The sequence below is a fragment of the Elgaria multicarinata genome, chromosome 3 (genome assembly GCF_023053635.1).
Source record: "Elgaria multicarinata webbii isolate HBS135686 ecotype San Diego chromosome 3, rElgMul1.1.pri, whole genome shotgun sequence".
NCBI lineage: Eukaryota > Metazoa > Chordata > Lepidosauria > Squamata > Anguidae > Elgaria > Elgaria multicarinata.
Window position 1 is genome coordinate 29,685,940 of NC_086173.1, and position 70,150 is coordinate 29,756,089.

The 70,150-nt window shown below is 43.8% G+C and overlaps 3 protein-coding genes and 1 pseudogene across 13 annotated transcripts in view; 3 read left to right on the top strand and 1 right to left on the bottom strand.

Annotated features, from left to right (window-relative positions):
• Window positions 1-412: 412 nt before the first annotated feature.
• On the top strand, window positions 413-17,746 carry MYL6B (myosin light chain 6B). Its single transcript, XM_063119821.1, has 7 exons — window positions 413-814; window positions 6,740-6,767; window positions 10,238-10,381; window positions 12,335-12,508; window positions 14,490-14,567; window positions 15,598-15,640; window positions 17,633-17,746. Exons 1-6 carry the CDS (start codon window positions 638-640, stop codon window positions 15,624-15,626), a joined length of 630 nt encoding a protein of 209 aa, XP_062975891.1. The 5' UTR covers window positions 413-637; the 3' UTR covers window positions 15,627-15,640; window positions 17,633-17,746.
• A 5,910-nt stretch (window positions 17,747-23,656) lies between these two features.
• Window positions 23,657-38,063, top strand: MYL6 (myosin light chain 6). 2 transcript variants are annotated; one of them, XM_063119799.1, is made up of 7 exons: window positions 23,657-23,808; window positions 24,101-24,128; window positions 29,408-29,551; window positions 30,120-30,293; window positions 31,764-31,841; window positions 32,578-32,617; window positions 37,745-38,063. In XM_063119799.1, the coding sequence occupies exons 1-6, from the start codon at window positions 23,806-23,808 to the stop codon at window positions 32,604-32,606; spliced, it is 456 nt and encodes a 151-aa protein (XP_062975869.1). In that variant the 5' UTR covers window positions 23,657-23,805; the 3' UTR covers window positions 32,607-32,617; window positions 37,745-38,063. The 2 variants fall into 2 exon arrangements, with proteins under 2 accessions (XP_062975869.1, XP_062975870.1); XM_063119800.1 differs by lacking the exon at window positions 32,578-32,617 and having other exon boundaries at window positions 23,659-23,808.
• On the top strand, window positions 31,599-31,715 carry LOC134397048 (5S ribosomal RNA; annotated as a pseudogene).
• A 6,015-nt stretch (window positions 38,064-44,078) lies between the features above and the next one.
• SMARCC2 (SWI/SNF related, matrix associated, actin dependent regulator of chromatin subfamily c member 2) overlaps window positions 44,079-70,150 on the bottom strand; it is a 30,606-nt gene continuing 4,534 nt past the window's right edge. Inside the window, exons 3-29 of one of the 10 annotated variants that reach the window (XM_063119811.1) lie at window positions 68,207-68,292; window positions 67,519-67,600; window positions 67,333-67,425; window positions 65,817-65,886; window positions 64,107-64,176; window positions 63,714-63,789; window positions 63,369-63,500; window positions 62,846-62,961; window positions 62,159-62,283; window positions 61,522-61,581; window positions 59,782-59,819; window positions 59,126-59,256; window positions 58,966-59,037; window positions 58,604-58,717; window positions 58,050-58,203; window positions 56,207-56,299; window positions 55,982-56,101; window positions 55,839-55,901; window positions 53,709-53,967; window positions 52,020-52,181; window positions 51,263-51,318; window positions 50,092-50,221; window positions 49,459-49,625; window positions 48,738-48,872; window positions 47,884-48,262; window positions 46,667-46,750; window positions 44,079-44,580 (exon numbers count right to left, since the gene is read on the bottom strand). In XM_063119811.1, coding sequence (XP_062975881.1) covers window positions 44,504-44,580; window positions 46,667-46,750; window positions 47,884-48,262; window positions 48,738-48,872; window positions 49,459-49,625; window positions 50,092-50,221; window positions 51,263-51,318; window positions 52,020-52,181; window positions 53,709-53,967; window positions 55,839-55,901; window positions 55,982-56,101; window positions 56,207-56,299; window positions 58,050-58,203; window positions 58,604-58,717; window positions 58,966-59,037; window positions 59,126-59,256; window positions 59,782-59,819; window positions 61,522-61,581; window positions 62,159-62,283; window positions 62,846-62,961; window positions 63,369-63,500; window positions 63,714-63,789; window positions 64,107-64,176; window positions 65,817-65,886; window positions 67,333-67,425; window positions 67,519-67,600; window positions 68,207-68,292 — 3,144 coding nt within the window. In that variant the 3' untranslated portion in view covers window positions 44,079-44,503. Of the gene's footprint in view, window positions 44,581-46,381; window positions 46,751-47,883; window positions 48,263-48,737; window positions 48,873-49,458; window positions 49,626-50,091; window positions 50,222-51,256; window positions 51,322-51,857; window positions 52,182-53,708; window positions 53,968-55,838; window positions 55,902-55,981; window positions 56,102-56,206; window positions 56,300-58,049; window positions 58,204-58,603; window positions 58,718-58,965; window positions 59,038-59,125; window positions 59,257-59,781; window positions 59,820-61,521; window positions 61,582-62,158; window positions 62,284-62,845; window positions 62,962-63,368; window positions 63,501-63,713; window positions 63,790-64,106; window positions 64,177-65,816; window positions 65,887-67,332; window positions 67,426-67,518; window positions 67,601-68,206; window positions 68,293-70,150 lie in introns of all 10 variants that reach the window. The other 9 variants (XM_063119809.1, XM_063119810.1, XM_063119808.1 and 6 more) reach the window with 9 other exon arrangements.

A 70,150-nucleotide genomic window follows, 5' to 3' on the forward strand; every position in this document is an offset into this window, starting at 1 on the left:
AATCAGGTTTTAAGGTTTCTAAAATGTTGCCCCTGTTTCTAATCTCTATCTTGTGATAAGGGAGCAATTCCCATATTTTGAGTTGCCCAGAATCAGAAGAAAAGAGCCCCGTGCAAGTCGAAGGATCGGCACAGTCTACATTGGAGCAACTCCCAGATAATTCTGCCATAGTAGGTCCCCTGCATAGATTGGACCGTCCCTTGTAGCTTACTTCAAATAACAATTAAAATCCATCTTGGCTGCAATGTTAACGGGAGGAGAATTCCTCCCCCGTTTGCCTTCTGCTAGCCCATATGACTGGTGCGGGGGGCCAGAGGATTTGCTGAGCGAGCTGGCTGGCTTGGGGCCATAAAGGCACGTCCATGGCCTGGCTGTTCAGAGAGGATGCTTAGCTGTAGCAAAGCCCTTTGAGATCTCCGTCTTGAATGGAGGGAGGAACTAGCATTGCTGAAGGTGACTGTGCTCCCATTTTTAGATGCATTCCCACTCCATACCCAGCGATTCCTCTTGGGCTGACATCACTGTGTCTACAGCGCTATTTAAACTGCAGCAGGGCTGAGCTGGCCCGAGCTGAGGATCCTGCCTGCATGTGTTGAGCGCCCTTCAGCTTCATTCCTAGTAGGTGACACAGAGCAATATGCCCCCCAAGAAGGATGCCCCGGTGAAGCGGCCAGTAGCCCCACCAGCCAAGCCAGCAGCTAAACCCGCTCTGGCAAAACCAGGAGCTCCGGCAGCGAAAGGCAAAGCGCCAGAAGCGGCACCATCAGTACCAGAGAAGCCCAAAGAGCCTCCAATTGACCTCTCCAAAGTGGTGGTGAGTGAGGCCTGGGGTGAAGGGTGGGTAGGACGCCGGGAATTTATTCCTTTCTCTGGGAAGGAAGCGGGTTTGTGTGTGGCGGTAGCAGCAGCAACAAACCCGGGTTCTTTTCTCTAGATCTAATGATGTTCCCTATAATGAAATAATTAATAATAATCATCATCATCATCTTAGATGCCTTTGTTTTAAAAAAAAGACTCAAGGCAACTTACAACTGAATTAAAACATAAAAAATTAAACACCTTTACTGGATTAATTGATTACTTTGTAGAGCTATTTCATTATAACTAACCAATTGCTGGGGAGAGGGTTGTCACAGGTTATATAGCAAGTGGACATGGGGAGGGTATATATTTACATACAATTCGTTAGTACCCTAATATGAATTTGTCATATTAATGGGAAGAGGGGGCTAAATGAAGGCAGATCTCATGGTTTTAGAAGCTGAATATAAACCTGTTCCACTTCCCTTTTGACTCAGAATAACAAAGATATGTGGGGCTTGAAGAATATCTTCAGGCAATATTTTTTTAAGAGTGCCTTAAAATGGTTTGTGAGAGGCAACACTTTCCATGGTGTAAAAAAAAAGTTTCTTCCTTGTGTTGGTCATTTCTGGTCAAACATGTTTTGCATGTTTTGGAAATAATCCAAAACCTTTTTACCAAAGGCAGGTGGAGGAATGAATGTACATACCATTCCTCTTTCAAGCCACCAATTCTATGTGGTGGGGGGAACCCTTATAATCTGCCTCTAGCTTTATGTGTTATACATATCTAGCACCCTTGAACCATTCAGCTGCTTGTCCCTGGCAGGAAGTTCAGAATGAGATAAAGCCAAAGTAAAAGTGAGTCTACAAGGGTTTAGCAGCTTGAGAGAGAGGAAAACAGTGCTTGTGTGTGTGCACGCACATGCACACACCTTAATTATATAGCTGGCACCAGACAACTCCTACCTGTGGGGGATACTGAAACAACTCACAGCCCATCATATCTCTTGCAAGTTCATCAGCCCCTCTCATGAACAGCAAGTAATCAAGCAGGTGTCAATTAAATGCAAATTGAACAGAGCTTTTGGAATGTGTTAATCTCACCTAATTTTTGTTGTTGTTCCATTACTGAAACTCCATATTCAGTTTTGTATTTTGTGAGGACCATTTTTGTTTTAACTTACCCAACTAACGCTGGGTAAAATCAAAACATGACAAATATCTCTTACTTGAAGTAGTCAAAAATGGGTGCAAGGTTTTGAACTTTGGGAAGGTCTTCTCCTGGCATGGGGGTCTGAAACAAAACAAACATTTTTTATAGGATTTAATTTCAATTTATTTGGTCCTGAGGGGCTTCTTTCCCCCACCCTATTAAATTTTATTTTATTCTAAAAGTTTTTAAAAATAAAGGCAACATACATAATATAAAAAGATCACTAAAGAAATAAAGAAACAATAATTATAATTCTTAGTTTATCACTGATACGCTTGTGGAACAGCTAGAGTAAAACAGCTGAAGTATAAGCCCGCTATCTAATGGAAGAATGAAAATACAAATGTCTGTTGGATTTCTGTATGTCCTGCAGCCGTGTAAGAACAGAGACAGCTGACAGGAAAAGATGGCAACTCTAGCAGAAACTACAGCACAGGGAAGGAGCCGATAGCAACGTTCAATGAGAAAATCAAATAATTTGGGAAACTCATAAGATAGGCCAAGAGCTACAGTGAGCTTGATAGCTAAGCAGAGACTTGAACCTGGGTCTTTCATAAAATCATAGAATTTGAATGGACCTCGGAGATAATGTAGTCCAACCTCCTGCTCACGGCAGGCTCTGCGCTGCAGGGTGCAGCTACAGCATCCATGATAGGTGGCCGTCTAACCCATGCTTCAACAGCTCTTATTGTTAGGAATTTCTTCTAATGTTTAGCTGAAATCTGCTTCTGTGCAATTTCCACTCACTGGTTCTAGTCCTGCCCTCAGAAGCACCAGAGAACAAGTCTCCTCCACCTTCTGCATGGCAACCTTTCAGATATTTGAAGACCACTATCATGTCTCCTATTAATCTTCTCTTCTTCAGACTAAATATACCCAGCTCTTTCCACCATTCCACATAGGACTTGGTTTCCTGACTCCTCACCATCCTCGTTGTTCTTCTCTGGACTTGCTCCAGCTTGTCAATGACCCTGTTCAGACGACCTGCTAAGTGACGGTGGTTAAGCATTTTGAGCTAAACATTATGGCTTAGCGTGTTGTGGAAACCATGACTTAGCATGTCATGTGAACCATTCCTAACCATGGTGGCTACGTAACCACGGTTTAACCATGCTCATTAACCATTTTCTGCAAAAGGGTTAGAGGCCTAACCATGGCTTAGCATGTTGTCTGAACAGGACCAATGTCCTTTGGAAAATGGGTCACTCAGAACTGAACACAGTAATCCAAATGCAGCCTGATTTAACACAGAATAGAGTAGAACTATTACTTCCTGTGATCGTTCTGCTCTGTTTCACACCCAAACCAAATTTCCTGGCCTCTGCATCCCACTGGACCTCAAGGCCTTTCAATTCATGGAAAGCCAGGACCTCTGCTTCTATTCTTAGTGCTGCTTCTAAGCAGCTGTGATAATTCTAGGGATAGTCAGGAAAGAAAACCAATTTCCCCGTATTAGCCAGGCCTTTTGTATTAGACAATGGCGACTGGGAAGGGCAGAAAGCTAAGGTTAGCGGGTTAGAGGGGTAAGATAAATTTAGCTTGGACAGGACTCCTGTTATTTTAACGACAGGTCTGAACAGCAGGGTGCAAAAGCCTGGTATTTGGCTTGCATTCTCAGAAAGCCAGGACAGGGACAGGTGGTCACAAGCAGGGGTGGGATTAACATATCCCCCTTTTTACAGGGAACAGTTATTTCAATCCTACTTCCATGGCACTGGTTTGCTGGGATGCCACCTTCTGAGACCAGGAGGATCAAGTTGCGAGAGGATTGGGGCGTTCAATCAACAACCACGTCCTGTCCTCGTAATGCTAAAGGATTCCTGAAACAGTGAGGTAGGGTCTCCAATAAGGAGAATGATCATAGAGAGGAAAAAGCTAGCCCTTATTTAAACCTGATCTAGATTCCAGTCCTGGAAACCTTCTGCTGAACTGGCATTATTGGCCCACTAAATATTTCCTTGATTGCATGTCTCAGCCTTCAGTCACAAGACAGGAGCCCACCATCACCCAGCCTGACACAACCCCATCCTTAAGGAGAGGTCAAGAATGAAAGAGCAAAGCCACAGATTATCTCCATGGCAACCCATAGCTCTGAAGAACGTCAAGGGGATGTTGCACTGCTGTTGGTCCCGTGTAACTTACAGGGTTCATTTGTACTGCTCATAGGCCATAAATAAACCAGAGGGTACAAATAAAAATTGGAGATATCCAGTCATAAAAGAATAGTACTGGAAATACAAAGTGCGTATCAGCAATGTCACAACCAATACAGACAGCAATGTTGCAAAAACTGCAACCAAGTCCAATTCAGCACACAAGGAGGAGAGGAGATGAAGTATGGGTCAAACAACATTTATTCTGCAGAATAAAGAGACACAAGAGCTAATTGCTCCCAAAGCATGTGCCGACCTTGCAAGGGAGGTAGCTAGGTATTTGTACACTATCTTCTCTGGTGTCATATACGTAGGCACCATCTAACAGGAAATTTCTTGCTGAAAAGAGAATACATGGCCTGTTCTTTTGGCAAGCATCAACACAAAGAGATAGGTACTCACTGTTCTTTAAAAGAACGTTCACTTGATTTTGCTTATCTGAACAATAGCTTCAGCCTTGTATCCCCTTGTTAAAAATAATAATCCTGAATATACCATGGTAATTTATTCATGACCATCTTAAACAGGTTGAGAAAATACCTTTCCTTGGATCAATGTACTGGTAGGGAGGTTTCCTAGAACAGCAACCATGCATACTCAGTGCCATCTTGTTGGGACCTCCCACATCCATCCGTCCCCCCAGTTGTTGTCACAAGAAATAGGGCAGGGTTAGGGCTTTGGGGAAGGGTTTTTTTTTTACAAAATTGGTCCTTTGCCACCCCTGCATTGCACTTCGAAATTTCCACCCAAGACAGGGGCTTTCTCCAGCAAAGCCATGGATGCACTGTGTAAGCTTGGAGAAGATACTCTCTGCCTTTATAAATAACCTCACAAAGATGTGGGGAGAAGGAGGAATGGAATCAATGGAAAAGCTATTGCTTTTCATAAGCCTCACAGGGCAGGCTAGTACTGTAAACATCCTCTTCTTTCTCCTCATCATCATCACATGTTTTGGGGTTCACCTAATTTAGTAGTTAATATTTACCCTGACACAATATTTCATTTGACGTAGGGAAGCCAATTAATGTCCTAACAACCTCAAGTTTAATTAAAAACAACAACAGCAAATTCCTAGCTCTGGCAGACTGGATAGGTATGTTTGAAAAATGCAAAGTCAAAAATGTCCAATGTGACTCTTTGTTCTAAACAAATTGTCCAACCTTCACACGACTGTTGTTCATTCATAATTGAATGGACAAGTGCCCAAACTGGCAAAATATTCTCTATAGCCTCCCCATTCAATCTTTAGTTTTTCCTTTTTGAGTGTTATGGTCTCCTGAGATCATTTATCTCTGCCTAAACAAGAGTTCTGAGAGTCCTAAAGCATTATTATTATTATTATTATTATTATTATTATTATTATTATTATTTCATTTTCATCAATAATTTGGTCTTGAGCAATTTGATATCATTTTGGGCTCCATCACACCAGTGATTTATCACACACTCCCCCTGCCCGGTATGCAGTTTTGTAGCCCAGTAGCCACATGACATTGTCCATGTCCTGCACTCATTTCAACTATTATACTCCATGTTTCATTTCTTTTTGGAACACAGAAAGTCTGGATTATTTTCCCTCCCTACGAAATAAATGCTCTCCTCCCTCCTGTGTATTTCTTTGGTTGCATTGTATCGACCATCCTGTTCTTTGTTGGGGGAGTGTGTGTCTAAGGGCGGTCTGGCTAATGAAGAGGAGGGCAGTGCAATTTTCCACTCAACTGTGAAGAGGGAGGAAGAGAGGTCCCATTTAACTCTATGTTCTTACTCCTGAGTAGGCATGACCAGGGGTACATTTTCACCTTAAAAGAAATGTGGATGCCCCCTCCTTGCCTGTAGCTCCCTCATTTTTAAAGACAGAGATCAAAATTGGCACAGTGATAGCTCTTAAGGAGGGCTTTAGCCACCCTAAGTTTGAATCAAATTGGTTCATTCCTTGATTTTTTAAATTTCCCCCCTTAAACGCATTTTCCTGGTAGTTCTCAAATGCAAAGGATCAATCTTCCATTCATTTGGAGCTGTGCATCTTCAAGTTCATAAACTACAGATCTGCTGGTTCACTTACTCAAGAGTAAATCCCACTGATTTCAACTGCATTTACATCCAATTCATACTAAAATCCCATGCATGCTTACCTTTGAGTAAACTACATTTTAGTAAGTCTGTGTCTGTTCAATGGGGGTTACTCAAAGGTAAGCATGCATGGGATTTTAGAATGAATTGGATGTAAATGCAGTTGAAAACAATGGGATTTACACAACCCTGTCCAGGGCGAGGTGTCCAAATACCACCAAACAATGAACTGTAGGGGGAGGTACAAAGGAGATCTGAGAGTGCATCTCAATGGAACAACAGTGATACGCTCGTGCGCAGGAGAAGAGAGGTGTAAAGATGAATGAAACGTAAAAGCACCCAAGTGTAAGTGATCAGCCTTTCACGCGCTATGGAAACGAAAGCGGATAATTTGAGGGCAAACGTGTAGGTGTGATGGAGCCCTTTGTCTCTCACTTCCAAAACTGTCACCTTTTCCTGCGGCTGACAGAATCTCTAACCAAGTTACTTTCTCTTTCCAGATTGAATTCACTAAGGAGCAGTTGGAGGGTAAGTTGGTTCCTTATATTTGACCAAATGCATGTAGAGCTGCCTTTCCTGAGGGGGGTGTGAGAGAGGGAGAGAGAGAGAGAGAGATGTATGTGTGTGTGTATATAAAAATGTGTAGGCACATGAGTGACCACACAAAGGATTGAGCTGTTTGGAGGCAAACTTTCATTTGATTCTCTGCTGCAATCAGCTCTAACAAAACTACCACTTTATGTCCATTTTAGCGTTTTTATTTATTTGTTATTCCCAAATCTTAATGGTTTCTAAGGCCAGAAATAGATTTTTATGGGAGTTGCTATCATAAGTAATAGCCCCTATTTCCTCCTCCTCTTCTACCCTCATAACATTTAGGACTACAAAAAGCACGACAATGATGTCACTGCGCTTCAAATTTCTCCAACCCTGCTTCACTTCATTGGCTGCAACTGTTTTACTCTGTACAGCACCATGTACATTGATGGTGCTATATAAATAAATAAATAATAATAATAATAATAATAATAATAATAATAATAATAACAACATCGCATCTCAATTTTTGCAGTTTGATTGTAGTATTTTTGTAGTATTACATTACTGGTAGGTGGGGCAATGAGGAGTAACAATTTCTACTCCAGCATAAGCTTTGGGAATGGAGTCACTGGAGTCAAAACCCTGGAAATGTGCTGTCCCAGCCATCCCCTTGGACAGTTGTATCATTCCTTTCTGCTCTGGCTTCCTCCTAGAACTCCTTCAGCTTCTAGGTTGAGAAAGCAAACAATACTTGTAATTGTCCTTTCTGTCCCATTAGCTCACCCAGTACTCACTTCTTTGTTTTAGCTTCTCGCAGGTGAGGGTTGATCTCATTCATCTCTGCATGCACACATTCTATTGCCAGGTCCTCCACTGAACTACCAGTGGAGGACTATCTTGGAGGCCTTTTAGACGCAAGGAAGCAGGAGGGGAAAAGGTTCATCTGAGGAAACCTGATGCAGAGGAGGGCAGGGCTTTGATACCTTTAATGGTTATGTCGAAGGAGCCATTTCAGCAGATTCTCATGAGGAGAGATAAAAACTCTTGCACCTACTGGAAGGTCCTCTTCCACTCAACTGTTAAAGGCACAGGTGCCCTGCTGTCATTCTTTGCAACTGGTTCCTCTTGGGTCCTAAATTCAACCATCCAAAATGGCTAAGAGGAACACAGTCAGTCACAATACTAAATGAGAACATAAGAAGAGCCCTGCTGGATCAGACGGGACTATCTAGTCCAGCAATCTGTTCTCACATTGGCCAACCAGCTGCCTGTGGGAAACCCACAAGTAGGGAAACTCATCAAATGAGGTTGGGTGGCGTTGTTGTTGTTGTTTATTCGTTCAGTCGCTTCCGACTCTTCATGACTTCATGGACCAGCCAACGCCAGAGCTTTCTGTCGGCCGTTGCCACCCCTAGCTCCCCCAAGGTCTAGGGTGGCATTATTGGTTACCAAATCTGCCTATTCTGCAACAAGGGTTATTCATGAAAGTAGAATGGGTATGAACTGCATGATTGAAGATAATGGGTAAAGTTTTTTTGGGCTTTGGAAGCCAAAGCTTTCAAAGACCACTTCCCCCAACTTACTTTGTACTCGGGTACAGAAAACGGGGTACAAAATATATCCGCATTGTATAAAGTATGAAGAGTGTACACTATTGCCCCGCTCGTGCTCTTCGCTCCTCTGATGCCATGTTTCCCACCTGCCCAAGGGTCTCTACTTCCCTTGCTCGGCTTCGTCCATTTTCTTCTGCTGCCCCTTACGCCTGGAACGCTCTTCCAGAACATTTGAGAACTACAACTTCAATCGCAGCTTTTAAAGCTCAGCTAAAAACTTTTTTTTTTCCTAAAGCTTTTAAAACTTGACTTTGTTCTGACTTTTATATTGTTAGTTTTACTCTACCCTGTGCCTGTTTGGTGCATTCTCTTCCCCTCTTTATTGTTTTATTATGATTTTATTAGAATGTAAGCCTATGCGGCAGGGTCTTGCTATTTATTGTTTTACTCTGTACAGCACCATGTACATTGATGGTGCTATATAAATAAATAAATAATAATAAAATAATAATAATAATAATAATAATAATAATAATAATAATAATAATGCGTGCATGTATGAACTATGGCTTTCCTCTCCAAATTGCTTCTTGTCAAGTTGCCATCTCTGCTTTGAAAAGAAAAGCTGCCATTTTAATACATATTTAATTGTATTTATTTTTTAAATTATGCTGCATATGAATACTTTGTATTCTGCTTTATGTCCCCAGATGCAAAATAGCTTATGAGAGGCAGCTTTACATTTTATGCAAGACTTGTTCATTAGGTGGCACTTCAGAACAATAACAACGACAGAGTATTGTGACTCTTTAAAGTCTAACAAATTTATTGAGGCTTACACTTTTAAAGTGTAGGGGGGGGATAAAAGAGTCCTACAAAGTTATGCTGCAGGGTATCTGTCTTTAAAGTCACACAGCAGCCTTTTGGTTTTTGCTGTAAGTAACAGATTAACAAAGCCATCCCTCTAGAATTTGCACTTCTGGACAAGAAAGAGAAATTAAGATGTGTCTCCTGTACCAGGCCTCACTCAGAGTTCATAATCTGTATTATAACCTTAAATTGTTTTAACTGCCATAGCCTCCCTAAATTACATAAGGAAATCTTAGTTTTGTGGGGTTGCTTTGAACTTTTTGCTAAACTGCAACCACCTCATAAATTTAAACAGGGTTGAAACTGGTTTTACTGTAAAGACATTTCCTTAGCGAGCCCATCCATGTATAAGATGCTTTAGACATTGTGAGAGTGAAGATATAAATATTTCAAATGAATGAAAAGATGGCAAAAGTGATAATTGATAGGCCCCTGATTTAACTATTTTGCACTTTTAGTTCCCATTAGCATTAAAAATCTTTTGCAGCAAGCTGAAGTAACGCTCCATTTTCTTCATTAGTAGAAGAATTAGAGGCTTGGGCATCTCATCTGAGGGATGGAGCTCTGTGTGTCTGATTAGGAATGCCTATGTGTTAGTCAAGGTTGCTATGGGATTAGAGGTGCTGTCTAAATATAAAAATGAATTCCTCAGCAACTAAAACTCTGCAATGAGCAAGGTGATGCCCCTTTGGAAGAGTTACTGAGATCTCTCTTCCATTAAGAGCAAGAATAGCCAGGCCCTCTATGGTCTCCATCGTTTTCTCTTTAAAGACCTATCCTGAATCAGAGCTTGCCCTTTGATAGGAAGCTCCCTCCCTCCATATTGGCTGTGATGAGTGATAGAAACTGGGCAGATTAAGCAGACCTTTCAAATGGCGGTGTCCAGTTTCTTGGGATTATATGAATCATCTTGTTGACAGCCGGCATGACGGGCTTGATACTTTATCCCCCAAAAACCTAGGCCCCCTGCAGCTCTCCAGTTCTGAGACCTCGTCTTCCAAAATCCACGTTAAAAGTTTGGTCTGATCTTCCTAGATTACAAGGAGGCCTTTGGGCTCTTTGATCGGGTCGGCGATGGCAAAATCCAGTTGAGCCAGTGTGGGGATGTGATGAGGGCCCTGGGCCAGAATCCCACGAATGCTGAGATCATGAAAGTCCTGGGACACCCCAAGCCTGATGGTGAGTTGTCTCTTGTAAGGAAAGTTACCAAATGTCCACTTGAGGGCACTAGATTCCAGATTCAAGGGATTACAGCAGTGGTTCCCAAACTTTTTCAGGTAACCACCCCCTTGGTTCCACTAACTCATGCCCAGTGCCCCCTGGGATTCCAATGGGGTCTAAGAGGGAGGTGGAGGGGTTAACGGCGGCGGCAAGCCCCACGCCAACGAGCGCCCGAAGGGGCCAAAATGCTGCTGCAAGAGGACGCATGTGCTTAAAAAGCAGGTCAATCACAGCAGTATCCTAACTTAATTTTTTTTAAAAAAAAAATCTCAATTTTTTGCAAACCTCTGCTAGGAGGAGGCACTTTGAGGAGGGCCTTAAATGATGAGTGTAGTATATTTGGGTAGGGTCATGCCGGGAGAGGCGCTCCATCAGCCCAAGTTGTCTGGAGCGGTGCTGCCAACAAGACCCTCCTCAATCCACACATGTATTAGTACCGTTTAAGAAGAGTCCTTTTAACGGTGAATTGAAATGTTTCAAAAGCACCAAAACGCTATTGAAGAGATATACCCTGCTTGGTGTGCCCCGCCACGCCGGCTGCAAACAGAGGCGTTCGCTCTCTTTTCCCTCCCTCCTTTGGCAAGCCTGGGGCAGGTGCTTCCCATTTAAAGGGGCTGCACTCCTCTGGATTCTGCTGGTCTGGGCGCCCAGGTTGAACAGCGGCGGTGGCTGAGGAGCTGAGAATGAAAAAGGGGCTGTGCTGGCCAAGGGAAAAGAGAGCGAACGCCTCTGTTTTGCAGCAGGTGTGGCGGGGCACACCAAGCAGGGTATATCTCTTCATTAGCGTTTTGGTGCTTTTGAAACATTTCAATTCACTGTTAAAAGGACTCTTCTTAAATGGTATTAATACATGTGTGGATTCTTCCCCTATATGGCTTGGGACCAAACGACCTTCTCCCATAAAAATGTCCCTGGGTTATAAGATCTTCTGGAGAGGCACTTCTTGGAAAAGACCACCTCGAGTGCCTCCCTGCCGCCCCCTTGCCTCTTAACGCCCCCCTATGCAATCCCACCCACCCCAAGGGGGCAGTACCGCCCACTTTGGGAACCACTGGATTACAGAATGGAATTCAGGTTCATTTAAGAAAATATCCTGTTTGTAGTTCTGGTTAGGGATATAAAGCTGGAAAATACAAGCTATGTAAGTTTGCTAACTGAACAGAAAAAAATAGCCTGGCCTGTTTTTCTGCCTTTAACAGCAACTTGGGCCAGATCTACACCTTGAGTCAAACCATTAGGAATGTGGAATAAAAAGCAGGAAATAACACTATATAGAATGTGGATTGTGCCCCAACGGTTATCAATGCACTTCAATGCCGCTATAAAGCAGTTGTGTAGACCATCTGCAGAAATCAGCAAACCATGCTTTAAAGGGCTGGGCAGTGGGAGGGGGCAGTGGGGCCAGTTGGCATGGGCCTACGATTTTGAGGGGGCCTACTCCGAGTCCCCCTGGATAAAGTTGCTTGATTTTTCTGTTGTTGATGATGAATTTGCCTAAAGAAAACCACGTAAAGCATTTCTGAATGTGAAGAAGTGATGTCTTATATACATCTTGAATAAAAGTGCTTGCCAGTTCATATGTATTTAGAACTGATTAAAAAATACTTAATAAGCAGTTTGATATGGGGCCTACATTTCCTATCTGGCCTGGGCCTATTACCAGCTTTGCCCGGCCCTGCTCCAGCCTGTGTTTTCCTCTGAAAACAGACGCTATCCTCAGAATGCCAAATACAGGTTCTTCCAGGTCACTTTCACAGAGAAACACTTAGGCATACATGGAATATACACATACATGGAATATACATAATCAATGGCCACATCTTTCTGACATCTCAGGGCGTGTGGGGCGAGAAGTGTTCCATGGAAAGCAGCACCTGGAACCTGTTACTCCTTCTTTTTCACTCTTGACAGAGCTGAGTTCTAAACGGGTGGAGTTTGAAGCATTCCTGCCCATGTTGCAGACCATTGCCAAGAACAAAGATCAAGGCACCTACGAAGACTACGTGGAGGGGCTGCGGGTCTTTGACAAAGAGGGGAACGGCACCGTCATGGGAGCGGAATTGCGCCATGTCCTTGCCACTCTCGGTAAGCATTGCCCCTGCCGAATGAAAAGGCAGAACTTTCTTACCAGCTGGGCATTAGAAGGCCTGGGAGGTTCCACATTTAATGTGGAGAAAAATTGGCACAGCCCAAATCCCAAAAGGATCCAAAATCCCAAAAGAGAAAGATCTCTTTCTCACCATAGCTATCACCCCAATTACCGTCCTCAGTTGACACAAGTTACGGAGACACTTATCTACCAATGGACTGTGTTGCACTAAATCCATATTTGGAATATGTATTTATTCACAAATGAACTGGGTAGTTTGAGATACTGCTCTGGGAGTTTTCTCCCAGGCAGTATTTTAAATCCTTCCTCTTGAAGCTAACAGTAGCCCCATTCTAGCACCAATAGTGCAATATCCCTTCCCCATTAATGCCTTGAAGCAGATAGAATGGCTTTGTTGCAGAGGGTTGTTGGACTCTCATTCATTACCTAAAATTATCATCATCAGGTTTTCATTCCAGTTCTGAGATGTCCACAAAATGGAAGGGTAGCTTTGCTGCCATTTGCTTAGACTTAGGGCTGTCTGTACATCAGGAAAGCCCCGGGGTGGCTTTGCGGTGGAGCTGTGGTGCTTATACGATGCAGCAGCCACTGTGGAACCATCCCAGGACTTTTCCCTGAAGCACTGAAGTAAAAAAGTTGGGGACTTACCCCTACTTTTCCCCTGGGAGTGAAGCGAGGATGGCGTATCTACCATCTATCACCACTCTGGAGCAAGGCAAGATGTGGCCAGGCAGATGGCAACCTCTGATTGGTTGCCGTCTATCCAGGGCAGGGGGGAGGGGCGGCAAGCCAAATGGCCGCTGGAATGCCACTGTGCTGTGGGGAGAAGAATCTCCCTTTTGCTGGGGGGGCGGGCGGTTTTCTCCATTCCTTTAGCTTCAATCCCTGCGAGGTAATGTGGGGGGTGGGAACCAGGAAGGGATGGGCAGTGGTGGTGGCAACTGTGGTGGTGGCTCCTGTTTCCCTGATGATCCAGTTTCTGGAAGGGTGACTACCTGGGAACCCCATGTACATTGATTCCTGCATTGAGCAGGGGGTTGGACTCGATGGCCTTGTAGGACCCTTCCAACTCTATGATTCTATGGTCTATGCTCTCATATAAACTCCATGCTCACTCCTTGGCATGGGGATAATGTGGCGCCACCCTGCAGGAGTGAAACTTTGTGGTTCGGGTAGGGTGACCATATGAAAAGGAGGACAGGGCTCCTGTATCTTTAACAGTTGTATAGAAAAGGGAATTTCAGCAGGTGTCAGTTGTATGCATGCAGCACCTGGTGAAATTCCCTCTTCATCACAACAGTTAAAGCTGTAGGAGCCCTGCCCTCTTTTGTATTTGGTCAATCTAGGTTTGGGGGGCTTGAGGCGCCAATACACCATTGTCAAGACAGGCCTAGAAATAGTGAAGCAATCTCACTTTGTGAGGTTTGCAAAAGAGCAGGGATTTGAACCCAGCTCTCCCCAACTGAAATTAAACCCTCTAAAAAAAATAAAATTATAAAATACATGTCTAAGCATGCATAAAAATACAACTCATGCTAAAGTTTTGTTTTAATGCTGAACCTGAATTCATTAATAATATAATAAATATAGCCTATGAGCAAGTATCTCAAAATTGAATTTGATTTTAGATACCATTTACATTAAACTATCTCCCGTACAAAAAATTGCATGGTTTCATACAAATGCTGTATGAGTTAAGTCAGCAGAGTATACAAATTGAAGTACTCTGAATTCAGTACCTTTTACATTTCTCTTTAAAAGCGGTTGGTGGGAAAGTGGTAATGTTGGTTTGCTCTGATGCAAATTGATCTGATTAACCCAAGATTAATTCACTCAGCTTACGAACAGGTCATGTGAATTGGCCAGCTCAGCATGAGTGTAGTGAAGGGGAATGCTGGTATAGAGAACCTGGCTCCTCTTCTTCTATGCACTGTCTCTACTTTCTGTATTTTTCAGGTGAGAAAATGTCTGAAGAAGAAGTGGACACCCTATTATCCGGGCATGAAGATGCCAATGGCTGCATTAATTATGAAGGTGAGACTGGGACTATTTATCCATCAGCAGGTGTGTGGTCCAGTAGGCCAGGTGTCAGAACACTCACCTGGAGCAACAAACTGTCTAGTTGATTGATTCAATAGAAGCAGATGTTTCCTGTCTCACCAGAAAATGTGGTGATGAAATTGTGCATGTTGCAAGGTTGTGTATCTCATTTGTACCAAACATTGTGCCTGACGGGCTTTGCATGTTGCAATTTTCATGTGTAGATGAGTGAACAACATTATGTGGATTTACAGTGGGTTTAATTGCCCGTTGTTGATGTAGAGGCCACAATTGTATAGTAATGGTAGACAGGTATTCCCTAATATTTAATTTTTAAAAATGTTAGAAGTGATGTGTTTTAAAAAACCTTCTTGGTGGCTGCTCCAGGGCTCTGGAACTCCCTTCCCAGGGAGGCTAGGCTGGCTCCCTCTGTGCTACAGTTTCGGAGGCAGGCAAAAACTTTTTTTGTTTCAGCAGGCTTTTGGAACCATACTGGACCGGTGTTAATATATTGGATTCCCCCCCCCCCCTTTTAACCTGTTACAATTTTTAAATTTTTTATCATGTTTTTAATTTAACTGTAGGTTTAATTCTATTTTAACTTTTGTAATTTATATTTATATGTTTTAATAGTACATGTTTTAACCTTGTAAACTGCCTTGAGTCACAGTACTGGGAAAAAGTACTGTGGGATATAAATAAATATAATAATAATAATTTAAAAATGCCCCAAAGAAAAGGCATGGGTATAAGATGGGGGTACTTCTACTGATGATGTCATTTTATCATACAAGCTGTTGCCACAGTTTATACAGGCTAGTTGCCACATGAAAGTAAATAAAATTATCTGTGTGGGAATAACATTGCAGCAAAGCTAACTAGATATCAATATGTAGGGGACAAGAGGTGGTAAGGAGTGACTGTCGCCTTAAAATATCTTGTAAAAGTGACTACTGGCTGGATCAAAATGGAGAAGGGGGGCTGATTTAAGTTTCCTAACAATTCTTTCTCTTCTCTCCCACAGCTTTTGTGAAACACATCATGGCAAGCTGAGCTGATGTCAGCAAGTAGGTGCTGCATTTCCAAGAGCTGTTCATTTTGTGGACTGATGTGTGCTGCTGTCTCTTCCTCCACAAATAACATTTGCTTTCCTGCAACCTCTCTAGTACTGACCCGGTCTTTTGCCATTTTCTTTTTGTGTGTGTTATCTTGGACCAATCACATCTTCGTTGCCACTGAATGCTGTGTCTTCTGAACACATGCAGCAAAACAGACACATTTTCCATACATGATAAAAGTACACCAGGTATACGTTTCCATATGTCCTGTCCCCACCACAACCTTGTTAGGAAAAATGCTATGTTTGAAGCAGTTCTGGAGGCTCAAGTGTGCAAAGTCCAGGATTTAAGTTAATTATTGGTGTGCTTATTGATATTAAGAGCAAAGATTACCATACTGGTCCATGAGGGGAAAAAACCTCCAAAATCTTCAGTTTGTAAGCTTGAGTTCTCCAAAATGCTTCATTAGGCTAGACTGTAGAAAAAACAGGAGATGGGGGGAAAAGATAATAAAGCACAATCATTGGATCAGATGTTATGGCCATGAACTCTGCATTTTAGACCCAGGATGCTTCCAGGTGAGGCTTTTATAGTGCAATTGCCCTGCCTTATTCACATAATTTTACAGGGGTCTACACAATGCTGTATTGCAACCCTTCCATTTTTTCCACTGCTTCATCTGTCTTTTTCTTTACCACAGAAAGGCCCTGTTCAAAATACACCTTATACCATGGCTTTAACCACAGTGAATAAGGCAAAAACCCTTATTTACCATGGTTAAAGCCATGGTTTAAGGTGTCTTCTAAATGGGGCCAAAGTCTGTTAAGAAGGAGGAAACAGAATAGTTCTACAATGCCTGGTATCACTAGGAGCCATTTGTCTGGAAGTACCCCCAGTCTCAAGATAGAGATTGCAGACTGAATTAAATAGTCACTGTTAGATGCTCTGGGTATCAAGTACGCTTAGATTTCTGAACATATTAAAGGCCAGCTGCTACCTGTGTGCTCACCTTGGGCAAAACACACAGGTTCCTCGGAAAAGTAGAGCGCAGAAGTAAGGGAAAACATTACAGTCTTTATGTTAGCAAGGGGGGGGGGGAGATTCATTTTGGTTGGTGCACTAGGCAAAAAAGTAAATTGAAATGAAATTGTGTGATATTACCTCATGTTTGGAGGGAATAGGACCCTCAAAATGCAAACTTCCTTTTCAGTAGAAAACTGTCTTCCTCTGGTTGCAGCTTCTGCCCTGAATTGCTAGCATAGGTTGCATTCAGACAACACAATAGTCAATGGTGAGTTAATAGTCAACTGTTGATTATCGAATGGGTACTCCCCACATGACATTATTATAATCAACCATGACATGGATTAAGCCAACATCAAGTTGACTATTAGTCAATGGTGTGTTTGATTGACACATCCCGTGCTTTCTTCCCACCTCAGTCCTCCTGTTGGTATCCTATCAGCCATTGTGAGTTCTGCCAGCTGGACTAGAGCAGCAGCCACCACCGCTTTGATCACTTTTGCCAGGGGACTCTGTAGTTGCCAAAACCAACCGTGTGCGACAAAATAGTCAATGGTGCCCAACATATGACACAATAATTAATGCTTGTACAAATAATCAACTCTGCACACTGTTGGTTATTAGTGTTGGTTATTTCAGCCGAATAACCGTGCTGTGAAAACATCCCAACAGACAACACAATAACCAACCGTTGTCTATTTAACCCACCGTTGAGTATTAAACCCACCGTTGGTTATTGTGTCATCTAAACCCAGTCACTATATGGTAGTGTCCAAGACACCCAACATTAATATCAGCTCACTATAATTCTCTACTGCTAACGTTTGCAATGAGGCCAAGTCAACCAATCAAGGAGCTCCACCACCTTTTCACATCTCTTTTGTCTGAAGAGCCATTTCATATTCCTTTTTAGCCATTTTTGCCAACCTTTGATACGAATGGACATGAGAATCACACAACACCTTCTTTTCTCCCTAGAGCTTCTTAAGGTGGTGCTGAACAGCTGTTCTCTTCAGACAAGACTCCTCAATCCATCACTCCCTAGCAGAGTCAATATCCTTTTTTTTCTACCTTTGCATAAACGCCGTGTGCCATCCCCAATGTTGACTGCAAAGAAATCTTTGTTTATACTGCTATATGGGAACATCAGTGAGTGATCATCCATGCAACCAGAAGGAGACATCAGCAAATGTTATAGCCTCTATGAGAAACATAAATCATTGACTCGTTTGACTCCACAAACATAATCCTTCCCCCCCAGGCAATAAAGTCTTTGGTTTTCAGATGTTTCTGGTTGCTACTTCCTTGTGCTGGGGTGAATATATGGAGGGCCTACCTAATGTCCAGCTGTTGGGAAATTGTGTGTTAGCCAGAGAGCTCCCAATCACTTTGGAAAGCAGGGCAAGAGCCAAGATCTGTCAACCTGTGAATTTTCCCACATTCCTGGTTCTGTGCTTTAGAACAAAACCAGAAGTCAGTCTCTGAAAGAGGAAATATTTCAAAGAATAAAAACACAATGCAAAAAACAACAACCCAAAACAACAATAAACAGAACAGGAAAAATACAAGACAAAACATATAAAAGCAGTCACTAAATCTAAAATTTAAAATGCCTGGGAGAAAAGAAATGTCTTCACCTGCTGCCTAAAATATAACAATGGTGGTGCCAGGTGGGCCTCCATGAACAGGGTATTCCATAGATGGGGTGCCATAACTGAGAAGGCCCTCTTTCTTGTAGCCACCCACCTAGCTAACTTCGGCAGAGACATCAGAAGGAGGGCCTCCAAAGGTGACCTCAGGGTTCAGGCAGGTACATTTGGGAGGAGATATGCCTTTAGAAAAGGTGTTGCCATGTAGGTTGTCCATGCCATGCATCCTGGCTCCACAATTCTCCTAGTTTGCTCAGGATCAAACTATACATACAAATACATCTACTGTATTTCTTCGATTCTAAGACACACTTTTTTCCCCTTATAAACATCTCTAAAAACGGGGTGCATCTTAGAATCGCGGGTGTGATTATTATTCTTAGAATCAAAGCTTTTTTTCTGTTGGTGGTACTGAAATTAGTGTGCGTCTTACAATCGATGGCGTCTTAGAATTGAAGAAATACAGTATTAAAACCCTAACATTTGCTCCAAGAGACAGTGACTTGGAGAGTGAAATGGCAAATTATGTTTACTTAATCTTTCTTCCGCTGTAAGTCCCCACCCCAACCCCCCAGAGTTCAAGATGCATATTTGTGAGGGTAAAGAGACCCATAAGAAAAAGGTGACATGAGGGTTGCAGTGGAAAATCAGTGGGCAGTGCAAGGGTTAGCTGCTACTTCCCCCTTCTCCATTCCAAATTGCTCCATCAAAAAGCTGTTTTCTCTAGAAGAACCAGCCTTCACCACTTCAATACATGCATTTGAATTAACATGTAGTTTGGCCCTCAGACTTTCATGGGATCAAGATCAATTCACATTTTACAAGGCACTCATATTTCACAGCCTATACAATCATGTTTGACTACTTATATATATAAAGAATAGGTGTGCTCCCCAAACATGCATTAGACATGTTTCAAGTTGCTTTGGCCAATCATGGCTCCCCAGCACATGGCATTAGTGTACCATATGACCTAGGTCAGACAGTAGACCCCCAGATGTTTTAGTTTAACTCCCACAAGCCCCTGGCAGCATGGCCAATGATCAGGAATGCTGGGAATTGAAATCCCAAACATCTGGAGATCTATTTTCTGTCCACCCCTGGCCTGATTGGATTACATGTACAGAATTTCAATATGGCCATTTCACAGACAGGAAAACTAAGATGTAAAAATAGGATAGTCGACCAGGAGAGTAACTATGTACCAAACAATACTGCCTTACCATAGGTAACAACAGAGCTATAATCCTTGTCACTTAGCCTGTTTATTAATGTATTAACACCCCGACCCTCACCTTTAACAAACCTGAGTATCTGCACAGTGTAGTATAGTATTTGGTGATATTAGGTGGGCATAGCTGTTGTATGCCTCATCTTGAAAATGCTTATCCTTATTTGTTAAATCATGTGTTGTAAAATAAAACCATATCAATAGGAACTGGCTTTGAGAACAAGCTATACCCATATTTTCACCCAGCCTCAATTCACTTGATCCCATTTGACACCTGGTGGGTCACTACAGAGTGGCCTCTAACAACATCCCTGAATTGCTGGTCAAGCTCCTTTTAAGATATACTAATTCCTCAAAAATGCATGCAATGAGAATACAAATGTATTATTGAACTATATCCCCGTTATAAGCTCCAGCCATGCTGTGAACTATAAATTATGTGGGCACTGGAGTAGCTAAAGTGTTAGTGCTTCAACACTGGAGAGAAAAATCTTCACCTTCCATGTGACAATGGATTGACAATCAGCACTCTATATCCCTACTTGAACTTACTGTGTCCCAACATGAACACATGAGATTATTTGATCTACTTTTCTTCAGACTGATGCCTAGAAGCTGTGTTTTGCTTGCATTGATTTGTCTCTTTTTCAATGGCCTGAAACACCACCACGATAGCTCCTTCTCTATATTTTCCTGTATTCTCCCCCTCAAAATGTTTTCTTTGGTATATATTGTTTGTCAACAACAACAATACATTATAATCATATATTTTTTAAGGTGTGTGCAATGGCCATATAAGAAGAGTAACAAACACAATTGCTATTTTTTTTTATCTTCCCCTTCTCTCCCTTTTCAGAATAAATATTTAAACTGGTACAAGAGGAAGGTGTGTATAAAGATCTGTCCAGCTGTTATCATTCAATATCCACATATAACTGAAGTTTCATGAAGGGAGGGCAATTGTGAACACATCGGTATGCATATGCACATGAAACATATAAAGATGCAAAAGTAAAAGAGCATTCAAAACAAACCCATGAATAGAAGAGAAATGTCTCAGGATGCTGAAACTAATATTTCATTTGTTAAAAAAAAACCTAATGCATTTCTGCTTATTTGTATTTTAAGGTCTTCTTCAGGGGGCTGTAAAGTAGTACAAGACAACACATTCCTAAAATAGCATAGAATTTTTAGCATTCAGAAACACAGAACATTATACATTGCACAGTTCTATATTCAGTGTCTTGTATTATTATTATTTTTAAAAAAAACCTGAAGAAGGCCTTAAAATGCAAATAGGCCAAAACACATTGGGGTTTATAACATTTTTGTTGTTGTTGCAGCATCCTGAGATGTTTCTTTTCTATTTGTACATGATACATACAGAGGCACTCTACCCCTGGTGCAGAGATGTGGTCCTTCCCCTTCCCCTAAGATTCAAGACAGCAAGACCTCATTCCCAAGCATATTAACTTGAGAGCATGTGTGTCCCTTTCAATCAAGGGGACCTCTTACTAAACAGTTGGTTAAGTTCTATCTGTTAGTGTTGCAAATCACCAGCTACCTACATTTTCCACTGACAAGTGAAAATCTGCAATCGAAAAGTCACCACGGAACTTGGAATTTTTATAGCAGGATGTGATATCTCTCTGTTGCCTCAATAAACAGCCACTCAATGTGTTAGCAGCTGTTTGGCCTACTATCCCCATGCTTTCTAGTGATGACAGCAGAATCATAAAAGCAGGCCTTGGTCAGACGAATGACAAGCTGTCAAATTCAAGAGGTTGTTTTTTTAATTACACCATTCCCCCTGTAGAGAATACTTTGAGCTCATTAGTGCAGACGAGGCATTAATATACGGCTGGGCCTGCTGATACATGAGCTGCAGAAATGCATTGCATTTAGCACTTCTGTCTCTGGAGATCTGATTTTTTTGTCCCGAGAGAGGATGCTGTTCTTCAGATTCAAAGCGTTTAACTCAGATAGCTCACAGGGAGGCACTGTTTCTATTTCTATTTAAATAATATTTCTACATTTGCACCTATGCACATAATTTTGCATATGCAAAAGTTATGAAAATTGGCATCCTCTTTTTTAGCGATGGGCTAGGTAGGGCCCACTCTAGTAAATACAATGCAGGGCTAGACAGGCCTGATCCAACTGGATTCATATGACTGAGTCCTCTTTCTTCCTTTTTTTCTCTTGCATTGCTGTAATTCCTGTTCAGTATGCACATCTGTAATAAACTGATTTTGATGAATATATTATAAACCGTAAATCTTCAGTGTTCTCTCTTCTAAAATGAATGGGTTTTGGTATGACTGCACAATCTTTCCCCACCCAACAGAGAAACGAACAGAGATAATGCAGTCAGTGCTGGTTCAGTTTTGGTGAGTCCGTAGGCAAGATATCTTCAGAGTGGGCCTCCTTTCTCCTCACTGCCCATTCATTTGCCCTCACCCTTTGGGCCCAATCCTAGGGTGACCATATGACAGGGCTCCTGTATCTTTAACTTGTATAGAAAAAGGAATTTTAGCAGGTGTCATTTGTATGCATGCAGCACCTGGTGAAATTCCCGCTTCAGAATGTAAGCCTATGCGGCAGAGTCTTGCTATTTACTGTTTTACTCTGTACAGCACCATGTACATTGATGGTGCTATATAAATAAATAAATAATAATAATAATAATAATAATAATAATAATAGTTAAAGTGCAGGAGCTATACTAGAGTGACCAGATACAAAAGATGGCAGGGCTCCTGCAACTTTAACTGTTGTGATGAAGAGGGAATTCCACCAGGTGCTGTATGCATACAAATGACACCTGCTAAAATTCCCTTTTCTACACATCTGTTAAAGTAGGGTGACCATATGAAAAGGAGGACAGGGCTCCTGTATCTTTAACAGTTGTATTGAAAAGGGAATTTCAGCAGGTGTCATTTGTATATATGGAGAACCTGATGAAATTTCCTCTTCATCACAACAGTTAAAGCTGCAGGTGCCCTGCCCTCTTTTAAAACTGGTCACTCTAGTATAGCTCCTGCAGCTTTAACTGTTGTGATGAAGAGGGAATTTCACCAGGTTCTCCATATATACAAATGACACCTGCTGAAATTCCCTTTTCTATGCAACTGTTAAAGATACAGGAGCCCTGTCCTCCTTTTCATATGGTCACCCTAATTAAAGATACAGGAGCCCTGTCCTCCTTTCCACATGGTCACCCTACTATACTCACTATCACACAGAGTATAGGACCAAGGGCCAAATTCAATTTCAGAGATGCTCTTAGGGGCTGCATTTCAGTGGTGATCGGAGCAAAAGCAAAGGGGGTGGGGCTGAACGGGTAAAACGCAAAAGGTGCTAGCCTACTGTAGCTTAAAGCTCTAAGCCCTAGGAGAGGTGATTCAACCTTTTAGAATGGGGGGGAAACTGCACGAAAGCCAGAAAATCATTAAACGATCAGTGGTTAAAGGAAACTGTTAGAGAAGTACGACAATGGAACCAGTTACCTAGGGAGGTTGTGGGCTCTCCCACACTAGAGGCATTCAAGAGGCAGCTGGACAACCATCTGTCAGGGATGCTTTAGGGTGGATTCCTGCATTGAGCAGGGAGTTGGACTTGATGGCCTTTTTGACCCCTTCCAACTCTACTATTCTATGATTCTGTGAAAGGGTTTATGGCCATGTAGGGAACCCTGGATTTGGCTTCTGACCCTGAGGTTCCCCACCTCTGATGCAGAGGAAACTCCTTCTCCTGGCTCTTTTCACTACATACTTGCTGGAGGAGATGCTGGGTGTTGTAGTCCAACACCTGGAGGGCGCCAGGATGGGGATGGCAGGATGAATCGTACTAAATTCAGAACTCCAGACCAGCAGGGCCAGATATTTGTGCCTTTTAAAACTACATTCCCCATCATGCAATGCCACAGCCCCGCCTGAGCAGCAACAGACCTCGGCACGCGAGATTCTCATCCTAACGCCCATCTATAGGCAAAAGAAAGTCGAACGATTTCCTTACTAATTCTACGTAGAAGCGAAGGGTGGGGGAAACTCCGCCCACTCCTTTCTCCTGCATAATATAGCAACTATTTCGCATAACGTCAATGGTGAGCTCGTTTGATCTCCTCCGCCCCATTTTTGCATCAGCCAATCGGGGCCGAGTGCCTGTGGTGACCTCAGAGGCAGCCAGCAGAAAGAGCTTGCACACGTTCAGGGCGGAAGGAGGGAATCATTCGAGTTGCCCAGCCAGGAGGAACTACAGCAGCTGCAATAATGGTGGGTGCTTTGCAATCGGTTTCGGCTGCAAATTTCAGGAGGGTGCAGAGTGGATGGGAGCGATGTGTTAGGATCCAGCGAGCAAAGGACCTGAAACTAGATTCAGGGGCTCTACTTATTAGCAGGATCCCGGGTCACCTTGAAGGATGAACAGGCGGGGAGCCGGAGAAAGATTACAGTAGGAGCTGGAAACAGTTTCTTGCAACGAGAAACGCTCGTGTGTGTGTCGTGTGGATTGTTTTTGGTGTTGTTTCTTCTAACCAGCTTCTTTCTGGTTCTGCTTGTTTTACAGTGTGACTTCTCAGAAGATCAGACTGCTGGTAGGTGCTTGCGCGCCCTCTCCCTCATTTGGGAACTGGGAATCTGGATTGGATAAGGGGAACGGGTTGGGGTACGAAGTACCATGACGATAGTACCATTCCTTCAAGGCCTTTCACCCCAATTATTCTAAGGTTTAATCACAGGAGTCCTAAATCCGCTTAGTGATGTTTGGATTTACGATTCTTTTTCCTTCCTTTGATTCTTCTAGCTTTTCTTTCCCTCCTACCCACCCCACAACTCTTGATTACAGTCCCTCGATGGTGAGTTAAGTGTCTGGGGGCAAAAAGGCTACCCTCGTCTTACTAACACGTTTCCTGGCCCTGTCCTAATCACCCCCATCCTCTTATTCGTATAGGCCTGTGTCTAACTCTGCCTTGTTAGGCTAGGCTTCTCTTTCTTGTCTTTTTGAGCCGGTTGTTCTGAGTTTTAGGCTTTCCTTCCCTACTTCTCCCTTAAAATTCGTCCCCACCCCGACCCGTCAGTTCTCCACGGTAATTCGTATGACTTTTCCCCCTGCATGGCTCATGCATGATGTATTTCCTGGTTTGAGCCGTCTGAAAGGACCCACCCAGATCCCGCCAGCGGCCTCCATTGTCAGTTTCACAGCCAAATGCTATGTGTGGTTCTGTTTTTAAAACTGGATCAAGGGAATGCCGCTGTGTGTGCGCGCGCGAAACCCGAGTGGAATTAACCCGTGCAAGCATTTTCGAACCGTAGGGCCAGTCCCAATTTATGCGTTGTGCGAAAACAGGACGTGATTGAAGAAGGCGGGTGGAAATGGCTGCTTACCTTTTCCCCCAGTGGCTGGTGGCAAACGCCGAGAATCCAGCCGGGTTTGGGGAGACGCGGTTCCCACATACCCTGTGGAAGCGATTAGAGACCCTCTGCCTTCCAACTTTTTGAGTCGCTCTCTCCTGTGTTTGGAGGAAAGAGATTTCAAATGAACAAAGATGGGCGTCCGGGATTGTATTCTCTCGGTTTCCTTATATGGGCAAGAAACTAATTTCTGAGCAAGCAGGGTTGGGAGCTGCATTGGTACATTCCAGCTTGCTTCCTGGACTTCGGAAGGCAAATGAGGGCAGATTCCTTGCCAAGGGGGTCTTGCAGCTCAAAGGAGTTAAGAGCAACAGAACAAAACTATTGAGCTTCCTGGCAGATTGCAATTCATATCCCCATTGAATTAAACCCTCAATAGTGTTTATAGTTGTGCATTGCATGGGAAGGGTTTTGGAGAGGTCATTGCCTGGTCCTGAAGTGGCGTGTTTGCTGCATAAATGTTTTGAGGGTACTGCTGTCAAATGAATCTAAGACTTCTTAAACTTAGATTAACCTGACTTCTTTAAAAAAAAGTTTTAAGAGTTTTGCCCTCCATGATTTACTGTTTTTTTTAAAATTGCTCAAGCCATCATGCTTGGATACATCTAATCATTACAAAACTATAATAAAGATGGCTTTGGGAATATTCTGGAAGAAGAGAGAACCGTATCTCTCAAGTGTAACTTTACAAGGTAACAAAAGCTGCCAGTCTCTGAACTGAAGAAGTAATGGTCATCTTATTTTTCAGCTCATCTAGGAATATCCCATTGCATTATTGTAAGAGAGCCAAATTGGTTTTGAAGGAAAACAAGTTTAAGGCTCCCTTGTATTATGAAAGACTCACCCTTAAATCATGGATCATAACAACTCGCTTCTGTTGAGCAGTCTCAGCCTCTGTTCACACAAAACAGAAAGCCAGAATTGCTGAGAATTCTGGCTTACTGGTAATAAGCAAGTATACTGGTACATACTACTTGTTCAGTTTTGCTTGATACCTTGCGAGAGCAGACTACAGTAACTTACTGCCTGTAGAAAGCTTAGTGTAGCATCCAATCCTGGACCCTGACTTGTTGCTCCTATAACAAGCCAGGATCTGGAAGTTAACTACAAGCCCTTGATTCAGATACAACACTAAGTTGTCTGTGTCTTGTAAGTTCCTGGTTGTTGTAGTTACTCCTGCTTGCAAAATGAGCCAAGCAGAAGCGATTGTTGTACACATGTGGTCATTATCGATAAGCCAGAAATTCTCAGCAATTCTAGCTTACCTTTCTGTGGCTTTTCTTATAAAAGCCATAAGTACTATCTCTTCCAGAGTGACCATGCTGCCAGATGTGGACATGAAGTATATTGTTCAGCAAACTTGGGGCAGGAAGGAGACAGCCAGTATGTTTTGTGTGGCTGCATGACAATGGACCCTTAGAGAATTTAAGAGTCATTTTTCAGGGAGGGGAGTTTATATTTTAGAGCCCCATCCTATGCATGTTTAGACAGAAATAAGTCCTACAACTCCCAGCATCCTCCAGGCATGCTGTCTGGGGGGTGTTGGGAGTTGTAGGATTTATTTTTGTCTAAACGTGCATAGGATGGCACCCTTAGTGGATTAATTAAACACTGTAGCCTTGAAAAAAAAAGTTCCATAATGGGAAGAGGCCGTAGCTCAGCAATCGGTTTCTGTGAGTAGAAGATCCTTGCTTCAGTTGCTAGCATCTCTTAATTAATGGATCTTGGATGTCAGTGTTGGATACACCTTCTGCCTGGATCCCTGGAGAGGGGAGTTCAGGGATGGAGCAAGTAGCCGGAGTCAGTATAAGGGTGCTTCATGTGTTTATTTTTTTAAAATGGATATCTTCTCATGCAGGCAGTGGGATTGGATAGGGGGTGGGTAGCTATGCCGGAATTAAAAACAGAATCGAGAAAAAGGGGACTAAACTTGAATTTGGCTTTGATCTTCTCTCCCCATCCTCAAAAAATTGAATCAGTGTAGGAATGTATCTGATAAAACACCGCAGACAATAAATGAACTTGGGAGTGTTAGAACCGCAGAGACCAACATGTGGTGGTGGTTTAGTTCTAAAAGGGTGTTGGCCAGGCTGTTGGGAGTGTGTTGGGGCATGGCGTTGGTGAGTGTGTCCTCAGTGTCCCTCCTTTGCACAGTGGGCAACACATGAGGGTCAATGCCTGTACAGAATGCCCACTGCTCCTCTCCAGCTAACATGCTGCTACGATGAGGGTGTCTCTTGCCTGTTTTGTTTCCCCTCTGCTCTGGACACTGTCCTGCTGACACCTGTGGAGACTTTGGGTGGCATAAATGAGGTTATAAGCACAATTTTACAGAAGCGGAATGAACCAGAAGGGGCCATGGCTCAGTGGCAGAGCTCCTGCAGTCAGTATTAACAGTATCAAGCTAGATGGACCAAGGGTCTAATTCAATAGAAGTCCTGTAATCCTAGAAAGGGTGTGATCTTGCAAGAAGTTGCGATGTCTAGATTCTGCTCTCTGGTATCTTTAGTCAAAGATGGCAATGCTTCTTATCTCTGGATCACATACTACTGCTTGAAATAATACTTGTCTGGTACAACTGACATCCTGCTGTTAGTTAAATGGACTTACTATAATTGTACTGTGTCAGAGAGAGAGAGAAAGGGAGAGAGAGACCTCAATGGATACCCTTGCCAGCATTTAAAAGGCAGGCATGATGACCTGGTGCTTTCTGCCAAGGTGGGAGGGCTTGAGGTAATTATAGCGCAATCATCTTTAGCTGAATGTCCAGAGCAATTAATGGTTATGGAATGTGACTAGATAAAAGCATCATTAAAGCCAGTGATCAAGATAATCTCTACAATAGACTTTCAGTCCAAGCCACTGGGATGGGCATGCACATGGCACTGCAGCATGTCAATATTTTTGTAGCGAATCCTGATTGTTTACCTCATTAGTTCCCGTTTTGACTCCCTGTCTGAGTTTTAGCAAACAGAATTGAGGCTGTGCCTGACTCTATTCTGCTTAAATCCCTCTGCCACTAGTTCTCTTTGCCTCAAGGGTCCCAAAATGTACCTTGGGGCAGCACCATAGCCCCCAATAAGGGGTAAAAATGCTCTTCTGGCATCTGGCAGCACTCATTGCTTCCTCTACCTGGCTCAAGGTGAGTTTTTTCTGCAGGTGGCATAGGGAGGGGGCAGTGGGGCTTTCATCTGGAATGCTTGAAGCCTCAACTGTTTAGGCCAACTGGAAGAATGAATGCCTGTACCCCAATTGCAATGAATCCTACATTAATTACATCCCATTCTTGAGAGAGGTGCCACCTTGAGAAACACAGTAATTGAGAGGTGCATGACAGCATACTGAATCGGACAGGGACCTGGCTTGGATTCCTGCATTGAGCAGGGGGTTGGACTCGATGGCCTTGTAGGCCCCTTCCAACTCTGCTATTCTATGATTTTATGACCTGCTGCTAATAGCATCCAAATGATTTCAGATCAGAGGCACTGAGGCACAAGACTTTGCAAGCATCAAAGGCCATAAATGGCGATTTAAGCTAGAATGTAAGCCATGGAACAAACAATGTGGTCTACAACATCCAAGGTGTGTCTACATGTACTTGTTAAGAATATTCCATATGACATCTTGGCAACTGTGTCCAACAGCTGTTTACATAAGCCAGGCCGGCTCCTGTTTTGAGAGGTGTGAATGAGTGCAAATTTGACAAAGAGGAATACCACAAACTCATGGGTAGATGTTTGAGCCTTCTTGACTATTTCATCAAGGACCTCAGAGTGGCTGTCCTCAAATGAATTTATCCAGGTGGGTAGGAGGATGGTTTGCCAGCTGAACAAGAATTCATAAATACTTTTAGTTGTGTGGCTCATGGTCAACAGCAATTATGGATTCCTCTCTCAGTAGACAACCTGATGGAAGAAATTACAATGATCATTGTAAGGTGAAGGTTCTGCTGAGGCATTTTCTTCTCGAATGCAAGCATTTATCCTTTATTTTTCTTTCTATGATCCATTTCGACATCTGGCAAAGTGTGTTGTCTGTGGAAGCTCATGCTCTTAAAATGTCAAGATGCTCTTCTTTTCCCCGCTGCTAACAACTACGATACACTGGCTCTTGTGTTAATAGCTTCTAAGTATGCACTCTTGCTTTGTAAACTTAAAGCAGAATCTTATAGCATGTTTATTTGGAATCAAGATCCCCTGTGTTCAGTGGGGGCTCACTCTAGGGAAGCGTGCATTGGACTGTAGCTTTAAAACATGCCTGTAAGTCATAGAGGTTCTACTGTGTCTTGAAATAAAGAAAAAGTCATCCATGCAAGACTGGGTCCCTGCTCTAGAGAACAGGGGACGGGACACACCATTCCTGATCTTAATGTGCAATTTGTTCATGTCTGATTAGTGCGTGTGTCTGTGTGCCCTTTGCTTTGGCTTTATATCTTACCTCTTTGCCTGCTGTAACTCTACAGAGTTCAAGGAGGCTTTCCAGCTCTTTGACCGCACTGGAGATGGCAAGATTCTGTATAGCCAGTGTGGAGATGTGATGAGAGCCCTGGGCCAGAATCCTACCAATGCTGAAGTCATGAAAGTTCTGGGGAACCCCAAGAGTGATGGTGAGTGCCCCTTGGGCTATTGCAGTAGGGGGTGAGATAAAGGTGCTGCTATTTTCTTGAGTGCGAAGTCTCCTAATTAGCATGCAACGAAAGACGGCAGAGTTCGTAGGAGGGCTGTGTGGATTTTGTAGCTGAGCCACGCCAATTTGGTATACTTTGGATGCCAAACACAACAACTTGATGAAGTCCAGCTTTCATTTAAAAAACAAAAAAACTTCCTAGGCATTAGGATTGAAAACATGTTGGTAAAAATCTGCCTGGTTAAGGCCTTGGTATCCCCAACTCTTTGCCTATTGCTAGTAAAATGAGCAAACATGTGAATTCATACAGGCTACAAGATGCAGCTTTCCTTTGTGCAGAATTGGGATTACCTTGGGGATATTGATAAAGTACAGATCATACGTAGCTATGAACTGCACTTGCAGGCCCACCCAGAAACAGGAATTGTGTAAAAAAAAGTGCGGGGGAGAGAGAAGCTTCTTATCTCGACCTCTGGGACCAACTTACCAGCAACATTGGCCTTCAGCGTTTTGTCTCCCCATCTCAACTTGCTTCTTTTCCTCCCCAGAAATGAATATGAAGACGCTAAGCTTTGAGCAGTTCTTGCCCATGATGCAAACCATTGCCAAGAACAAGGACCAGGGCTGTTTCGAGGATTATGTGGAAGGGCTGAGGGTCTTTGACAAAGAGGGGAACGGCACCGTCATGGGAGCGGAGATACGTCATGTTCTGGTCACCTTAGGTATGGCTGGGTTATAGTTCGTGTTCAGGTGGCTTCCTGACGATTTATAAATTTGGCAACCGTGGGTTATCTCAGTCCCCCCGTGTGATTTTCAGAGACTATACTGCTTCAAAATGGGGAAGTGGGGGTTGATCTTACAATGACAGAAGCCAAAAAAATCTTACTTCTCCAGTTGTTTACAGAATTTGGTGGGGTGGGGGGGAATCATGGAGTTCTTCTTGTCTACTTAGAAGTATGGCCCGTTATGTTCAATGGACTTTTGCCCAAGTAGGTGTGTCCAGGATTGCAGTTTCAAATCTCTCTTCCCTTTTCCTGGGGTGTGGGTGTGGGAGGGGGGCAGGGCCCAATGAATAGCATATGGAACTGTGATGCTGTAGCATTGCTAAAGCTAAGCATGTGTGGATGTGGTCATTAAAAAAGGAGACTGCTGGGAACCCCATGTAATGGCAGGATAGAGGGGATTTATTTTATAAATCCATCTTTCTTCCATTTTAAGCACCACAATCTTTTGTTTTGGAATGAAAGCTCTTAGCTTTCTAGCAACAGGTGGGCCCTTCTTGCCCTCTTTGGCTCATCTGGGCCTGGGAAATATGATGGATCAGTCCTCAACTACTGTTGCTGGAGCCAGAGATGCTCCATATGAGAATAGGAGCCCTGATGATCCTAAGTGTGCTTGTCATTTTAATGTTGACCCTGTTATTGGGGTGAATGTACAAAGAGCTCTACCTCTCCCATAGGGCTAAGCAGGGACAAGCAATCTGTGCAGCCCATGAGCCCTGGGAAGCCCAGCTGGGCTGTGGGGAAAAGATCGTTGTTCCAGCACTGTTAGCCTATTTTTTTTAAAAAAAAACCAACCACAACCACACTTGCCCAGTGGTTGTGACCATTAAAACTGATTTATGCTTTCTGGTGCACATTGCACAGATCCATTTTGTCAATCTTTGGCTTCCATCATGTGTTTGCAATATGGCCCAGGTCTCTGTTGTGGTGCCAACAAGCTGCCTTGAATGAAATCTTTATTGCTGAAAGCGATAAGCCATCACAATTTGACATAATAAAAAGATAAGCTGAAATAAATAAGTTAAGTAAGTTAAAAATGGATAATATAGAGTAAAATGAAAATAAGGAATACAAATGGAATATAAAGATAAAAATCACATTAACATACATTAAAAACGTGCGAGTGGGGAACTAGATCAGTACATATACCGGAATGAAACCTCCAGCTCTCTATTATGAAACTTGTTGGGAGTCTTGGTGCCTAGCTCTCAACTTACTTGCAGCTAAGGCGAATTTTGCAACCAGATCAGTAATTACTACCTTGAACACGCCCAGTCTCATCTGATCTCGGAAGCTAAGCAGGGTCAGGCCTGGTTAGTATTTGGATGGGAGACCGCCCGGGAATACCGGGTGCTGTAGGTTTTAAGAAAGCCAACAAGCCGCCTTTAAACCTGCTTCCGTTTTCTGCAGGGGAGAAAATGACGGAGGAAGAAGTTGAGATGCTTGTGGCTGGCCATGAAGACAGCAACGGCTGCATTAACTATGAAGGTGAGGAAGAAGGCTCTTGCGTCACCGTGCGCTGAGTGTGGCCCTCTTGCATTGAAGGGGCCTTGGCACTTTTGGGTTTAAGATAGACGGGAAAAGCTCTGACGTTGGAAGGGTTAGAGAGGGTGCTCTCAGTAGGTGTGCGTATTTCCTCAGGACCGCCTCGCTACGAAACTTGAGGCTGTAAGCAGCTTCCTACGAAGGCCTACAGCTTACATGTCTGACCATCCTCTCAAACAACATGTGGGCTTGCGATTGAGGAGGCCAGTGGGCTGGGGCCACTGAGGGGAAGAACATTTGTGCAGGCGCTGCTTCTGTCCTTGAATTGTCCTCTGGTGATCCATCCTTGTTGCTCATTTTTTTATCCACACGCACGCATTCACCTGTGTCATGCCTGCCTTCCATTGCTTTGTGTCATAGGGGTCTATAGATGACTTGCTAAAGCAGTGTGAGGGGGCGGGGGCGGGATGGGGACGCTACTTTCCTGTTAGCATTGGGCCAGCCATTCTGTACATGACCTGAGCCTCTTGTAGCAAAGGTTCCCTGTGAGAAAGTGCTGCAGCGCTACTGTGCATCAAGCAAGTTGTGAAGCTAAGACCGCAAGGTTTCTACCTCGTGCTGCAGTAACAGGCACATGAGCCTCAAGTGGGCTGTTGTGTGTTGTGTGTTTATGTTCCATATGTCTGGTTTTGTTTGTTCATTTGCTTGATCAATTTTTGATGTTTCTTCCTTTCTACAGCATTTGTGAGACACATCTTATCAGGGTGAATTCGAACGGGGTACGCCTCCTCCAAACCTACCTCTTTTTTTTTAACAGCCTCCTTTTTTTGTTGACCTAAAAAAAAAGGAAGATTTTTGTTTGCGCTCTATTTTTTCCCCTCCATCCCTCTTATTCAGTATCTTCCTCCATTTCTCCCCATCTTCCAGCATGTCTCTGCATGTAGCTGACTCTATATATAATCCAAGCAAGGGTGGCTGGGGAAATGAGGCAGCTCTGACTGGTTAAAGCAAGACTGTGCCTGTGTAACCTCCCAACAGTGCTCAGGGTAGGGATGTGGGTGGCAGCATGAGAGGAAATGCCCCTGAATCCTTGGAGTGGTGAGGGCTGAGAACTGGATTGGTGCGTGAGTCAGTTGTCTAGTGTTGGGGCAGGCCTTGGGCTGCTGTTGGAGGTGGGTGGGGACATTCTACCGCTACTTTCCTCACTCAGTTAACGTGAGGGCCCTTTTCACACGCGCTGTTCTTTCGGCCTTTCTCCATGCTTGGCCCAGAGTCACATGTGTGACCCAAATGGTTTGCTGTCTGGGAAAAAGCATAACCAGCTAAGCCATTAGAAAGCCTGTGCGTCTGCGCTTTTAAAACAAGTTATGAGGACTTCTAATCTGTGTCAGTTCGTTAGGTTTCCCAAGGTGGAGTCGGGAGCAGGTAACATAGAATTGGAGGAGGCTTTGCGTACTGTCTAGTTCACTCTTAGCTTGATGCAAGAAATCAAGACCTAAAGCATCTCCCACAGGTGACTGTCCAACCTTTGCTGGAAGAATTACTTGCATGTAATGCAAGTAATTACACACTGCATGAAAGAGTCCCATCCCCCGTTCCCCAATCAATCAATCTCGCTCTCGCTCTCAGAGACTCAGACTCACACACCCACACTCTAAGTAACTAGTTTCATTGCTGAAGTGCTTTTTCCATTCAGACACTTATTTATCATATTTATACCCTGCTCCTCAGCCGAAAAAAGGCTCTTGGAGCGGCTTACAATCAGTTAGCAAAAAAGACAGTCCCTGGCCTCAGGCTTACAGTCTAATAAAGACATGACACACAAGGAAAAGGAGTTCAGGAGGGGAGAGAGAGAGAAATTAAGTAGACCGGCAACAGGGCTGATGGGATTGTCCTGCTCCCGAAGGACAACTGGAGCAGCCTCCGATGTTTCCTCTGCCTGCTCCTGTCTCCTTGCTCTTCTTCCCCACAGGGCCAAACAGTGCAATGGAATAATAATAATAATAATAATATCTTACCCGCCTCTCCCTTTGGATCATGTACAATGGAAATAATTTGAGCCCATCACTGTAGTCTGAGGCACCTGGAAATAAGGCTTTACTCTCTTCCAGGTGACAGTCCGTCAGGTATTTGAAGGATGCTGCCCTGTGGTGTCTCTACCCTGGGCCGCACTCTTCTCTTTTCCTGGCTAAATATGCCCAGCTCCTACCATTTCCCTTGCTTTCTCCCTCTTTTGACCTTGCGCCAAATTCCTGCTGCTGCTGGAGGAGATAGGGCGCTACTTGCAGGCTGGGAGGCTGCTTAGCCTCCCCACCTTCTTCTGAGTGCAATGTTGTACACACAATGGCAACAGCAGCCTGGCCAAGGGGGCTGTCTATGGTGCCCCTTGCTGGGTCACCTGGGCCTCTGCAGATGCCAGCATTCTAAAACAAGGCAATTGTTTAAGACCACTGTCACCCCAAGTCCGTATTCCTGACACTGAGCGATATCCAGCTTTATCTGGTGGCAGCAGTCTCCATGGTTGTGTAGGCTTTCTAGATCCAGTCACCAGAATTACTTGAGTTGCTGTATCAGCCAGGCTCCTGGTATATTTTTTGTGTTTGTCACCTTAGGAAAAGTCCCCTGTAGAGGAAGACAGACTTCCTGTATGTGGGATCACAGGTATGGTGTGAGCCATGCTTAAGGCCTTTAGGGCGCAATCTTACACGTGTTTAGATAGAAAAAAATGTTCTACAGCTCCCAGCATGGTTGGCTGGGGAATGCTTGGGAGTTCTAGGTCTTCTTTCTGTTTAGACACATATAGGATTGCGTCCTTAGTGACCTAGTTTGTGTTTTCCTAGAATGATTCTTTGCCTGCAGTCCCCGTGTGTATGCTCTTCTGCAGCCTCAGTTGCAGAAGAGTTTGGAATTTAAGGTGTGGAACTCATCCTCTCTTTGCCCATCATGGTTTCCAAGGTAGAGCTGGCTGTCTTTATGGTTGTGTTTGAAAGAACAGAGGCTGTAGTGCTTTTTTCTCCCCCCCACCGCCACTCTCCACCATTCCAAATTCTATAATCTGGTCTCAGTTTACAGGAGAAGTTACTAAGAGGGTCACGGAAGGAGTTTCTTGCCTGAGATAGAGAAGCTATATAAGGCTTTGAATGAAGCCCTGGGCTGGAACCAGATTTAAGCTGGATCAATTGTATTAATGGAAGTGCACTTTCCACGGAGCTCCTCCAGTCCCCTGAAGACAGCACACAAGTCAGGAGACCCTCATGGTGGAGTATGTGGAAGATCTCCAAAAAATCCGATGGAAGGACCTTCTGCAAGCTAGTATAGCCAGTGGTCAAGAATGCTGGGAGTTGTAGTTTAAAACGTCTGGAGGACACCATGTTTTGGATCGCTGCTGTACAGCATAAACACGTGTCAAAAATCACTATCACTCAAGATCCTTCTATTAAAACTAAAAGTATATTACAACTGAGTTGTAACAGAAAAGGAACATCAATTCCAATTGCTCTCAGCTGACATGAAATGGCTCTCTGAAAGTCATTTTTTAATTTATTTGAAAGTCTTATTTTTCCTCCATAGCAGCCTCTCCCAAATCCTGCTCACCCTCTTATTAACTAATCCTAGCCCCTATCTTAACTAGCTGTAATGTAGGATACAGAGACAGGAGAGGAGTTAAAAAGGGGTCTGATATTTTTATCAACAAAATGCACCAGTGGTTGTCTAGATGCATTCCTGTAGTCAGATTATTCCAGAGTCTAGATGCCATGGAGAAGGCACAACTCCATGCCTCACTACTTTAAGGGACAGGTCGTTGCTCCATATCCCTTGTAGATCTAAGGAACCCGATGTGTCTTTATTTTAGGAGGCACATTTGAGAGTTTTGCACTGGGAAATTCATTACACAAACTGAATTCTCTCTCCTTAGACTTTTTATTTTATATTATATTTATTCCATTTATATACCGCCTCCGTGCAGTTTACAAAAATTAAAACAGTGAACATTAAAAACAAATATACAAAATTTAAAACCATAAAAAGCATAAAAACAGACAATATCTATTTAAAGCAACTATTCTGGGGTCAGTAAAAAACCCAGCATATGCTGTTAAATGCCTGGGAGAAGAGAAAAGTCTTGACCTGGAACCGAAAAGATAATGTTGGTGCCAGGCGAGCCTTGTTAGGGAGATTGTTCCATAATTGGGGGGCCACCACTGAAAAGGCCCTGTCCCTTGTTGCCATCCTCTGAGCTTCCCTCGGAGTAGGCACCCAGAGGGAGGACCTTAGATGTTGAGTGTAGGGTACAGGTCAGTTCATGTCAGAAGAGGTGTTCCATCAGGTATTGTGGTCCCAAGCCGTGTAAGGCTTTCTTTCCAGTGTAAAACTTACCTAGTGGTGTAGTTCTTTCCCCAGTGCTTGCATTCAAAGTATTTGGTAATAGGTTTGAGATTCCAGAGGTCAAAAAAAAGGGGGAACTTAAGCAGAAACTGGCATGGAAATCTGTAGGTCAGGAGCAGGAGATGGAGGCCAATGACCCTTTCCAATATACCCGTTTTTTCTCTCCTGCAAAAGGAAGGTCTAGTATTTGCTTTCTACAACAAGAGCCTTTCAAGATGCTAAGTCTGCAACCTTGAATAGCAGCACACTTTTTCTCCCTCCCAGTGTTAATGTGGAAGTAGAGTTGGTTCTATGGCATGCTGCCACAAATAATTGGCAATGAAATGTTATGGGGGCTGTGATCCATTTGCTCTTTGCAAATTCTCCTTCAGCTGCTCGGGAGCGTCAGGAACATGGCAACTGGCCAGTTCTCATAGCCCTCATCCTGTCATCCACAGGACGTTTCTACCTGAACTGAAGGTTCATTGGACAGTCTTTCTTTTGGGGCCTGTGCTGTGGCTGCTGCCTGCCTGCCTTCTCCCCCCTCCCCTTCTCTTTACCTAGGTAGGCTCAGTTGGATGGCTGAGTCCCTTCTCTGCTGTAGCTGAGTGCCTCTCCAACTACTTTTCTTCTCTGCAGAAGCAGAGCATCTTCATAGGATCAGCTCCAGAACTCTAATGCCTGGCAAATAGTTGTAGAAACAGCCATAATCCTTTCTGCCAATGTTGCCTTCTTATTTCCTTGTTGCTTTAGTTTTGACTTACGTTAGAAGGGTGGTGGTGTTTTTTAAAATGGATGTGGGTGGGTCTTTTGGGTGGCGGCGGTAGGTAGAGCCCCTGTATACTAGTGCAGGAGATGGGGATATGCTATGTGATTTATGGCACTGGCTCTGATAGGGTATGGCTTTTAATCCTCCCTCGGTGGGGTGGGCGGGTGGGGAGGGAATGAGGTTGTCTTTTTGTTCACCTTTCTTTTTGTGACCAAAGGCAATCCTCTGCATTCAAAGAATCTGTATAGCTAGAACGCTAATGTTCTATCAGCTGATTGCCATTGGCCCAGTCCAGACAACATGCTAAGCCATGCTTAGGCTGCTAAGCCTTTTGCAGCAAATGGTTAGTGGAGCACATTTAAACCGTGGTTATGTAGTCGCCATGGTTAGGAATGGTTCACGTGACACACTAAGCCATAATGTTTAGCTCAAAATGCTTAACCACCATGGCTTAATGTGTCATCTAAACAGGCTCACTGGAACACTGCTATGTTTCCTACATCCCATCCAGTAGGTGCAAGTGGTGGTTTTGTCCCTCCATAATGCTTGTCTACAATGCGGTATGTTGCTCTAGAGGCTTATTCCAGAGGGGTGCTGCCTCTGGGCAATAATGGAAAGAGATCACCCACTGTTAAATCATAACACTTTAGTATCTTGCTTACTCTAAATCCCCGTGTTCTGGCAGGTCCCATTTCCCCCAGTAGAACTAGCCTGGCCCAGCGTTCTGTTCCCAAACGTGGCTTTTCTCACACAATTTATCTTCTCTCCACAGAGTTGGTGCGGATGGTTCTGAGTGGCTGAAGGTCATTTCTAGCTTCTCCCGTGAAAACCACCTCCAGTTTATCCTTAAAATGTTTGTGCCTTTTTTATCTGTGTATGAAACTACTTTTGAATTCTCTCTTCTCAAACCTCTTGGTCTAATCCTTGGTGGATGATGAAGAAGAAAAACTACCTTAAGGGTGCACCTGAATTCGAGTAGAAGTCGAGGGAAGTGAACCTGTGGCTGGCTTGTCTCGCATCACTTTATTTTCAGAAGTGTTCATTCAGCTCTTTCTCCCTCTCAATTGCTTTAATAAACTGTTCCCAAAGTATCTTGCTGGTGCCGTGTGGGTTATTTCTTTTCTTTAAAAAAACAGCATGGTGCTGGAATTCGAATGGCGATAAGAATAATGTTCTTGTGACCAGAGTATTGGTAAACAAGTGATGTATTTTGAATCATGTTGCTGGGAATAGTAGTAAAGGGCATTGAAGGCAGAGTGCACTTGAATTCGAGTAGTTTGTTGCTGGATTCTTGTACAATTCTGAATGCCATTCATGCTGGTTGTGTCTATACAACTGGTGCAGGATGTACATATTTTACTTGCTGATAAGAAGTGCCCTGCTGGATCAGACTAAGGGTCCATCTAGTTCAGCACTCTGTTCACACGGTGGCCAAACAGCCATCGGCCAGGGATGAACAAGCAAGACATAGTGCAACAGCACTCTCCCACCCATGTTCCCCAGCAACTGGTGCACACAGGCTTACTGCCTTGAATCCTGGAGGAAACACACAATCATCAGGGCTAGAAGCCATTGATAGCCTTCTCCCTCTAAGGGTGATGTTTGCGCCATATAATCAAACTTAGTTTCCTTAGTGAAGCTTTCACACTTTCAGGTCTGAGAGCTGGCTTGTTACTACAATGCACATAATTTTTTTAACCCTATATATCCCACAGTCTTAGACTGTTTCTCCTTAGAAACCAAAATCCTGGAGGTATACATACTCTTTGAGAATTGCTAGAATCTTAAGCTTAAAAACAGTGTGGAGCTAAACAGAAGGTCGCGAAGAGCTTATGTAGGTTGAGGTTAATTAGGAGTGGATTAGTGGGGTGAGGAGAAAGAAGGGGTTCCTTTTTATCTCAGGTTTATGATGACCCCCTGCAATAACTGATCAATAGTGAAACGTTTTGGTCTCGTTACATTATTGTTCCAATACCAATGCAAGTTTAAATGGGGAGAAAGCCCCAACACAGTAATGGGATCACTTGGATGGAATAACTGGAAATAAAGGGAAGGGCATTTAAATTAGCACAGCTATTTTCTGTTCATCAAGTTTTCAAACAGCTGTGAAATTTATTGTTTCCTCAGGAAAATGCTGAGATGTTAGTCTCCAATATAGCTCAATTTCCTTTTCATGGGAACAGTGTGCTCTCTGAAGAGATTCCCACCTGCATGAGGCCCAAGTTCTAGAGGGTTCTGCCAGACCTCTGGGAGAGATTTGGAGAAGGTGGGCTGCAGGGGATAAACTAACTTGATCTACTCAGATGGCCTGTTCAGAAGACACCTTAAACTACAGCTTTTACCACAGTGAATAAGACCTGTGTTCTGAACACAGCTCGGCTTTCTGGCTTAACCACCATGGTTAAAGCTGTGGTTTAAGGTGTCTTCTGAACGGGGCCAGACTGTCCATTTTGAAGACAGAACACCCCCATTGAATACAACCTGTCGTAGTTAAGAAAAACAAAACGCCTCCAGTAGAAACCTCAGTATTGGAGAGAAGCATTCTAGCCTAGCATTGTGCTACTAAGCTAGTCTTGAATGTATGGGAATTTGTTTTTGTAGATGGAAGCATTCGGTCATGTGCTCTCCTACATTTGCTGTCTGAATTGAAAATACTGTTGTAGCAATAGTACTATAAGCATCGTCTTCCTCCTAAAAGCTGCTCCCTGTCCCTTTTGAAGTTGCTTTTTCAAGACTAGCGGGAATACATATGTTTGATGTTGTCGAGCAAATAATAAGACATTAGTATTCACGTTACCATTCTCTGGAACACAATATTGAACCCCCAGAAATTTCCCTGTTTGGGTAAAAATGGTACATGCCAAAGAACGCCAAAGCCTTACTTAGCTTTCATGGGGGCGGTGTTTTCTCTGTGAATAGACTCTTGTTTAATAGCTTGGTAAGAATAGAAGAGAGATCAGTTTTATTTTGAGAGGCCTAATCTAGAAAAGGGCGAATTCTCAAAATGTGGCTGTGGTGCATTCCCCAAGAGGAACTGTAGAGAAAAGCACACTTCCCACTTACAGAGATATTTATAACCAGCCTAATATGGGAAGGTGCCTGTATCAGCACCAAATAAAGACAACTTCACAAGGGCATGTGTGGCACACAGTAGTGCCTGCTGAAAGTGTAGATCGCTTTAGCAGCATAGAGAGGAAAGATCTGCCGATTCCACTGCCCAATAACTGAGGGGTTCCTCACAGCAATGGCAGAGAGGCTTCCTTGAAACAGTAGCTTGTCCTCCACAGATTTGAAGTATATGTGGCAGAAATGTCCACCACAGATTTGAAGTATACGTGGCAGAAATGAGACCTGGCCTGTAGTCTGTGAGTCTGATAAAACTGGAAGGGAGCAACAATCATACCTTTAATTTTTTTAGGCCACGTTATGAGGACCAGTTTGGTTTTTTAAAATGGCTCTATTTCCTTTACAAAAGCCGAAAGGAGATCATTTCACTCTGGAGAAAATTGAAATTATACTCTCATTTGAATTGCCCTGAAGAAGGACTTCAAAAGTCCGAAACGTGTTGGCAAAAACAAATAAATATTTTCTAAGATATATCTCCAGTTCCACCCCTTGCCCTTGGCTCCCCCCGCCCTCTTTCCATTTACTTTACCCCTAGAAACATTTCCACAGAGAACATCACAGCCCCAACTTCAACAGTGATTCCTGTAACTAGCAACTTAAAAGTGTACGGTCCATATAAGGGTGCCTTGGCAGACTCTTGGAAATGTGAAGAACAAGAAGGAACCTTTTACCATATGTGGTGGTCCTGTAAAAAAGCAAAATCTTTCTGGACGCAGATCCATTTGTTAATCTACCAATGAAACCAGAATCATTCTTGTTAGGACTTATGGGTTCAACTTAAAGAAAAAGGAGGAACGCTGTTTTTGTACATGACAACAGCTGCTAGACTCTATGCGCAATACTGGAAAAACTCACAAGTACCATCAATGGAGGAATGGCTGCTGAAGGTTCTGAAGTTGGCGGAGATGGCCAGACTTGCGGCGCTAGTAAGAGAAAAACCAACAATCTCGTTTGTATCAGACTGGAAACCTCTGATAGAATATTTGCAAGAGTTGGAAAAAATGATTTATATGTTTGTGAATTTCACATATAATCTGTGGTCTTAATATATGCAATACTGTGCTGGTTAAAGCGAAGAAAGAATTACATAAAGTTATTGTATTTAGGGAACTAACTAGTAAGAACAGATAGACCATATGTCTGCCATGAAGAATGCCTTAAATGGAATATGGCCCTATATGTTTTGTATGTGTGTTTTTACAAGTCGTATTTTGTTAAGTTTGTTAAGTTTTGTTTCTTTTCTTTCTGTAGAAAATAAAAAAATTGTAAAAGAAAGAAAAAGTGTACGGTCCATTCCAGCCTTTGCAAAGCAACTGCAAGGGCAGTTTCAAGTGCCACACAATTCACCTGAGTGTAAATTTGTCACCACATGAAGTGAAAGGCTATCTCCCATCTTCAATAGCCTTAAATTTTGTATGTGAACAACAGAATCTAATCAAGTAATTAAACATTTAGGAAGTATGTAATTATATCCCTAGAAGGATATGCCGATTCTAGCCATGCCTCATGAAACTGACACAGCTTTTGTCCACATTAAAATTTAAAGTGGGCGTGCCACCAAACCTTAAGAACTTCCAGAGAGGTAGCTGGACACACTCCTATGCCTATTGAGGCAGAAAAAAGACCTGTATCTTCCAGCATGTCCCAGCCAGCCATTTTGGGAGTTGTAGGCCATTTCTCTGTCTAAACATGCATAGAATTACACCTTCAGGTTTTTTTAAGGTACCCAAAGACTAACAAATTAATTGCAGCATAAGCTCTACAGCTGAAAGTCTATATTCTGATACAGACCAATAGGGCCATCTAGAGCGGGGATTGGAGGGGGGGGGGGGCTGTGGCCAAGTTAGGAACCACAGGGCTTCCCCATCCAGCTCACTAGCTCCCTCCCTAGGCAGGGATATCTTTCCCTGGAACAGCAAATAATTGATTCTTGCTGCTCTTGCCCACCTTATACTGCACCTAGGCTTTAAAAGAATTTGTGCCAATGGGGGAATCCTCTAGAACAGATTTCAGGGCTCATGCAGAATGGAAACTCTTTGGAGAGAGAGCACTGTTCCCATGAAAGGGAAATTTGGCCCCCAAGTGCTGCATTGGCTCCGGGCAAGCTTGTCTGGGACTGAATACCGAAAGTGGGTTGGGCTACCACAGTGTTGCATGTGACTCCTGACATTACCCAAACCCTTATATAGATATACACATTTCCACATGGAACACACACTGCCCCTCACCAAAATGCATCCCCAGAATGGTAAGCAGGCCTGATTGAAGCATGGGGTGTGTGATGATTTTTAAATTATTATTATTATTAATTATTATTATTATTTTAAGGGGAAGTTAGCCCTTTCCCTCTGCAGCAGACCCTTCTGAAAATGCACCCTGTATATTATCTGCTTCATGGAATTTAACAAATGGTCAGCATAAATGGATCCTCCACGCTCTTTTGACAGACTGGTATTACAGCAATGGAAAGATAAACACTCATAATGCAATGGACTGTGGACCTTACAATGCTTTGAATATTTGAATGGGTGGCATATGCACACCACCTTCAAATGGATATTTGGATATCTGGTCTGCTTTTGTTGACGCTTAGGTATAACTGCTTGAAACTTGTATTTTCATATATATATGCATTCCATATGTATTTATTGCTACGGATATATCCTAATCTATATAGGTATAATAAAAAACAAGAAAAATAAAATACAATTAACATAAAATGTTAAAAAATACAAAATACAAGATGCATCTTCTAGCACATTAGCAACTAGAAGTACAATCACATCTTGTCAGAGCCTTGTATGAGTATGGTCATCATCATACAAATGCAAGCAGAACATAAAACCTCTCAACATTTCATTTAAGAAATGTGTCAGAAAACCTCTCTTCAATGTATCCAAAATCTTAATCATTTTATCCCGGGTTATTTTTTAGACGTAGCCCATTTGACAAAAAGGCAGGGTAAAAAACAAATCACTTAGTTGCTTCAAACCTCTTCCTTGCACATTCCTTAAGATGTTCGTTTATCTACATCTCTTAACATGTGATATCCTCTCGATCTGAGCCTCTTGCTGTGACCTTCCTCACAAGATGTTGGGTGGCAATATATCATCTTGAGCCTATTATAAAAAAACCTTGTTTGTACATTTCCTCCCCCCCCCCCACCGCTAAATTAATAATTCTTCGGAACAGCAACTAAAGTTGCCTAGTTTTGTTGAACCTGAATCAAAGGGATATAGGAGCCTGCGGCCTGCAAAATGCCCTCCCAAAAGGATGTGAAGGTAGGAGGGGAATTTAGTCACATAACGAATTCTTAAATAGCACAAAATGCTCACTTAACACTTACACATACTTGTCCAGCCAGTCTTGATGATCCAGACATTTAGGCAATCTAGGTTGCCTATTTACATCAGTGAATGAATGGTACCCATATTTTACCCTTTCCTGAGGTTAAGTTACGTGATCTCCTCAATGATGGATTGGGTTTCTGAATTCGAAGGTCAGAAGGTAAGGCACGGGGGAGTTGATATCCTTCAAAAAACTGAAGGGCACAGTCAAGAGTTCCGCATTTGCCTTGCATAGGGCCGCATAATAAAAGCAGAAACATTTACTGTATTTCTGAAGTTGCATAAATTGGCTGGATCAAGTAGTAAAGGTACTGAAAGGAATACCAGACTTACCATGAATGTACATTCTCTTTGGCAGTGTTTATCCAGAAACAAGTCACTTCACTGACTTTGTTTCATAGGCAAGGCTATGCAAATCATGCCATGCTTCACCCCTTGCAAGGGAAAGAACCTCCCCGCAGTTCTGGTTCTGCCTGCTTGGAAGTCATTAGCATCGAGCTGTGAACAAAGTTTAATCTCTGTCTTTTTTGGAAAAGTATGTCCCCCCTCCCCCGAATGAGCATGAACAAACAAAAAAAGGCTCCGGTACAACACTATGTCTACACACCTTCTTTCCTGTAGACATGGAAAATGTTTGTTGTAATTTTTCTTTATTGTTTTAAAAAAAAGAGCGAGACAGACACATACAAGGGGGAGTTAAACTCCCTTTTCAACCAGGTTTAAAATCAAAGCCCTCTATAAATAGCAGTGGCTGCTTGGAGATAAGATTCTTGCCCCCCCTCCCCCACCCCCACCAATTAGAAACACCTTTAAATAAAAAGTCTTGGTACGACTGGATACAAAAAAAGCATTTGGGGGGGGGACATAGGATGGGGCAGAGAAACACAGGGGAAGGGAGTCAACAGAGCCAAATCCTCTTCCGCCTTGGATCACCGTTTTTTAAGCCTTTTAAAAACCCACCCAAACAGAATCCATGTTTAACACGATTTGGGGTTTCCTGTCCTTCCTAGTGGTGAGGGCTCATCCAGGAGGCATCAAGAAGAGCAGCTTATAGCTTCTCACTGTGTGGGTGGGACCGGTGTGGCCGTGCTGGGGCTGGGAGTGATAGGATCCGGTTGCAGTGAAGGTCCTTGATCTGGGTTGAAGTGGGGAGAGAAATAGCACAGGTCACAGCAGGTTCAGATAAACGTAGTGCCATTATTATTATTATTATTTTTATTATTATTATTATTACTATTACTATTACCATTATTATTATTCTTTTGTGTGATATGGGCATTTTGATGGAGTTACGTTGTTTGGGGCTCCTTTATTTACAAGACTGGGCAAAAATGTCTATGAAGGAGACTAATCATCAGTAGCCTTTGTGCTAGGAAAGACTGAAAAGCAGGATCACCTCCCTAATGCCTTGTCCTGAGAGGCAATCTCTTTCGCCTGCTGCCATGACTGATCCCAGCGTCATCTGTTACTTCAGTTTGCAGAAGACGGCAGTGGGCAAATGCCCTGTCGAATCACAGTAAGATCAATTTCAAAAAGAGTTTAGATCCTTTGCCCGTTTGGAAGCATTTTCTCCTAATTCTGAAGAGTGTAATCAGAGCGGAAACACCTTAATTTGCAACTCACAACTAAACCCCAAAGGAAAATACTCAATGGACTGACAAGCACAAAGGCATAGCTTGATGCGTTATTGGTTTCCTTGGTATCCAGTTATGAAAAGAAAGGGGTTAGCCATTGTCTCTGTACAATAACCCCTTTGCCTTCCTATAGCAGATATAAGGTCATCATTTGCCATTAAAGCATATAGTAATCTATGCCGCCCTCCGACTGAGCGAGAACACGTCTAACACGCCTGATTCACTCAAACTGTTGGTAATAGAATACAAACAGGATGCAAGAACAGGATCACAGCATGGTATCTGTGGCTCTCGTGAAAGTAATTTAAAAATCAAGATGGCTCAGACAAGCAAGCCATGCCACACAATACACAGGAGTGGCATTTTCAAGCACCAGCTCGCTACATGCTCTTCTTAGCAGTATCTGTCTCATGCGTTGAAGAAAAATTACTGTTCAGGAGTCCTTGGTGGAAAAGCCACTTAACTTATGTACAAAATGTGGAACGCTGAAATTCCACTGTAAAGCTGAGAATCACAATACTATTTTTAGGGAAACCAAGTTTCTATCCATCAAGGTTCATTATTATTTATACAGTGCCATCAGCATAAATGGCGCCTTAGAGGGTTTCATGGGCAGTTCCCTGAAATTCTGAAAATGTTGGCAGCTTCTGATAAAAGCTTAGGACAGCAAATGGGGCCCTTCTAGTGACCACAGGCCGGGCTACTTCTTCTCATTCCCTAAGGCTCCAAATCTTCATTCCTCTCTCTTCAGCGTCCTAAACCAGCTTCAAGAGTCCTCTTTTAACTCACAGAGAGGGGAAGACCCTGTCAGTTAACAATGTGCTTTTAAATGCAAATGGTACATAAATACGGTCACATACAGAATGTTATAAACTGGAGCTCCTTTTCTAAGGAATAGTTTGAGTGTGTGTGTGTGTGTGTGTGTGTGTGTGGTGTACATGTGTTGACTTTCAGCTCATTTAGCCACTTTATCAACTCAAAGCTTAACTAATCCTAGGACCTATTTGTGTAGGTTGATGGTTTCAGGGCCTCTTCTTAAGTAGAGAAGAGGCAAGCATCATCTTGCATCAAGCATCATCTCCATGTAGGGAGGGGGAAAACAAAGCAAACAACGGACACTATCCATTTGTGAAGTGCCCTGCATTTATCTTGCCACGGGAACCCAGGTTGCAAAACCATTTGCAATGCGTCAGTTGAAGCAGCCATGAAACTATGGATCTTGCACAGCATTCTGGGAGTTTCTAATGTGAAACCATGTCCGCCCCTCTCCCATCCCGCCATCACCTCTGGGTCAATTCTCACCTGATCCAAGACCAGCATTTGGAAGGAGGCTGCCCTGCATGGCAGCCACAATAGCTGGGCTCTGGGCAGCTGCAGAACCGTGAGGCAGCGGAGCAGCAGAAGGGTGCAGGGTGCTAGAGACGTTGATGACGGGCGGATTAGCCATGCTGCACGCAAGGTTACCATGCACTGGATGGATGGGCGGGTTAGCAGGGAAGTTAATGCCGATGGAGTCTGTTACATTACTAGCCATGCTAAATGGGATGGAGGCAGGCATTCCAAAAGGCAGAGCCGAGGGGATATTACCAGCCATGGCAGGGTGAACGGTTGTTGGGGCTGCCCCGGGGAGAATCTGGGACGATGGCTGCTGGCTGGGGAACGGAGGCTGGGCTTCAGAGAGAGAAAGAGAGAGAGAGAACTAATTGAGTGTGACAGTTACGCAGGCAAGCAAAGACTTAACATGACTTATCAGCATTCACTGGGGTTTTAAAATTCCACTGCTTTGGGATCCTAAGCATGTGATCAGATAATGCATTTCAAACGCTTCGTCTTTTCAGAGGCACAGACTAATCAACACAGTTCATCCAGTTCTTATCCCACGTTGAAGAAGATATTTGATGCTTCAAAGCCAAATGTGAGATCCACAAGAGATTGACTGATGCTGGGTATCTCACCTGATGCAATGGCATCATTCCAACACCTACTGTGCTGATTTGCCACCAGAACACGAAACACTGGACCCAATAAAAATGTGGAAGCGCCACCAAGAAATAAAAACGTCTAGCTTTATAACGTCTAGCTTCCATAATTATTGCTGGGTCTGTCTTTGCAGGGATCCCCACCCCACTCCTAGAAGCAGACTTGTGATTTGATCCTTTGCTGCCTGGATGGGGGACAAGATGAAGGTGGGATCAGAAGTACAGGTGGGGGATGGGGGATGGGGTCGGCATAAGACCTCTCCAGTCAAAGGCCTGGAAGTAAAGGATGGGAGACGTTCTTGGCATACTCAAGCAGCGCCCTTTTGTGGCCACCCTCAAACTCTTCTCATTCCAGGAGGGAATTTGGAAGAGAGCCACGGCAGGGGGAGAGAGGTTCTGCTATGGTCGTCACACAGAGCCACGGTTAATCTCTTGAGAATCACACAATTGGAAAGATCCAGTTTAGCACACCATTTTGTCCTAAATGCCTAAAACATCACCGGCAGAGAGATATTGCACTCTTGCAGTCTCTAAGGCAGGAAAATTCATAACGGGCAATTTCCATTAGACATTCCTGGATGTTTACTCTAAAGTGGGAGCTTGAAACCCCTCTGTACATATGAAGCTGCCTTAGACGGCAGCTGACCTTGAGTCTATCAGCCCAGGTACTGCCTGCTCTGACTGGGGCGGCTCTCCAAGGCCTCTGGGCTCATCCTCCCTCGCCCTGCTAAGCAGAGAACTGAGAGACTGACCCTGGAGAACTGAGAACTGAGAGACTGACCCCCTAGCCTCGAGCGGAGAGTGGGGACAGTTGCTCTCGCTTACCATGGGAACTTGCGGAAGGCTGTCCAGTTTGACCTGGGCCAGTCTGCGGAGCTCCGGCTGCTGTCTGCTGTGGCGGCACTGCCACCGGCTGCCCAATCTGCTCCGTTTGAGCCATACTGCTGGGCTGTCCTACGTTGCTGGCAGCTGGCACAGAGGTCTGGGAGATGGGCATGGAGTGAGCAGCCGGTGCCAGGGGAGCCCCTGACGAAGGAAGGGGCTGGGAGCCCACGGGGAGAGACGGTGGCGGCGGCGGCTGTTGCTGCTGCTGCTGGTGCATCTGCTGGAAATGCTGCTGGCGAGCGCGCATCTCGGCGTACTTGAGCTGCTCCATGTGGAAGGCCTGTCGGTCAGCTAGAAGCTGCTGCCTCTGGTACTCGAGCTGTATACACGGGGGGCAGCAAAGGGTTATGCAGGGCAGTTCCCTACGCTAGACCCCCCTATCACATCGGGAGGTTCTTACCCCCCCCCCCCCCGTTTCTTCTCTTTTCTTTCTCAAACACAACCTCTGGACCCCAAATTCTGACGCCGTTACATCATTAAACCTAAATAAGTGTAAGGTTCCCAGGCATTGTTCAGGCCCGCACCTACTTAGGTTTAGCATGAAACTTCAGATCCTTCTCTGCAATATGCTGCAAGCAAGAAAAACTGTGGCTCTCAGCCAGTCAACTGTAAAATAAGCAATCACCATACGGGGACTGAGGCAGCCCCAAAAGCAAGCAGGAGTTCTCATAACGAACAATTAATTGAAAACAACAACAACAACCAAAACACGTACACAAAGAAGAAAAGTTCATCTCAGCACAGGGATGGTCAAGTAAGTGATGCTAATGCGAAGAGGACACAACGGTACTCACTGCCTCTCGTTCCCGATCCATGATGGTTTCCAGCTCCTCAAAGTGCCTTAACTTGATCTCAAGCTTCTTCATCTGTGTCTCCACCAGCAAGGCAACCAGTGACTTGATTTTACGCTCTTCCACTGCAGCTAAGTGCTGCGGAGAAGAAGAAAAGAGGGTAGATGAAAACTCCAACAAACTCACTAATGCAAACCCTTGCTGGGTGTTTAAAGCACTTAAAACATGTACATTATCTCATTAATCCTCACAACACGACAGGGTAAGGCAAGGCAGTCTTATTATTTTCGTATTACAGATAGGGGCTGAGGGAGACAGAGGTTTCCTGAAAGAGCCAAAGTGAACTCGTGGATGAGGCTGTAAACTGGGGACCTCCTGACTCAAACTAGGTCACATCAGGCCTCTGGAGACCTTCGTGTAATTTATATTGATCATATTAATTTTGACGTTTGTCAATCTGTTTTGAAGTTTTATGATGACTATTTCAGCTTCATTGCATTTTTGTTTTATATTTGTACCTTTTCTGAGCCCCTTTGTGTATTTTTTTAAAAAATACAAAAGCAGTCTAATAATTAAAAGAAACAAAACGAAGGAAAAAAAACAGAAAGTAAGTTACTTGCTCCCACTGCTCTTTTAAGGAAGAAACTCAAAGCACAGATCCAGGGCTGCAATCCCATGAAGAAACCAGAATCCAGCCATTCCCCCCATTCCCCCTGCCACTCACCTTTGCTTTTACTGCTGCAGCAGCCAAAGCAGCAGCGGCTGCAGTGGAGAGATTACCTTCGCCAATGTCCCTTTCCACCTTGGTCTTCCGCTCACCCTCAGTCTCTGCAAGATCCTTGGGTCCCTCTTCCTGACCATCCTTGGGTTCTTTCTCTTTTTCTCCATCAGCTGAGAGAGACAGAGAAACACGTGATGAGAAGGGGGCAGGATGTCTTGAGCTACCGTTGCACGAAGGTGGTGGAATATGCAACGGTGCCCAGAGTTTAGCATGGCAGCTTTTGTTCGTATATGCAGAGGCTGACTGAACACCGATGATATGGCAGGGAGGGTCGGAACGTTGGCCAGAAGCTCATAAATGGATGTTCATCGCTTAGTAGATGTTGAATACTGTTAACTCGTCTTCTATCCCAGGACTCTTCACACTCACTAATGCAACTGATTACAGCATCTTAATTTTCAATGGCAGAGCTCCCCATCCACCCCCAGAAAACGATCCCGTGGCAAGTGGTCTGCTGCATTGCATTGGCATTCGAAGTATTGCTGACTGAGACTTGAGGCCACAGTATCCTAACTCAGGCTCCTAGTGAACTATCTATGGCATGAGCCTTGCCATTTCCTGGAAGGTGGTGCTCACCCACGGTGTCCCCATCACTTTTGTCCATCTCCTTCTCGCCATCAGCCTCTTTGCTTTTCTCCTCCTCTTTCCTAGGGACCTCTCCAAGTTTCTCCTTCGCTTCTTCCTCCAGGGCTCCTTCTCTTTGTTCCTGCATTGAGAGAAGGCCTTGATTTCAATATTGCCATCTAGCTTCTCTAAACAATTCTTCCCAGGGCAGGACCCATAGCTACAATGTGGGGCTATCAAAGACCCAGCTGGAAAAGTCTCAGAACTGGGGCATAGTTATTCCTCTAGCGGCCACGACAGTAGACCAGAAGATATTGCATTAGAAGATGAATAAAGTGAACAACTTTGAAGTAAGGGTAGGTTGTTAGCTGGACAATAGTTGGGAGCGTGTCTTCAGTTCGGGGCTCTCCATTTTAAGAAGCACATTGACATGTTGGAGCGAGTCCAGACTAGAGCAACCAGGAAGATGAGAGGTCTAGAAACCAAGACCTTTGAGGAACGGTTGAAAGAACTGGGTCTGTTTAGCTTGGAGAGGAGACGTTTAAGGGGGAGACATGACAGCACACTTCAAATATCTGAAAGGCTGCCCTTTTAAAAAAATGGAGGAAACTTGTTCTCTGGTGCTCCTGAGGGCAGGGAAGCACCAGTGGGAGGAAATTTGAGGGACACATATTTTGTTTAAAACATCAGGAGAAACTTCCTAAGTGGGAGCTGTTCAACAGTAGAACAGATTACCTCAGGAGGAGGCGAGTTCTCCTTCACAGGATGTATTAAAGCAGAGGCCAGGTGGCCATCTGTCAGGGATGCTGTAGGTACATCCTGCAGTGCAGACGAGCAGGGGATTGAACTAGAAGATCTCCAAGGTCCCTTCCAGCTTTATATGATATGATGCAATCTGCCTCTATGCCAGCCTTCCTCAACCTGGGGCGCTCCAGATGTGTTGGACTGCATCTCCCAGAATGCCCCAGCCAGCTGGCTGGGGCATTCTGGGAGTTGTAGTCCAACACATCTGGAGTGCCCCAGGTTGAGGAAGGCTGCTCTATGCACACGGCAGGTTTCCTATGAGACCATTCCTCAGTTCTCCCCCTCCTCTACCTACATACGCCCCATAAAACCTTTCAGGGGTTGAATTAGACCCATTATTGCAGAACAGTTCATCCAGCACCCCACCCCGCACCTTCACCTCTTTCTTCTCCTCGGACGGTGGCGGTTCTGCCCGGTTCTCATCTGTGCAGCTTTCTTCTGAACAAGAAGCGGAAAAAACAGGACAAGACGAAAGAGACACATAGAGAGAGAGAGACAGAGAGAGAACAATGTTAGTGTCTCCAAGTAAGGCTCCCACCCGCACCCTAAAAGGGAAAAAAAGAGTTGAAATAATGAACGGGGTAGGGAGGAATGTGCTAAAAGAAACAAGGGCGCCAAGAGATGCATGGAATTTGGTCTCAAGCACCTTTACAAAGAATGGCAGCTGAAGGACACACTGGATTAAAGTCTCACAGGCTCTTTTCAGGCTCATGGTTTTTGAGACCCGAGGCAGGATCAGGCCAGGGACTCCTCTGAGAAGGAAAGATCCGTATGCCAGCCTCCACCTTCCTTCAGCACTTAGTTCCAGTTTAAAATCAGAGCCCCCCTGGCCCCAGGACCCGTTCCCCAACTCAAGGAATGGCCAAAATCCTCCCAGAGGGTGCAAGCCTTAGTCACCTAGCCCAACCCTTGATCTACCCAGTCTGACAGGGTGGGGAAGGGGGTTAGTCAGAGGGACGATGGGGATCCCTTACCCTGTGCCAGGCGATTCAGTGAGAGCTCCAGGCCGGAAGCCAGGCCGGCTCTGGTCTCCTGCGTCTCGGCACCCTTCTTAGTCCCCACCGCACACTGGGCGAGGTCCAACGAGGGCGCTTCACGGGCTGAAGCGCGGAAGGCGCCCCGCTCGCCCCCCTCACCTATTCTTTCCAGCTCATCGGAGGTGGTCCCTGCAATTCCACTGCTCTCCAGACCAAACGCCGGGTCTGCCTTGCCTGTCACCTTGGCAGCTTCCTCCACCTTGCGGACATGAGCTTCGACCAAGGCCGTGGGCACCTCCTCCTTCATCTTGGAGAACTCCTCTGCAGAAGACAGCCTCAGAGTCAGCCAAAAGGCTCTCTGCAGAGCAATGGATGACAACATGGGGTGTGCCATAAGAAAGGTGGAATGGGCATGGCGGGGCAGGTGCTGGTGCTAGCAGCCCCTCCAACCCACTAGGACGTGACTGAGACAGGCAAGAGCTGCGGGTGACAAGGGGCGGTGGGGTGGGCAGGAGGCCCCGAAGGACTTCAGAGCCACAGAACTGGGTCTGACCAGATGGCGCAGTTTTGGCAGCTCATTTAAAACACCCCACCACGCCACATTTGGGCCCAGTTACTGAGTGCCAGTGGATGCACTGTCCGGGTATCAAGATTTTCACACCTTTGGGACAACATACATTGGGCTGCTTCATATGTTAGATTTTTAGCATGTACCTATAAAACACTAAAAAACATTAACATGTAATATTTGCAGGCAGGTGCTCCAATGCAAATTCATGCTGCAATGAGTTTCTGAGCATCATCAGATGGGGAGGGGGGAAATCACGGTTCCCTACTGTTGCTACTCCGCCTCTGCTCCTGTCCCACATTACTTCCTCTTTATTCCCCGGAGAAGAAAGAGGAAGTAAACAAAGACCATGTGGCCCATTCAGGGGCTGTTTTTATTGCTCCACTTTTCCTGCACACAGCTGGAAACAGAGGCACATTCCGTCCCCGTCCCCCCCACAAAAAAAGTCAAATTAAAAGGGGTCCATTTTGTTCTGGAAAAATAGAAAAGGAGTGGGAGGTGCATGTCGTCATGTAAAGGACACGCAAAAATCTGTGAGTGGGCAGTAGCAAGTGTGTGGGAAAACGCTCATCTGACGAACCTCTCTGTCAAAAATCCATGAAGCAAAAAGCCCTGCAGCATATACTGGTGCTGTGTTTGAGCTACCATGGGTAATGTCACCTTCTCTCCTATAAGATGTAATTGTGGGATGGGGCATTTGAGGAGCGGCAGCTGGGCTTTCACAAAGCAGCAAACTTGAGACACATCAAACCAAATGTGGGTGGTGGTGGTGGGGAATGATGTTAACAGCAGGGGGTGTTTTGGGGTCTCCAGTTTAAGTTCTGTCCGTGCAATAACATCATACATAACACCATGAAATCCCCTTACTAGTTCCCAGGATGCTGGCCCAGAATGCAGCATCCTGAGATCCTCAGTTTTCGTTTTAAAAAAACTCAAGTTTCTAGTTCCTATTGCTGTAGAGGAAAGCTTGGGACAGAAGTCCCAGAAGATGTGGAATGGACAGAATTTCCAAGACTCTGTCGGGTAGTAAGATGATGCCCCTGCCCCTTTACTTTTTCCAATGCTGCCGGAGACTGCCTGACAATCCTACCCACTCCCAGGCTTAATATCCTTCCCTTCCCCCAAAAGAGATTATGACTGTGTAAAAGTTAGAAATTTAAAAACAGAACGAATTCCTTAATTTACATAAATGCCTCCTTCATCTTACAGGATTTGGGGTTAGCCAATCTGTGGGTGGTGGGAGGCGTACGGCGTGCTCACGGGAGCCTCGGTTAATTTACCTAGGGCTGACTTGGCTGCCGCCGATGCCACGCGAGGGTCTACCACGGAGGCCAGGAAGGCCACGGTGCTCATGACAGGGTTTCCCGACTGGCTGAAGGGGATGGGTTGGTAGGCGAGGGGGCCGAGGGAGGCCTCAGAGTCCTCCAGGTAAGGGTCCTCAATGGGAAGACGCAAGAAGTGCAGGATGCACTCGTCTTGGGTGCGGCTGCCCACGTGCTCAGAAACCTTGTTCCAGTCATCCTTGTACATCTCCAGGGCCTAGAAAGCAGTTAAGAGAAATGCTGGCGTTGAGCAAAGCCAAAGCTATTGAGGGAGCCAGCCTGAGCATGCTCTCCCAGCGCGTTTGTCTTTTTATTTTTAATATTACATCATATATATATATATATATATATATATATATATATATATACACACACACACACACACACACACACACACACATTCAGTTTCGATACAAATATATAGCCCCGCCTGGATTAAATGTTATATAACATTCACTAATTTATTGGTATCCCGGAAACTGATTTCTTTACCCAAAACCTATGCTGTCCATATCTCTATGTACGCCGATAGAGGTGTTCTCCCGTCTTCTTCTTTATTAACAAATTCAATAAATTTCCTCCATACCCCCTTAAATTAACATCACTTTGTTGTCCTCACATTTTCCTCAATTTGGGGGTCAATTTTTCTAAAAGGGCGATTTGCCAAACCCTTTGGTACCAATTATCAATATGAAGACCTTTACTGTCTTTCCAATGCTTGGCTATTCTCTTTCAGTGTGTTTGGAGCGGCATTCTGCGGCCAACTTTAGAGTCATTTTTAAATCAATACATTTTACATTTTGGCTATTTCATGGTTACGTGTGTCTGTGAGCTACAAGTTCAGAAAACATTGCCTGCACAATACTGTCATTAAATAGACAGCTAATTTCATAGGGTGTGTGGATGACTAAGGACAAACAGAGGGGTGGCAGGAGACATACTCAAACATGCCTACAACCCTGAAGAGTCTTCAAACACTTAACTCCGTATAATTTCTTAGGCATTTTTATGGAAAGACGGTCAAATTTAAAATGACAACCATCGCTGGCCCTCCTCTCCAACTGACTATAATCTGCAGAGCTGAAGCATGTACATTACCTAGTGAGGAAAGGCCAGAGATTAGCCTCACAGCCTAGAAAAAAGGGAAGCAGGAGGGATATGAGGATGGAGCTAGAAGGTCCCTGAAGTTTTTGGAAGTGACTAAAAGGAGTATTAATTAGAAGCTACCAATGAAAAGATTGAGCAACAGATGGGAAAATATCTTCACATAACCAGGCTAGTACAGTTGTAACAGTTAACTAAGGTTAGCCCTAACTGTGGGTTGATCATGTATTCAAATCATGCTTTAACTTGACGACCTAAGCCCTGCCCCTAGAGAACATGCATAGGGAGACACCCAAGACACCCAACTGTCACCTTGGAAGCAGAGAGGCAGGGAACCTACTTTTAGCCACAATTTGCCCAGTACAAATATTAACACTTAACCACAGCTAGAGTAAAGCACGGTTTCAAATTCACTTCAATCTGTCTTATCCCGAGACAGATGACTGATCTATATAGCTCAGTACTGTCTACTGAGCTAGACATCAGGCTTGCGGGATCTTTGTTTTTTACAAGAACCTGAAGTCCATTAACTGGAGCCAGGTGCAAAATAGTGACTGTGAAACACTTTTGAAACAGAACATATGCTCAGCCTAGGGATTTGTTTTCAGTACCACAGCCAAACTCACAGTCCTGTCATACAAAAATCCACTCCTGGTTTCTATAAAACAAACTTCCTTGGAAAAAGCAGCACAACACGCTAGACTCATCTGGATGCTGGCCCTACATACATCTAGGTGTGATGGCTTTAGATAACAAAAACTCACCAACTCATTCCTGGTTTTCTTGTTATTCAACATGCAATTTCCACATAGCAAAAACAACAACTCAATTTCCAGGCCATTTTAGTTGATGAAAATGGAAACAAGTTGAGAATTTGACAGCAAAAGTATTGTGGGGCAGGGGACCCCTAAATAAAATGTACTAGTAATTGTGAGAAGCCAGTTTATGATCTACTATTAATCAAAAGCTTCTCTGTCCGCTCACCTCCAGCAGCAACAATGTCTCCTGCTCTGTCCACTCACGGGTAGCACTGGCAGCAGCTTTGCTCTGTATGGAGAGACTGCGCATTAGAACGGATACCTGGCTGGATGAATGTGTGAGAAAATCTACCTCTCCCTAATCGTTACCTTGGAAGGAGCATTTTTCTTAGTGTACATATCAGTACGAAGTCCAAAGTTTTGCATGTCTGGTGGCTTCTCCTTGCTCTTGTCAGGGAAGTTCAGCATCTGCTGGGAAGCTGTGGTTTGCTGTGAAGAGAGAAGAACGGACTTTGTGTGATGTAAAGAAAGGTTCCATGCTCTTAGTTCCCACAAGCACTGGCAATTTACAGTTCCCTCCGGAAACTCTCCTACCATCTCTGGTTTCCCTTTCACCGTCTCAGTGACAAGGTCCTCAATCTCCTTGCTCTTCCGTCCAGCCTTGGTGTCGCTATCGCTCTGACGCCCCTGAAGAGGAAGCAAGAGTCTGCCCTAAGCCCCACTCTTTCCAGACCAACATTTTAGGTTGGGAAAACAAAGGAATGAGGATCCGAGGAGGCGGCAAGGATAATTTGAAGATAACAAGGTGGACCTAGCATGCACAAATGTAGAACTCCCTCTCTATTCAGAGGTTCCCTTTGTCCCTATCTTATTGGCTTTTAAACTCCAGGCCAAGGCAGCCATTCCCTGGAAAGCTTTGGGATTGTCCTGATGACTTTTTATCCTGTTTCTGCTGCTCTGTTTAATGTGGCTACTAATTCACCTTTATCAAGCGTTGTTAAATATTTGGTGTGCTTTTATGTAGTTTTTCGTATGTTTTGTAAGCCATTCCTTGGAGACTTTGAGTCAGGTGAGTTATAAAAATGACAGGGGCAGTGCAACCCAGTTAATTCTGTTCCATCTCCTCATCAGCTTTTGATACCATCGACCATGGTATCCTCCTGGATCAACTCCATGGGATGGGTATTGGAGGCACTGTGTTACAGTGCTTCCAGCCCTACCTGTGGGGTTAATTTCAGAGAGAAACATTGTGGGACTATTCCTCAGCCCCTTGGCAACTGAGCTGTGGGGTACCGCATGGCGCCATCTTGTCCCCAGTGTTGTTTAACATCTACATGAAGCCATTGGGAGTGGTCATTAGGGGATCTGGAGCAAAATGCCATCAGTACACTTATGACACACAGATTATCTCTGTGACGTCTGAATCAGGATTGGTTGTGCAAGTCCTGGATCAGTGCCTAGACTCAGTAATATGAGGCCCAGTAAACTGAAGCTGAATCCTGGCAAGACGGAAGCCCTGTGGGTGAGTGGTTCTCGAGTCCAGGAGGTCGTCTGTTCTGGATGGGGCTGAACTCCCTCTGAAAGATCAGGTTCATAATTTGAGGGTATTGCTTGTTCCATCATTGTCGCTGGAGGCCCAAGTGGCTGCGGCGGCTCAGAGTGCCTTTTACCAGCTTTGGCTAGCTCACCAGCTACAGCTTCCTATGGACAGAGGTAGCTTGGCCAAAGTGGTACAGGCGTTAGTAACCTCAAGACTGGATTATTGCTATGCGCTCTATGTGGGGCTGCCCTTAAGGCTACTCTGGAAGCTGGAGCTAGTGCAGAATGCAGCACCTCAGCTGTTGCTGGAAGGTCCCCTTTTCAGCATGTAACTCCTTTGCTGAGGGAACTGCACTGGCTGCCTATTGGCTACTGGACCATGTTTAAAGTTTTGGTACTAGCGTACAAAACCCTAAACAACTTGGGACCAGGATACCTGAGAGAAAGCCTTCTCCCTTACCAACCTGTCCAGTCACTGAGGTCATTAGAGGGCATGCTCCTAGTGGTTCCAAATGGACCTACGGCCAAAATGGAATCCACCAGGAGAAGAGCCTTTAGTGTGGTGGCCCCTTCTCTTTGGAACTCCCTGCCCCTGGAGGTCAGGCAGGAGCCAACACTATGCTGCTTCCAGAGCCTCCTGAAAACAACTCTTTCGAAGGAAGCATTCTTCAGATGACCAGCCACCGTTTTTTATTGGTACTACCTTTTAAATTGATCAATTTTATTTTACTGTTTTACTCTTACGTTCACTGCTGCAGAATCTATTTTAGATTTGGAGCGGTATATAAACATTATTAAATAAATAAATAAATAAATAAATAAATAAATAAATAAATAGTAAAAAAGGATGTTAATTTAAATTTCTTCTCAGATTGAAAAAAACCCAGCTTGTTCGTACCTGGGGTGTTTTGGGCTGCAACGGCACCAATCCCGAAGGAGTGTCAGCCAGAACATGGAAATGAGACGTAGGTGGTGGTCCCATTGGGGTCGGCCGGCTCTCTGCGTCTACTTGGTAATTAATAAGTCCCCATTGCTCCAAGAAGGCATGGACTCTGCAAGAGAAGATCAGAGCTGGAGCCTGAGCTCAAAATCAACTTTAGCCATGTGGCAAATTCTGCTCCCTGCCTTTGAGAGAATATACAGCCCCGGACAAAAGACACAATTTCCTGCTGATAAGCCACATACAGAACTTGTGTCAAACTGGAAGATGCACCATCCACAATTTTTGTTCCTTTGTCAATAGACCTGAAGGTCATGTTCAATCAATTCTAGCACTACCTGTGGATTCAGTTTTAACTACTAAATACAATTACTACAGTGGCAATTGAGAAATGAGACAAAAATCCTGTTGCATTAAGTGCCACATTAAAACAAAATGCAGATTGCAGCAATCAGCCTCTACTCCAAAGACTTTCCTCTTGTTTTGCTCAGCTATTCCGTCTCTCAATGTACCTCATGATAGCACAGACATCCCCTGCCAGGTTCCGACGGCAGGCAGTTGAGGTTAGGTACTCCTGTGGATTCAGCCGGTACGTGTCAATCATGAAATTACGGTATGCCAAATAGCTAGAGTGTGGCAGGAAGAGAAAGGAAAGACTCAGTCCCACTCAATTCATCCTGTAAAACTTTCTCACGAGATCAAGCCTATCCTTTCTCATAAGTACGATACCCAAAAAAGCCAGTACAGAACCCTTATTTCTATTCAAATTGATTAAGTGACTAAGTAGTAAGGAAAACCTTCCACCAACTCTCCTCTTACCAGGAGTAAACAGGTGCCACATTTCCAATGCCACTATTTATAAGAGCAGTCTTACATTTCTGGAGTCTTTGACTTGTTCTTGCCATTGAAAAACTCTGGGAGGGCTCTCCGCTCAATGGCGTGCACACTGTGGAGGAAGCACAATGAAGGATTAGAGCAGGCTGGAAGGAGGGAGGAACCGTGGGGAGAAATACTCCCACTCCCCACTCCAGCACCTGTTATAGTCGAACCAGGCCGCATAGCTGGGAATGATAATGTGATGAGTTTGCTCGGTCACGTTGTCTTCATGCAGGTCGGGGTTCTTTGTCTGTTCTCCTTTGTTCCCGGCATTGTTTTCCTCTTCATCCTGAAACCAGAAGACTCTTGAGTAGGCAGCATGGATGTCTATGACATTCTCATGACTGTTGTTCCTAAACTTCATTTTAAGAGGCGCCTAGGATGGAATTGCTCATTCACGCGGTGCTCAAAAAGCCCAAGAGCTCACAGTCTGGTCTGAACACAACTCAAGAAGATGATGGCAGGCAGACATAAGGTCAAATTGCTAAGTGATGAAAGAAGAATCAAGGGAGATTTGCTATTTGAGAGAACCCTAAGGCACATGGATAGTTATGGGTGGTGCCACAAGCCCTTCAAGGAGGTGCTCCTCAGTATCTTTTCGGCACTGACATAATTGAAATGTGCCCACTTCTGCTGGGGCCAAAACAAGCCAAAGAAGAACAAGAATATTAACGTGTTTGAGAAGAAAACAGCAGGTGACCTAGCAGAAAAGTTAAGATGAAGCTTCTATAAAAGACGTTGAGGAAACAATCCCACACGCAAGATCCACCAACAGAGGAGTTGAAGGATTTGGGGCCTACTCCTGCTTACTCACTTTGCCTGCAGTCTCCATGCTCTCATCCTCTGGCTCATCTGGAAAACAAAAAATCCCCACTCAACCCAAGTCAAGAAAAGCAACCTCCATATTTTCCGTTTTCCCATCATACAGAAGATGGCAGGGACAATGGATGAGTTGGGTACTTATTACTGCACATCTATATACTTAAATGTGCATCGAGTCAGTTTTGGCAAGGGTGGAAGGATAACATGAATATTTTAGTGGGTAGAAAGCAAGATTTCTCGGCTTTTACTTGCTCTCTAAATATCACATTTCATTTATTTTTTTATTATTATACATATAATGTAGAAATAAACCAGTAAGTGCTTGAAACTGTAAGTGACAGACAGGATTTTCTTAGTGCAACACTCTATTTTGTATATCACTGCAATTATTTTTAAACAGAGAATGTGACTAACAAATGTATACAGTAAATAATAACTCAGATGAACATAATCACCAGGATCCAAATTGCTGATTAAGCTCACACAAGGGGCTTGCATTACCACAATGATTTGGTTTCTTCCTTAAATAGTTGGTCCCCATGACATATCATAAACTTCTTATGAACTTCTCCTATTTTAAAAGCCATTTGCCATATGGCACGGGAGGCTGTCATTTGAGGAAAAACAAGGCAAAAGCCCCCTTGGGCTTACACAACTACCTCTGTGGTGTTCTGGATTCTGGCCAATACGTCTATGGCTCCTTGTAGACTCCTCTCTGGAACGTCTGGTTGACTATTTCAATTTGGCAGCTCAAATAAGTTATCGAGGCCTAGTATGCTAATATTACTGGATTTGCCAGCCTGATTGGTTGGCACATGAATCTGACTCAAACCTGCTCAGCTTGGTTAAGAGAAGTATAGTGACTGCTTCTTGAGTGTCTATATTTTCTGACTTACACTGGTTGGGAAGCTGCAAACAAGCATTCACATGGCAAAACAAACACTTGCGTCATCTCTACACATAATAATGGATGCAAGTTTCTTTTGCACAAGGGTATACACCTTTGCAGGGTAGATTTCACATGTGAAGCAGCTCTTAGCATAGCATCTCAACATGCTAGTTACAAATTAAATCAGACCAGTCTCAATATTCACCTGGATTTTTGTATACCCTCAGAGCCTACAAGATTATGACTTGCTTCCTCTTTCACTGATGATTCTTCTTCAGTTACAAAGAAAAAAAGATTTCAAAACCTGTAAAAGTGCAATACTTTAATTAGGCCAAGCAAAAGAGCACAAAAATTGTGCAAGCTTTTGATATTTCCAGATCTTTTCATCAGACAAGATGTTACAAAAAGCAGATTGGTTGGTTGAATGGAAGGGAGCAGAGAAAGGGGAAAAATCTGTCTTGATGTTGGTCATGGTGTCTAATCACAATCTTGAGATGGAATTGTGCAGGAAGGGGTTGCAGACGTTCGAATACGGCTCATGAAGACACCACAATTTCATCATCAAGTCAGGTACCCCCCAAGCCAACCTGCTTTTTGTAACATCTTGCCTGATAAAGAGATCTCAAGATCTTGAAACCTTGCATGTTTGGGGTGATCTTTCAGTTGGACTAATAAAGGTATTGCACTAATATAGATTTTGGAATTTGTGTGACAAGAAAAAAGATACACTCCTCAAGAGGTCTTTGTTGCTTAATATTGTTACTCACTGGCCAGCGAAGATTGAACTGCATGTCCATACACCCTTACAAAAAGGAGGATTACAAAGGAGAAAGGATCCCTTACCCAAATCTGTCATGGTGCCACCCTTCACAGGAGCAGATTCGGAGTCTTTCTTGGTGTTGACTATATAAGAGAGAACAAGGAAGGGAGACTTTAGTGGGAGAAATTCTCAAGGGACCTTCCCCTCTGCCCTACCACTGAAGATGATAGAAGCATCACCCAGCAGCTTCAAATTTCCTACTACTGCACCTGCCTTACTCACCAAACAGGTGCAAAGAGCAGTGAGGTAGCCCTGCTCGTGGTGGAGACTCTGGTGAGTACAATCCTGATGTGGCACCCAGACTGTGGGATGCCCTCCCCTTGGAGGCCCCACTGGTGCCAACATGATTTCATTTCAACGCCAAGTTAAAAACATGGCTTTGTTAAAAACAAAGACTTTGGTGGTTAAATTCACTAAGATGGCACATTGTTTTAACTGCTTTTAAATTATACATTGTTTTAACTTGGTTCATGGTTTAATTTGTTTTTAACTGTGCATATTTATTGTTTTATACTGTATGCTTTTATCTGTACGCCGCTCTGAGATCTTAATGATATAGGGCGGGATACAAATGTTTTAAATAAATAAATAAATCCTGACCTACCAACCCTGACGCATGGAATATGGGAAAGGGCAGTGGTTGCAGGATGTGGTCCTGACCTGTTTTTGGTAGTGTGACTTCTTCAACATTGGGGACAGGAGAAGGCTCATCCATGTCTTTAGTGAGGTCTTCCTGCTCCTCCTCACGATGGCCACGCTTGGATTTCGTGTAGGGCGTGGAAGGACTGAGGAGGGAGTGGTAAGGGGAGAGATCCAATGAGCCTTATTAGAGGCATCCCAGCACCCTGGGCCCCGTTGCATTCAGATAGGATTGAGATTTGGTCGGGGTTCAGATATTAACAACATTACTTATCAACACTGCTTACCTGAAAGGAAGCGGAGTCCCTTTACTGGCTTAAGTGCCAGCGCCAATAAGGAAGCACCTGACTAATTATTCCTCAGTTCAGGAAAACTGAACAGCAAGTGCCGGAGGGAAGATGAACTCATGTGGCCAATCCACACGGAAACATACAAGGAGTGGAGTCAGGAGTGCTGGCTAAACGAGCATCTGGAGCTGCCATGACGACGGCAGGGCCTCCAGATATGGAGGCTGCTTTTGGTTATTCCAGGCCAGCCTCTGCCTGTAAGCTCTACCTTCAAGTATGTGACAGAAGAGCTGGCTACAGAAATCTATCCCGGCTATAGTGAGCTCTGATCTTTCTTACAAAGGCAATATAAGAAATAGAGGGCAGAAAGTGCACAAATGCACAGAGAGAATCACTCTGGGCTGAAAAAGCCTGTCCTCACCCTTTCTTGGCATTCTTCTTCTTAGCTTCTGGAGTAGGTGAAGGGGAGGGAGAACGCTTCCTTTTCTTATAGTTTCCCCCCTTCTTGTCCCGTCGGTCCGAGTCAGGACTGTTAACCTAGAGAGATGAAAGGCGACAACTCAATTAGAAGCAGGTAGTGATGACCAGCATCTGCTGAGGGAGCAGAGTGGACATGTCTCATGGTTCTGCTCCTCCTCTTCTATAATGAATGATTTACGGTTGGAAGGCTTCTGTTACCAGGATCTCAACCGTCAGAGACACAAGGCAGAGTCAGCAGCCTCCTACTACACATCTGTTGCTGGACTGTGCCATTCTGCCTGCTTCATTGTATGACAAGACAGTGTAGCTTAGCTTTCTCCCTAACAGGTTAGTTTTGTATATACAGGTAAGTGGTGTGTGTGTGTGTGTTTTAACTGAAGGAGCATTCAGACATCAAACTTTAAACTACTAGACCAAATGCCCTTGCAGAACAATGGCGTAAAGCTTCTCCAAAAGTGACATACCTCATCTGTGAGAGTCTTGGCGGAGATTTTCTTCCTACGGGAGACGGGGCTCTTTTCATCATTTACCTCGTAGTCTTCTTCATTCATCCACTCATTAAAAGTGTCTGTGTCCAGGATCCACTTAGCATGAACCTGGGAGTCAAGAAAAGAGAAGCCCATCACTGGGAACCTTGAACCGGGAAGAGAAAAAAAACCCACTTCCATGTCCTACCAAAGGATGCTTCTAGCTCAGAGGACATAACCTATTCAATGGAGCTTGACAATACCTTTCTATGATAGTTGCTGGGAGTGACGCAATCCCAAGCCCCATCTATACTTAATCATCAAATGAAGATGATCCTTTACCTTGCGGGGTTTCTCAGGTGTGGGGGCATCCTCCACAGGGGCTTCAATTTCACTTGCTGGGATCCAGGTGTCATAACTATGAATGAAAGCAGGTAGCAGTTAAGGAATCAATTCCAAAACTCATCTGCACGCTGGAGACAATCTGAAGATAACAGGCACAGAAAGCAAACCACAAATTCACCTATACCCCACCATCAGAGAAAGACTAAGATTCAACCGATTCAGATTCTAAAGATTAACCTTGTATTTACAAGAAAGAGGCTACAGTAGGGAATTTACACTGAAAGCATGAACTATATAATCCACAGAAGTTATAGGGAGAAATATGTCTCTTCCTATACCTAAAATTGAGAAGATCATGGAGGACTGACACTAACACTACGTCCTGCTCACCTGTCAGGATAGTAGCCCCAGTGCAGAAGGACCTGTTTGTCTCTCTTCATAATTGGCCGAACCCACTCTTCTACAAGAAAAAGTGGAGGGATTATTACCCATATCAACTTACACTGAAAATGTTTTATTTCGCAATACAGTGGTTAAAAGCTGGTTTTATTTCGCATCATTTGTATTAAGCTGCACTTGTTGGCCTAAGCTGCTTTGAGTCCCTGCAAAGGAAGCGGAATATGATCTTCTAAACAGGAAAGAATGGCTTCACCCCTATCAACCGAAATGGATGGAATGTCGCCATGAAGAACCTCGGCGGTCGGCCTTCTTAGTAGCAGCACCCACCCTCTGGAAAAACCCTCCCTTGTGCGGTTCGGGAGGCGGAAAATATAATAGCTTTTGAACGCCTCCTAAAAACGTGCCTCTTCGCACAGGCTTTCCCTGGGCTGTATGCACTTTTACCTTTTAATTTATTGTAAACTTATTGTGTGTTATGTTTTTTGTGCACTGAGCCTCGGCTATCAGGCAGTACTGAAATGTAATAAACAAAATAAATAAATAAACCCTGAAGTTATGTTTAGAGATTCTCCCTTGAATCCTCCCATCATCTGAGGCAAGGCAGGTGGCAACTGAAGACACCCATCTTCTTGGTACTGGAGTCCTGTTATGGAATTCCCTCACCAGGGAAAGTTGACTAGCATCTACACTGGTGTTCGTTCTGGTAAAAACTTCATTATTGTTGCAAGCTTTTCGGGGGGGGGAGTCCTATGCAGTATTAGTATTATCTCTCTTTTCTCGCTTGTAGCGATTTTTCTAGATGGACATGACAGGGTTTGTCAAGTCATGCTGTCTTTTACTGATTCAGGAATTTCCGGACTATTGAGCAGGTTTTAAGTATGACTGCTTTCTGGGTGTTGGTGCAGTTTCTGAAGGTTTTCTGTATAGTTTTTTGATGTGATGCCAGTGACTGATAATAATAATAACATAATAATTGTGAGCTTTTACTGCTGCCATAGTTCTTTAACTTCCATAGCCAGTGGTGTATATTTCTCTCTCTATTATTATTATTATTATTGTTTCTTAAGTCTACTGGGTGCTCTCCAAGAATAAAATCACAGATAGATCCTGTCTGCAGGGCATACTGTGTAATAAAAAAGACAAAAAAGGGAAGGGGAAGCAGGCTGTCAATTGCTGAGTTAAGAAAAATATAAATGAAAAGCTAAAAATAGGATGAAGATTGAAGGCAAAAGAAAAAAATGATTCTTGAAAAGTTTCTTGAAAGAATGGAAGAAAAGTAGGATAATTGTAATACCAATAATGTGTAGTGAATGAGAATGGTACATCTTGGGATATGCAAAGTAAAAACTATAAAGTATTTTAAACATAAAAAGCTGTTATAGAAATGATAAATAATATTTTACATCTTTTGCTTTAATGGATGCATAAATATCTCACTTTCCTTCTCTGCAACAACTCAGACCTTCTCCCTTTGTTAAACAAGCTCCATTGTATCACTTTTGTTTTAAATATGATCTTTTTACGTCCAATTGTACATGTGTCATTTCCCTATAAAGCTACTGGGAAGAGTTCCTGCAAATTCTTACAATGAGCAACACTACATTCTGTCAAGTGTTCAGCAGCATGGTTGGTTTGCTGGCCTAATCCATCAAACCGAAGTACCACAACTGCACTAGCCCCAAACAGAGACTAAAGTCTCACCTTCCTCTAGGCTACCAGGAACTGGGAAGACGGTATGGGAAGCATTGCTCTTATCTTCAGTTACAGTTCCCTGAAAAGAGATCAAAAATGCATACAAAGACCAGAACATAGAACATCCAACTTCTATGAAGGTATGCCTCATTATCAAGCAGGTTACAGAATGAAAGATATCCAGAAAAGTTTTTTTTGTTTATCCAATTAAACACTACATACATTAGCAAGAGGCTCTAGATGACTATAAGTTAAGACAGCTATTAAACCCTCATTACTAGATCACTTAGGACTGGCAAAGGCATCTAATTCTGTTAGCAGTCTAGGCCTTCCTTCTCTTTGGTTAGGCCATGCTGACTTTGATACACCCATTCTTCTTTGCTAATCCTTATACTTGGGACTTCCTTTTGGAACTCCTATAATAAGGTACCACCTCACTCCTCACCCCGCCCCCAAATCCCACCTTTTCAATGAAGCCTTTAGCTTAACCCATTCTCCTCCTCAACCACAACAAAAGCTATGGTTATGTAACTTCAAATAATCCCTTTATTGCCCTTGCTCCTGCCTCTACCCTAGCTAAACATTGAGATTGTAATCTCCTTGGGGCAGGAGCCCAACTTTTTGTTTTATATCACATTGTAAATAGAGCCCCTGTTCCATTAATCTGCTGAGACAGCACTCTCGCTCAAATTTTAACTCTTTTTTTAACAACACAGTGGCTCCGTTTAGAAGGCACCTCAAACCAGGGCTTTAACCATGGTGGTTAAGCCAGAAAACTGGGCTGTGTTCAGAAGACACCTTAAACCATGGCTTTGAGCATGGTGAATAAGGCTCTTTGCCATGATTTAAGGTGTCTTCTGAACACGGCCCGGCTTTGTAGTTTAACCACCGTGGTTAAAGCCATGGTTTAAGGTGTCTTCTGAACAGGGCCATTGAGACTGCAATCATATTATACGTACCTGAGAATAAGCCCCACTGAACGTAGTGGGACTTACTTCTGAGTAAACATAGGACTGGGCTGCAAGCTTTGAAAGAGCTTTACATGTATTAATCCTTTGTAACTAGGAAGACATCTTACTCTGCAGCTAATCATGTATTGTTCTTCAGTGCATTGATATGAAACACTTGCCAAATGGCAGGTTTAGTTTTTCCAAAAACTTAGGTAAAAGTTTAAAATGCCTCCCCCTCCTTACAGAGATTCGTTAGTCAAAGAGGGCTGCTGAATTACCATGTACCATTTTAAAAGCCAGGTCTACGTTTTTTAACTTCTTAAAATGTATTTTTAAAAGCAATTAGGAATATACCGTGAAGCCCTTTCCTGGGGGACAAGTTATTCAAGTGAAAACTGCTTGTAGGGCAGCTGTTTCAGAGTCAGTCATCTTGGAAAGCAAAGAGATATGCAGCTATATTAGATTTAATCCCAAAGTAAACAAGCGTGCGACCAACCCAGATCTTTTCACCGATAGCACACCTCACTGAAACATCTTGCAATACCGAGCGACTGCTATAATGCAGTCTCTCCTACCTGGTGTCGTTTGATGATGTCTTTGAGTTTGGCTTGCAATTTAGGGTCAATGTCTGGGTGCAAATAGATGTTAGGTCGGGAAAGGCAATTGTTCTGAGAAAGAAACACATAGAGCAAATGAATACCTAGGGCCCAGAAGGAATGTTTTCTATATAGGGATGGAGAAAAGGAAGGAAGCCCCTTTACCTGCACCAAAGATTTTTCAATGCTCATGAACATCTCCACATTGCGATCCATCCGGGATGGATTCTGGAAATCGAAACGCCGCCTTATTGGAAGAGAAGAGCAACCTTCATGAAAGCCACAGTTCACACCTCATAGTTAAACTATTTTACAGGGGAGCCGGATATCTGAGCCTGGAGAACTGAATAAGGCCACAGAGCACTGTGGATCCAGATTCATCCTGGGGGACAGACTCACACATATACAAACTCCTAACCGTAAGGCTGTATTCCCCATTCATGGCATTGCCTCTGGGTCATGGCCTTGGATATTAAATATAGCAACAGTCAGTTCCTCCCAGCTCAACAGTCCTTGTGCAATGGCACTATCTCAGTACCATCAATGATTTACAAATTGTACACCATCATATTGTTAGCCACTAGAGGGAGAAGTGCAAAATTCAAGCAGGCCACAGGCCACGCCATTGTTCTACAACCCCATCCTCCCACAAAACAACAGGGGGCAGAGAAGCTGGTGTGAGCCAGCCACCCACACAGTTATTTTAAGATTCAAAATGACCTCTGCTTGACAAGCACTAATTAGCTACTCATATATTTCCACATGAAACCAACAAACCCTATCCTGTGGATATATAACCAAGAACAACTACTCTTGCATGTTATGTGGCGAGAACAGGAAAACGAGAGCTTACCATCCTTGGTCACTCTTGGATTTATAGGCTGCTGCAAGGATGTGACACAAGGCACCACCAGCTTTGAAATCTAAGAAGCATTTGATCTGTAAGAGACAGAGATAGCCAAGTAAGGAGTTAGATCAGCTACACCTACTTCAGACATCTCCCTTCTCAATGGAAAACATCATGAGCTCCACAGCTGTTACGGTGGAGCACCTTGGTGAAAAGGTCTGATACTTCCAGTGAAGGAGCAAAACATAGCCACAGGGCTTCCTCTTGTTGTCAAAGTAAGAGGGAGCGAGAATTTATTTTATTATGATATTCATTTCATTTCAATACCGCCCAATAGCCAAAGCTCTCTGGGTGGTTCACAGCAATTAAAACCATAAAATACAACATGAAGTCCTATAAAGTCCAACACAGCCATTTGAATAGAAATATGTTATTTGGATGACTGACAAAGTAATAAATCTGAAGATTGTTTTGCATCATAACTAAGGAATTAAACCCATCCTTTGGGAATCAGCAAAACTAAACTATCTCTGCAGCAAAGACGTGATGAATTGATACTGGATTAACCACCAAAATGTATGTGGATTTAAATTATACTTGCCCTAAGTTTCATATAACTGTGTAGATATGATCAATTTAGTTTGTTTTTCTGCTAATCTATATGTATCAAACACTATGTATGATATATATTGAAGCTGGGGGACCTCCCCACAAATGGAAGGTATTTTCTTAAGCTTAACTGCTGGGATGGGGTGTAGGAGGAAGGGGATTTGGGGGAGGGGCACAGCCCTGAGATGGATCCAAAGGCCCGGCAGGCAGCTTACTTCTCCACCCTTGGTGTAAATGTTGGCCCCTTAAATGTTGTTTTGCATTACATAGTTTTCTATTTTCATAAGAAGATAACAAGTTTAAATTCTCTGAGCAAGGGTAGGCAACATGACCACCAACCCCTGTCCCGGCAATTTGTGTCGTTCCACCTGTTCCCTGCCACCGTCCCCAAAGTCCCATTGATTCTGCAGGGAAACAAGGCACGTGGCGTTGGCTCCTCTGACACGTGTCCTCTCTCGTTCTGCAGAATGGGGCTCCTGAGAGGAGTCCCATTCTGCTGGGAAACTAGGTGCCTACTTCCTGCATGCCTTGATGCTCAGCAGAATTGCTGAGATTTTGGTGGCAGAGGGATGCCTCCTAAATCCTCGAAGTTACCTAGCCCTGGCTTAAAGGAACTATCAAAAGTACATCAGGAGCCATTTCTGTCAGAATCAGCTTAAATCAAAACCAGACACAACCGTGTTCTCTGGGAATGCAGTAATTAATGGTTATTGTGTTCTTCTAAGCATAATTGTTCTGAAAAATCCTACCAGGACCAAACTGTGTGACTGTACTGGCAAGTGGGTGCCATGCAATCTTGCAATGAACTTACGACCCAGTAAAGTACAAGCTTTGTGCATAACCCACTCCACCCCCATGTTCTCCATTCACCAAATCTCAGAGTTGTAGAATCAGGTGCTATGATGTGGTAATAGAATTCTGGACAGTACTGCCTCGGGCTACAGGTGAGGGCTTTGGTGTTTTTTTTTAAATGCTTCCTTAAATAGAAAGCTCTCCCCATGTAGTAAACTAGAATATCTGCTAGAAAGATTTAGTACAGCCCTCTCCTCAATGTACTCTTTTCCTATATGCAGGGCACTTTTTACACAAGGAAGCACTTAAAATAACTATACACCTGCAGTATGTATTGGTAAAGTCCAGGATTCTATTACCTTGACCTACTACCAGAGTAGCCCTTAGGGAGATGGGCAGGAAAGACTTCTGTCAAAGATCCTGAGCCATTGACCATGCTAAGCTGCTCTGTTTAAGCCAGCTCCTTATAGATTAGACTATATTCTAATGGAGATCTTTTTCTTCCTCTACCACAGAGAAATTATTATCATTGCATTTATATCCCGTGGC

Bases quoted from the DNA above. Each gene is read 5' to 3' on its own strand.
- MYL6 (XM_063119799.1), top strand. The intron at 29,552-30,119 runs GTGAGTGCCCCT...TTTCCTCCCCAG, and splicing joins GGGGAACCCCAAGAGTGATG to AAATGAATATGAAGACGCTA. The intron at 31,842-32,577 runs GTGAGGAAGAAG...TCCTTTCTACAG, and splicing joins CGGCTGCATTAACTATGAAG to CATTTGTGAGACACATCTTA.
- MYL6B (XM_063119821.1), top strand. From the start codon at position 638: ATGCCCCCCAAGAAGGATGCCCCGGTGAAGCGGCCAGTAGCCCCACCA. The intron at 815-6,739 runs GTGAGTGAGGCC...TTCTCTTTCCAG, and splicing joins TTGACCTCTCCAAAGTGGTG to ATTGAATTCACTAAGGAGCA. The intron at 10,382-12,334 runs GTGAGTTGTCTC...CACTCTTGACAG, and splicing joins GGGACACCCCAAGCCTGATG to AGCTGAGTTCTAAACGGGTG.